General features: G+C 44.1%; 1 protein-coding gene across 3 annotated transcripts; it reads right to left on the bottom strand.

Annotated features, from left to right (window-relative positions):
• Positions 1 to 21,743: 21,743 nt before the first annotated feature.
• On the bottom strand, positions 21,744 to 71,395 carry hprt1 (hypoxanthine phosphoribosyltransferase 1). Of its 3 annotated transcripts, XM_043714345.2 has the most exons (9): positions 71,312 to 71,395; positions 66,134 to 66,240; positions 60,864 to 61,047; positions 46,157 to 46,222; positions 39,361 to 39,378; positions 29,266 to 29,348; positions 25,562 to 25,608; positions 24,204 to 24,280; positions 21,744 to 21,981 (listed from the first exon to the last, which is right to left on the bottom strand). In XM_043714345.2, exons 1-9 carry the CDS (start codon positions 71,333 to 71,335, stop codon positions 21,934 to 21,936), a joined length of 654 nt encoding a protein of 217 aa, XP_043570280.1. In that variant the 5' UTR covers positions 71,336 to 71,395; the 3' UTR covers positions 21,744 to 21,933. The 3 variants fall into 3 exon arrangements, with proteins under 3 accessions (XP_043570280.1, XP_043570281.1, XP_087847950.1); XM_043714346.2 differs by lacking the exon at positions 39,361 to 39,378; XM_087991824.1 differs by lacking the exons at positions 21,744 to 21,981; positions 24,204 to 24,280; positions 25,562 to 25,608; positions 39,361 to 39,378 and adding an exon at positions 26,993 to 28,878.
• Between the last annotated feature and the right edge of the window lie 694 nt (positions 71,396 to 72,089).

Raw genomic sequence — 72,089 nt, 5'->3', positions numbered from 1 at the left:
TGGGTAGGGGGTTTTGATGGCGGAGGGATGTTGATGTGGTGGGATGTTAATGTGGGAGGGGTGTTGATGGTGGAGGGGCGTTGATGGCGGAGGGGTGTTGATGGCGGAGGGGTGTTGATGGGGTGCGGTGTTACTGGGGAGGGGTTTTGTTGGGGGAGGGATGTTGATGGGGTGGGGTGTTGATGTGGTTGAGTGTTAATGGGGGAGGGAGTGCTGTTAAGAAGGCATACAGTATGTTCGGTTTTATTGGGAGAGGGATTGAGTTCCAGAGTCGTGATGCCATGTTTCAACTATACAAAACACTCATGCAACCGCACTTGGAATATTGTGTCCAGTTCTGGTCACCATATTTCGGGAAGGATGTTGAAGCATCGGATATGGTGCAGAGGAGATTTTCCAGGATGTTGCTTGGTCTGGAGCGAAGGTCTTATGAGGAAAGGCTGAGAGACTTGGGTTTGTTCTCATTGGAGTGACGAAGGCTAAGAGGGGATTTAATAGACACATACAAGATGATCAGAGGATTAGAGAGGGTGGAGAGAGTTTTGTTTTCCTAGAATGATGACGTTGGCTTGTACGAGGGAACATAGCTGCAAATTGAGGGCTGAGACATTTAAAACAGATGTCAGAGGCAGGTTCTTTACTCAGAGTGGTAAGGGGATGGAATGCCCTGCCCGCCAATGTAATTAACACAGCCACATTAGGGGCATTTAAGCAATCCTTTGATAAGCACATGGATGATGATGGAATAGTGTAGGGGGATGGGTTAGATTAGTTCACAGGTCAGCGCAACATTGTGGGCCGACGGGCCTGTTCTGCGCAGTATTGTTCCATGTTCAATGGAGGAGGGGCGCTGATGGGGGAGGGAATGTGATGGGGTTGGGGTATGGTGGGAGACAAATATTGTTGGTTCAGGTGTGTTGGTTGGGAAGGAGTGTTGATGGGAGATGGGAAAAATAGGGAGGGATCTTGTTGGGGGTAGGGTATAATGGAGGAGGAGTATTGTTGGGGAGGGGTGTTGATGAGAAGGGTTGATGGGGTCAGGTGTTGATTGGGGAGGGGTATTGATGGGGAGGTTTAGATGGGGCGGGGTGTTGTTGGGAGGTATGATGGGGAATTCCATGGGGAGAGGTATTGATGGTAGAAGGGTATTGATGGGGGATGGATGCTGATGGAGGTGTGGTATTGAAGGTGAAGTGGTGTTAATCGGCTAGGGTGTTGATGGGGATGGTTATTGATGGGGAGGGAATTTGATGGGGGATGGGTGTTAAGGGGGGGTATTTATGGGGAATGGATATTGATGAGCAGGGGTATTAATGGGAAGAGATGTTGGTGGGGGAGGTGTGTTGATGGAAAAGATGTATTAATGGAGGAGGGGTGTTATTGGAGGAGTGTTGATTAGGAGAGGTGTTGATGGGGAGGGGTTTTGGGGGAGGGGTATTGGGAGATTTTAATGGGAGAGGAGTATTGATGGGGGTGGCGTATTTATGGGGATGGGGTGTTGATGGGGAGGGGTGTTGATGGGGGAGGGGTGTTGATGGGGAGGGATGTTGATGGGGAGGGATGTTGATGGGGGGATGTTAATTGGAAGGTGTATTGATGGAGAAGGGGTGTTGATGGGGAAGGTTATTGATTGGGAGGAGTATTGGTAGGAAGAGGTAGTACTGGAGACGGGTTTTGATGGAGATTTAAGGTGGTGGGGTATTGCTGGTTGATCTGTAATGACAGGGGAGGGGTATTAATTGGGAAGGGTTATTGATGGGGGTTATTAATGGGGGGAGGCGTGTTGATGGGGTGGGGTGTTGATTGGGAGGGATGTTGGAAGAGGGGCATTGATGGGGAGGGTGTATTGATGGGGATCTGTGTTGATGGTGAGCTGTATTGATGGGGGTGGGGACAATGGGGAAGTTTTGAAGGAGGGCAGGTGCTATAACCAGACCAACCCCCTTTAAAATATATTAAGAAGATAGTGCAGATCTTCACTTTTTCTTATTGTAAAGGTAAGTATAAAGCATTAGGTTCCAGATGCAGTTTGATTGGTCAAATTACTCAACTTTTAAAACACACTTTATTTTTACACGAATTAAAATACTGACACAATACAAATAAAATTGTAACTGTATCAAAATGCTTAACAAAATTAAATATATATTAATTACGACTAATTAACTGTTCCAGTATACTAACATCCCATAAACACATCCTTGGCAAAGGCAAATTTAGCAAAATTGATAGTCTCAAATGCAATTCTACCAGCAGGAAGAGAACCCCAGCCTTTTGCTGTAACAGAGAGGAAAAACAGCTCCAACATCCAGCTTCAAGACTCCAATAACTGCTGAAAGGTAAAGCTGAAGATCTACTACTGTGGGAGCTAGGCCAAACCCATTCAGGCTGCTTCTATTGTTCCAACTTGTAAAAAACCTCAAGGTCTCACAAGTTGTTTACTTTATTGGCTTCGAGCAAATCGCTTGGGATCTCTGTCTCAATCTTTCATCATGAAAAAACCAGGACAAAATATACAGTATTAAATCTACAGTATCATTACATCTGGCCCCTTAAAAAATGAACTAACAATATACAAAGATGGCTTCATTTTGGAAAATCCTTTTGCCTTACTCTATGAGTGCACTACAATATACATTACAATGTCTCTGACCATGTAAACATTTGCTACTACAGTCCGTTTCAGTCTGTCTTTCCCGCCACTGAACGCTCCATCTTCCTTCTTAAAAGTTATGACATGTCAGTAATTATGTTCTCTTGTCCTGCCATGTGTATAATTCACAAATTAATTGGCTGCAATAATAAGCTCCATCTAAACCATCTGGAATTTTTATCCTTAAATTTTTCCAAAAAACATTAAGGGGTTATGATCATTTTATACAATCATCTCAGACAAATGACTAGCAATATAAATGTTGAAATGTTGCAATGCCAACACTAAACTCAAGGTCAACTTCTCACTTGTGGAATATTTCTGTTGAAAGTTATTCCATTTTCTGGAAAAATACTCAATAACTCTTTCTATCGTCCTGTTGTCTTCTGGCAGGAATACAGCACTGACATTTACATCACTAGTATTGATAGCCACTTTGAGTGGCTTTGCACTATTAGGTGTGGCTAACACTGGAGCAGTGGTTAACACAGGTTTCTAGGTGTCAAATGCCTTCTGACATTCCTCCGTCCACTGAAATTTTCTGCACGTCCGCAACAAATCAGTCAATGGAGCAACCACACTGCTAAAATTCAGAACAAACTTTCAATAAAAATCACTCCATCCCAGGAATTGTAATACTTCCCTCTTCGTCGATGGTATGGGAATCTCCCCAATAACCTTTGTTTTCACAACCCATGGGGCCATCTGTCCATGTTCAATGACTTGGACTTTTGCAAACTCACTCTTAGCCAGGTTTATCATCAAGCCCACACCCCCCACCCCCCCCCCCCCCCCCCCCACCTCATAAAGTCAATCAAACAATTCTGATAGATGCTGCAAATGTTCCTTCCATGTGTGATTAAAAATCACCAAATTATTGATTTACCCCACACAATTGGGTAATCCCCAAATTATTTTATTAGTCAGTCTTTGAAATGTCGTTGGTGCATTTTTCATACCAAATGGCCTGACTTTAAATTGGTACAGTCCATTCAGCTTTACAAAAGCCAAACTTTCCCTTCACACTTTCAGATAAAGGTACCGGCTGTATCCTCTGAATAAATCTAACTTAGAAATACGAGTTGCTTGTCCCACCTTCTCAATACAGTGTTCCAAACATGGAATATGATATGTGTCTGATTTTGTAACAGCATTGACTTTGCAATAGTCCACACATAATTGTTGGATGCCATCTGGTTTTGCCACCATTACTATGGGTGAGCTCCAATCACTGCAACTCACTTTGATTACTTTGTCTTGAAGCATGCATTCAATCTCTTTTTAAACCTGTGCCAATTTCAGAGGGTTAATTCTATAAGGATATTGCTTAATTGGAACAGATTTCCTATAGCTACAGGAATTGGTTTAGCTCAGTTGGCTGGATTGTTGGTTTGCAGAGCAGTGTGATGCAAACAGTGTGGGTTCAATTCCTATCACCAGTTTGGGTTACCATGAAGGACTCTCCTCAACTTCTTCCCTTGCCTGAGGTCTGGTGGCCCTCAGGTTAAATCACCACCAGATGGTCTGGTAAGACTATGGCGACACAACCACTAACCTATTTCTACATCATGCATTATTAATTAAGTACTTCCCAGCTTATTCCGACAAATCTCCCCTTGTGATTGTGATAACTCTTGCAGGTCATTTTGATTTTCCTCTGAAAGGAAACTCAATAATTTATTCAAATTTTTGAGACTTCCTTGTTGTCCAATTTAATTTGAGGAATGTCCAATACCGAATCATCTGTACTTGCTTCTTCACTCTGTGTTGTAACGAATAACACCGTCTCCTTTGGCTTTCCTTCCCTATCAAAATACCTTTTGAGCACATTCACATGTTACACTGTGAGATTTCTTTCTAGCGTTCTTATCAAATAATTCATCTCACTCAATTTCCTTTCAATTTGGTGTAGTAGACTGAACCTTGCTTTACAGGTTCACCTACCACTGGGAGTAACACTATTCTTTGGGAGTTCTTCTCTGCTTCCTGTTTCATTGCTTGCTGTGCTACTTTCAAATGCTGTCTAGCCAACTCATTTGCTCTATTTAATCTTTCCCAAAACTTTGATACATAATACATAAGTATGTAGTCTCTAAACTCTGATTCACCAATTTCTCCTTACTTAATTTCAGTGGTCCTCTCACCTCATGCCCAAATACTAATTCAAATAGATTGAATTTTGTTGACTCATTAAATGCATCCCTAAATGCCGAAGGTACAAATGGAATTCCTTTATCCCAATCCTCTGGATAATCTTGACTGTAACTCTTAACATAGTCTGCAAAGTTGTATGCCATTGTCCTAATGCTCCCTGTGATTTTAGATAGAACATAGAACAGTACAGCTCAGAACAGGCCCTTCAGCCCACGATGTTGTGCCGGCCATTGATCCTCATGTAAGGTAAACCTAATGTACGAACCCTCAAATTTCTGTGACCATATGCATGTCCAACGGTCTCTTAAATATCCCAAATGACCTTGCTTCCACAACTGCTGCTGGCAACACATTCTATGCTGTCACAACTCTCTGCGTAAAGAATCCGCCTCTGATATCCCCTCTATACTTTCTGCCAAACAGCTTAAAACTATGACCCCTCGTGGTAACAATTTCTGCCCTGTGAAAAAGTCTCTGGCTATCAACTCTATCTATGCCTTTCATTATCTTGTACACCTCAATTAGGTCCCCTCTCTTCCTTCTTTTTTCCAATGAAAAAAGTCTGAGCTCAGTCAACCTCTCTTCGTAAGATAAGCCCTCCATTCCAGGCAGCATCCTGGTAAACCTCTTCTGAACCCTCTCCAAGCATCCACATCTTTTCTATAATAGGGCGACCAGAACTGGACACAGTATTCCAAGTGTTTTATAGAGCTGCAACAAGATCTCACAGCTCTTAAACTCAATCCCCCTGTTAATGAAAGCCAAAATACCATATCTTTCTTAACAACCCTGTCCACTTGGGTGGCAATTTTAAGGGATCTATGTACCTGCACACCAAGATCCCGCTGTTCCTCCACACTGTCAAAAATCCGGTCTTTAATCCTGTACTCAACTTTCAAGTTCGACCTTCCAAAATGCATCACTTCGCATTTATCCAGGTTGAACTCGATCTGCCATTTCTCAGCCCATCTCTGCATCTTGTCAATGTCACGCTTCAGCCGACAACAGCCCTCTGTACTCCAACCTTTGTGTCATCTGCAAACTTGCTAACCCATCCTTCAATCTTGTCATCCAAGTCATTAATAAAAATTACAAAGTGTAGAGGCCCAAGAACAGAGCCCTGTGGAACACCACTCACCACTGACTTCCAGGCAGAATATTTCCTTCCACTACCACTCGCTGTCTTCTGTCGACCAGCCAATTCTGTATCCAGACAGCTAAATTTCCCTGTGTCCCATTCCTCCTGACCTTCTGAATGAGCCTACCATGGGGAACCTTATCAAATGCCTTGCTGAAGTCCATATACATCACATCCACCGCTCGACCCTCATTGAGTTCTTTGAGGATGTTACTAAACAAGTTGATAAGATTTGTGATGCATGACCTGCCCCTCACAAAGCCGTGCTGACTGCATTTAATCAAGCCATGCTCTTCCAGATGGTCATAAATCCTATCCCTCAGAATCCTTTCTCACACCTTGCAGATGACAGACGTGAGACTGACTGGTCTGTAATTGCCGGGGATTTCCCTATTTATTTTCTTGAAGAGAGGAATTACATTTGCCTCCCTCCAGTCCTCAGGGAAGACTCCGGTGGAGAGCGAGGATGCAAAGATCTTCGCAAGCAGCGAAGAAATCACATTTCTCACTTCCCAAAGCAGCCGAGGACAAATCTGGTCTGGCCCTGGCGACTTGTCAATCTTAATGTTTGTCAAAATTTTCAGCACATCAGCTTCCTCAATCTCTATCCGTTCCAGCATGCACACCTGCTCCTCAATGGTTTCATTCACTACAAGGTCCTTTTCTTTAGTAAAGACAGAAGCAAAAAACTCATTTAGGGCTTCCCCTACCTTCCCAGACTTTATACACAAGTTCCCTATGCTATCCCTGATTGGCCCTACTCTTTCTTTGATCATTCTCTTATTCCTCACATACGTGTAAAATGCCTTTGGATTCTCCCTAATCCTTCCTGCCAAGCCTTTTTCGTGCCCCCTCCTGGCTCTCCTCAGACCATTTTTGAGCTCCTTCCTCGCCAACCTGTAATCCTCTAGGAGAAAGTGAGGACTGCAGATGCTGGGGATCAGAGCTGAAAATGTGTTCCTGGAAAAGCGCAGCAGGTCAGGCAGCACCCGCATGGGCCCCAGCTATGCCTGCCTCTTCGTAGGATATGTGGAACAGTCCATCTTCCGTGCCGTGGGCACCCCGCATGGGCACCAGCTATGCCTGCCTCTTTGTAGGATATGTGGGACAGTCCATTTTCCGCAGCTACATTGGCACCACCCCCCCACCTTTTCCTCTGCTACATCGATGACTGTATCGGCACTGCCTCGTGCTCCCACGAGGAGGTTGAACAGTTCATCCACTTTACCAACACCTTCCACCCCGACCTCAAATTTACCTGGACGTCTCAGACTCCTCCCTCCCCTTCCTAGACCTCTCCATTTCTATCTCGGGCGACCCACTCAACACAGACATTTACTATAAACCGACCGACTCCCACAGCTACCTAGACTACACCTCCTCCCACCCTGTCCCCTGTAAAAACACCATCCCATATTCCCAATTCCTTCGTCTCTGCCGCATCTGCTCCCAGGAGGACCAGTTCCAATACCGAACAACCCAGATGGCCTCCTTCTTCAAAGACTGCAATTTCCCCCCAGACATGATCGACGATACTCTCCACCACATCTCCTCCACTTCCCGCTCCTCCGCCCTTGAGCCCCGCCCTTCCAATCGCCACCAGGACAGAACCCCACTGGTCCTCACCTACCACCCCACCAACCTCCATATACATCATATCATCCGTCGTCATTTCCGCCACCTCCAAACGGACCCCACCACCAGGGATATATTTCCCTCCCCTCCCCTATCAGCGTTCCGAAAAGACCACTCCCTCCGTGACTCCCTTGTCAGGTCCACACCCCCCACCAACCCAACCTCCACTCCCAGCACCTTCCCCTGCAACCGCAAGAAATGCAAAACTTGCGCCCACACCTCCTCCCTTACTTCCTTCCAAGGCCCCAAGGGATCCTTCCATATCCGCCACAAATTCACCTGCACCTCCACACACATCATTTACTGCATCCGCTGCCCCTGATGTGGCCTCCTCTATATTGGGGAGACAGGCCACCTACTTCCTGAACGTTTCAGAAAACACCTCTGGGACACCCGGACCAACCAACCCAACCACCCCATGGCTCAACACTTCAACTCCCCCTCCCACTCCACCAAGGACATGCAGGTCCTTGGACTCCTCCATCGCCAGACCATAGCAACACAACGGCTGGAGGAAGAGCACCTCATCTTCCGCCTAGGAACCCTCCAACCACAAGGGATGAACTCAGATTTCTCCAATTTCCTCATTTCCCCTCCCCCCACCTTGTCTCAGTCCCAACCCTCGAACTCAGCACCATCTTCCTAACCTGCAATCTTCTTCCTGACCTCTCCGCCCCCACCCCCACTCCGGCCTATCACCCTCACTTTAACCTCTTTCCACCTATCGCATTTCCAACGCCCCTCTCCCAAGTCTCTCCTCCCTACCTTTTATCTTAGCCTGCTTGGCACACTCTCCTCATTCCTGAAGAAGGGCTCATGCCCGAAACGTCGATTTTCCGTAGTTCTCAAGAGCTGAGCAAGACCCTTGCTTCCTCCACCTTATGTACGCTGCCTTCTTTCTTTTGACGAGAAGCTCCTCCGCTCTCATCATCCAAGGTTCCTTTACCTTACCCCTTCTTGCCTGTCTCAGAGGAACACATTTATGCATCACTCGCAACAACTGTTCCTTAAACAGTCTCCACATGTCTATAGTGCCCTTTCCATGGAACAATTGCTCCCAGTCCATGCTTCCCACCTTCACGTCTGATAGCATCATAGTTTCGTTTTCCCCAATTAAATATCTTCCCATTGTGCCTGCTTCCCTCCTTCTCCATAGCTATGTAGAATGTGAGGCAGTTGTGGTCATTATCACCAAAATGCTCTCCCACCGCAAGATCTGACACCTGCCCCGGCTCATTGCCGAGCACCAAATCCAAAATGGCCTCTCCCCTCGTCGGCCTATCAACGTACTGAGTTAGGAAACCCTCCTGAACACATCTTACAAAAACAGATCCTTCCAAACCATCTGCTCGAAGGAGGTTCCAATCAATATTGGGAAGTTAAGTATGTTAACAGTATGTTATACAGTCGATTTGATTTCTTTTATCCCTAAGCTATCCATAACTTTCTTGGGTAATTTTGATGTTAAAGCTGATCCCTGATCCAATTGTATTGTGGGTAGTCTAAATCTAGTAAAAAATTGAGTAACTCTTCTCTCATCCTTTCAGCCTTGATAGTGTGTAATGGAATGGCCTCTGAAAATATAGTCGACACATCCATTATGGTCAATAAATCCTGCTTCCCACACTTTGTTTTGGGGAGGGGTCCTATGCAATCAATTAAGACTCTTGTAAAAGGTTCCTCAAATGCAGGCATGGGTATAAGGATGCTGGTTTTACCATTGCCTGTGTTTTTCCAACTACCTGATGCATATAACATGTCCAGCAAAATTCAACCATATCCTTATACATTCCAGGCCAATAAAAATGTTTTTGTATTTTGGCTTGAGTTTTTCTTACTCCCAAATGACCTCCTACTGGTGATTGATGTGCTACCCACAACACCTCCTTTCTGTAATCCACCAATAATTCAACTTGATGAACTTTTGCCAATTTCTTATCTGCCTGAATATGTGGTGGTTTCTATTTCCTCATCAAGACATCATTTTTAAGACAGGAACATTTTGGGATACACTCAGATTCTTCTTCTATGCATGCTTTTGATACAACTGCTTCAGTTTTTCATCTTTCTGTTGTAATTCAGTTAATTTCCCTGAACTAAAAAGATCCACTTTGTCCTCCACCTGTTCTTGTTTTCCTCAACCTTTTGACCAAACATAGTTTCTAATAATTGAACTTCAACTTGCTTATCTTTATTCTTTGATTTCTCCTCCTGCTTCAACCTGTGGCTTTGTGACCTTGTTACCACAGTCAGGAAAAATACCAGGACGTGCATCTCGTAAAACCTCTGCTGCCTGATTTTCCACACTAGACTTATCCTGTTTTCCCACATCCGGCTTTCTAACCTACCAATACTGTAACTTCATGCAGCCTATTTTATTGCAGTGAAAATACCTGAAATGTTTTACTTCTCTTTCCCCCTCATGGGTCTCCTTTTTCCCTATTTTCAACGAGATCTCCTTTTCCCTTACCACCTGAGAATTTCTCTTTTCCCCAATTTCTATCCCTCACAGATTGAAATTGATGTTGAAAGCCAAACTTTCATAAACATCAGCCATTTTCACTGCTAATCTTAGTCTTAGCTCTCTGCTCTTCTCCACATTCGCATTAGAACACACATAGAACATAGTAGTACAGCACAGTACAGGCCCTTCAGTCCTCGATGTTGCGCCGACCTGTGAAACCAATCTGAAGCCCATCTAACCTACACTATTCCATTTTCATCCATAAGCCTATCCAATGACCATTTAAAGGCCTTAAAGTTGGCAAGTCTACTACTGTTGCAGGCTGGCTGTTCCACACCTCTCACGACTCTCTGAGTAAAGAAACTACCTCTGACATCTGTCCTATATCTATCACGCCTCAATTTAAAGCTATGTTCCCTCCTGCTCGCTGTCACTATCCGAGGAAAAGAAGTGAATTTTTGAACTCCTCCAGAATAACTCTCTCAGAGCGTCATAAGTTTGATCTATTTTCAATGCCCTTATCCACTTATCAGAATTAGTTTGTTTGATCCTTTCAAACTCTATGTATGTTTGACCAGGTTTCCTCCTTAGATTCCTAAAACGTTATCTCTAGGCTTCTGTACTAGATCATATGCACTTAAGATGGCTTTTTTCACCTTATTGTACTTCCCAGATACCTCCAATGATAGTTATGCAAATATGTCACTAGCTCTACCTACCAACTTTGTTTGGATCAACAATACCTGCATGGTCACCAGCCATTTCATTTGGTTAGCCACTTGCACAAATGAAATGAAAAAAGCTTCTATAGTCAATTCTGCTATAACAAATCTTTCGTTAACGCAAATCATTAATGCAATTGGTTAATAGGGAATGCTGTTTCTAAAACGCGAACTTCTAAAATGTGTGTTGATTATAATGCGATTAGATTGCACTTAGATTTAAGTGTTATTTGCATTACACAATTTTTGTTTAGAGCAGAGTCACACAGGAACGTGACTATCGCGTTATAGAAGAAATGACTGCACATCCTTCTTGTTGAACTTAGGCACTGAATAGAATAGAATCCCTACAGTGTGGAATCCCTCTGGCCCAAAAGATCCACACCGACCCTCCGAAGAGTATCCCACCCAAACCCATTCCCCTACATTTACCCCTAACATATACATCCCTAAACACTATGGATAATTTAGTATGGCCAATTCATCTAACCTGCACATCTTTGGACTGTGGGAAGAAACCGGAGCACCGAAAGGAAACCCACGCAGACATGGGGAGAATGTGCAAACTCCACAAAGACTGTCACAAGGCTGGAATTGAACCCGAGTCCCTGGTGCTGTGTGGAAGTAGTGTTAACCACTGAGCCACCATGCAGCTTGAACTTATTTAAACAGATTCGCACCAGGCCTTTTGCTACAATGGGATTGCTCTCCATCACTGTCCACATCATTACTCTACCTTTCAATTCTACCTCTGCCATTTCGAGACAACTTTGAGTTTTCAATTCGAATCTCTAGTTCAAAAACTCTTTCTCCCTTTGGGCTTGGGCCACTCCTTTCCTTTCTTTTCCCTCTGCTTTCAATCATAATTCAAACTGTTTCATTTCCTTTTCTCTTTCTTTTTCTTTTTCCTTGGCATTGCCTCTACTTCAAGCTGCTTCATTTGGAACTAAGTTTTATCAATCTCCAATAATTCTGATTGCACCCCTGGTAATTACAAATGTAAAGCTATAGCTGCAATTATTTCCCCTTTCCTCACAGACACAGGCAATTCCAGCTTCAACCTGTCTCCAATTCTGAAAGTTTTGCTTTGCTCACTTTCAGTAATATACACAAAGTAACTTCTTCCACCACCAGGAAACTCTTAGTGACTGAAACAGCCATTATTACACAAGGCGCACCTTGTTTAAACCAATCGAATGCAAAATACCAACACTCACCACTCGCTGCCTTTGAGTCCAACAATCCAGCCTGGAACTACAGATTTTGATCCCAAAAAGAGCAACAGTTTGTTATAGACCAGACTGATCACCCTCAAATATGTTAAGATGATAGTTTGGTCCCTAATTTTTTCTTATTGTATAGGTAAGTGTAAGGCATTATATTCCAGGTGCAATTCAATTGGTCAAACTACTTGACTTTAAGTAAATCAAACTTATTTTTACACTACATTGTAATACATACAAAATACAAATAAAAGCATTGGCTTAACTGTAACTATCGAAATGCTTAACAATGTATATTAACTGTTACTAATTAACTGTTCCAATATAATAATCACAAACACACTCTTGGCAAAGGCAAATTCTGTAAAATAGTTGCCTCACATGCAATTCTAGCAGAAGGAAGAAAACCCCAGCTTTTAGCTGTCTCAACCTTCTTCATACAAAAACAGGTCAAAATACGCCTCTTAAAGTCATATTATTGTCATATTGGCAAGTGGGATAAGTTTAGTTTGGAAAACTTGGTTGGCATGGATGAGTTAGACTGAATGCTCTGCTTCTACGGTGTATGACTCTATGAATACAGAAGCAGGGACGTCTTTCTGCAATTGTACAGGGTCTTGATGAGACCACATCAGGAGTACTATGTGTAGTTTTGACCTACTTATCTGAGGAAGGATATTCTAGCTAATGAAGGAATGCAGCGAAAGTTTACAAGATTGATTCCTGTGATGGTAGGCTGATGTATGAAGAGAGACTGGATTGGTTAGGATTATATTCACTGGAGTTTAGAAAAATTAGGAGGGGATCTCACAGGACTAAACAGGATAAACACGGGAAAGATGTTTCCAATAACCAGGAAGTCCAGAACCACAGGTCACAATCTAAGGATATGGGGTATGTAATTTAGGACTTAGATGAGGTGAAATTTCTTCAGCTAAAGAGTGGTGAACCTGTGGAATTCTCTGTCATAGTTGAGGCCAAAACATTGAACGGTTTCAAGGGGTTAGATACAGTTCTTAGGGCTAAAGAGGTCAAAGGGTATAGGGAGAAAGCAGGATTAGGGGACTGAGTTGGAAGATTAGCCATGATCAGATTGAATGATAGAGCAGGATTGAAAGGCCAGATGGCCTATCCAACACCTATGTTCTATGTTTCTATAACTCTTTTTCTCATGAATGAGAAAGTTTTAAGTTTCTGAAGTTTCTTCTTTTGTTGAAGCCATAGAAACATAGAGCCTTTTGGCCCTTCAAGTTTGCTCAATTGTTTATTAAGATTACAGCTGATCTAGTTCTGGTCTCAGCTCCATTTTCCTATCTGCCATCATAATCTTCATCACTCATGTCCTTCTGAAATCTAATTCAGCCCTGAATAAATTTGCTGACCCTGTATCCACTATTCACTGGGGAAGGAATTTCACATAAACAGCCCTTCAAGAAAAAAAATCTTCCTCTTCTAAACTGTTAATTTGAGTCTTCCCCATAAGAGGAACCACCCCCCAGTATCCACCCTGTCAATTCCCTGAAGATCTTGTACATTTCCATAAACTCACATTTCATTCAATAACGGTACATATCGGCTAAATCTGCACAATGTTTCTACATGAGATAATGCCTTCTTCCTAGGCATGAGTCGCGTGGACATTCTCGGAACTATTTCTAACACAGCATTATTTTCTAAATAAATAAACTGAAACTACAGTTTTCCAGATGGCATCTCACTGATGCTGCAGTAAAGTTTCCTGACCCTTTCCCTTGAGATTTCATTTACTAGGACACACAGCTGCCTTTTTTCTCAACTCTTTCTACCAGAAATGACAAGCTCACACTTTCCCAGTGTGCCAGAAGTTTGCCCACTCACTTAAACCTATCCATACCCTTTTTTGGACTCAGGTCCTTTTGACAATCTTTCTCTATGCTGATGCATCATTCTCTATACCATTCACTCATATGGTGTAGCAACCTTTGCTGCAGCACCTTATCAAATACCTCCATCTAGATCTAAAGGTTCACCTTTATTCAGCTTGTCTGTTACTCAGTCTAGTAATACTCATGAATTAGTCAAATATGACGTTTTTTCATAAATCTACAATGATACATCCTGATTGCATTATGATTTTATAAATATCCTGCCATAACCTGTTTAATGGATTCCAGCAATTTTCATGGCTACAGATATTAGATTCTGATAGGGTTCGAGGGGATTGGAAATAGCCAATATAACAATCTCTATTCAAGAAAGGAGGGAGATAGAAAGCAGGAAAATATAAGTTTATTAATCTAAGAGGCTTGGCAAAATTATAACCAATACCTCTATTAACTCAGCAGCCACTTCCTGAGATGCACACCATCTGGTCCTAGGATTTTGGCAGCCTTTAAGTTTAATTGTTTTCCCAGTATCTATCTTTTCCCAATGATGGTGACTCTTTGTAGATACTCCCTTTCAGATTTTAATTTTCAAGCTTTTTTGAGAAGTTTCTTAATTTTTCTATGTTGGAGACAAAGAAAAAAATCTTGTTCAATACTTCTGGCAGCCTCATTCTCTAAAAGACCAGAAAGAGAGTATGCACAATACTCAGGAAAGGCAATGATATTTAGATTAGATTAGATTCCCTACAGTATGGAAACAGGCCCTTTGGCCCAACAAGTCCACACCAACCCTCTGAAGAGTAACCCACCCAGTTCCATTTTCCCTCTGACTAATGCATCTAACACCATACGCAATTTAGCGTGGCCAATTCATCTGACCTTCACATCTTTAGACTGTGGGAGGAAACTGGAATACCTGGAGGAAACCCGTGCAGACACGGGGAGAATGTGCAAACTCCACACAGATAGTCAACTGAGGCCAGAATCAAACCTGGGACTCTGGTGCTGTGAGGCAGCAGTGCTAACCACTGAGCCATCGTGCCATCCTAAAGGCAGTATTGTCATTGGTCTTGTAATCAAACGACCCAAAGAAGGTTTTGGGGACATGGGTTCAAATCCCACTGTGGCACCATGAAACAATTATGCTGACTCTCTAATATCCTTTAGGGAAAGAAAACTGCCATCCTTACCTGATCTGCCCTCATGTGACTCCAGACCTATAGCAAAACAGTTGACTTGTAACTCTCTCTGAAATGACCTAGAGGTTCAGTTCAAAGGCAACTAGGGATAGGCAACAAGTGCTGCCACAACCAGTAATGTCCACATTCCATGAAAACCCACAAAAATGTATCCAGAGATAGGGAAAGTCAATGTAAGATGTCATCAACAGTGCTATCAAGCAGCACCCACTCAGCCATAACCTGCTCAGTCATGCTCAGTTTGGGATATTTCAGGGCCATTCAGCCCCTGACCTCATTACAGTTTTGGTTCAAACATGAACAGAAGAGCTGAATTCCACAGGTGAGGTGAGAGTGACAGCCCTCCACATCAAGGCCACATTTGACTGAGTCTGGCATCAAGGAGCCTGAGCAAAATGGGAATCAGGGAAAATTCTTTGCAGGTTGAAGTCATACCTGGCATATAGGAAGATGGTTGTTGTTGTTGGAGGTCAGTCATCTCAGCCTCGGGACATGTCTGCAGGAGTTCCTCAGGGTAGCGTCCTAGGCCCAACTATCTTCAGCTGCATCAATGACTTACCTCCATCATAAGGTCAGAAGTGGGGACATTCTGCTTTATTCATAACTCCTCAGATACTGATGCAGTCCATATCCAAAATCAACAAGATATGGGCAATATCCAGGCTTTAGTTGAAAAGTAGCAGGTAACCTTTATACCACACAAATATCAGGCAATGACCATCTCCAATAAGAGGCATTCTAACTGCCACCCCTTCACATTCAATGGCATTACCATCATTGAATTCCCCATTATCAATATCCCTGAGATTACCATTAACAAGAAACTCTATTGGACCAGTCATATGAATAAGGTGCCACATGAGGAGGTCAGAGATTGGGAATACTGCAGCGAGTAATTCACCTCGTGATTTCCCAAAGACTGCCCACCATCTACAAGGCACAAGTCAGGAGTGTGATGGAATACTCCTCAATTGCCTGGATGAGTGCAGCTGCATTACATCAAGAAGCTTGACAGCATTCAGAATGAAGTAGCTCTATTGACTGAGACCACATCCACAAATATTCACTCTCTCAATTAATCAACAATCCTCAGTCAGCTCCTTCTAAACCCATGACCACATCCATCTAGACGGACAAGGGCAGCAGTTACATAAGAACACTCCCACCTGAAAGTTCCCTCCAAGCCACTATCCCAACTTGGAAATATTTTGCTGTTCATTCACAGTCACTGGATCAAATTCATGAAATTCCTTCCCTAAAGATAATATGGGTCTACCTATAGCACATGGACTGCAGCAGTTCAAAGCAACTCACAACCACTTTCTCAAGGGACAACTTGGGACAGGCATTAAATGCTGGCCAGACAGTGATGCCCACGCCCAACGAGTGAACAAAAAGATTGAGGGTATAATTTTAGGGTGCAAGGCAGGAGGTTTAGAGAGGATTTCAGGAATACTTCTTCCCTTGGAGGGCAGTAGGAATCTGGAAGGCATTGCCTGCGAAGGCAGTTAAGTTGGTAAGGAGAAAGTGAGGATTGCAGAAGGTGGAGATCAATGTCTAGAGTGTGGTGCTGGAAAAGCAAAGCAGGTCAGGCAGCATCTGAGGAGCAGGAGAATCGACGTTTCGGGCATAAGCCCTTCATCAGGAGTACTGTGCTTTTCCAGCACTACACTCTTGACAATTAAGTTGGTAAATCTCACAACCTTTAAAATGTACTTAGATGAGCATTTGAAATATCATAGCACTTGGCCCATAGCCTTAAATGTTAGCAAGTGTGACAAATGTAGATTTAGAGTAGTTTTTTATCGGTGCATACTCAGTAGACCTCTTGAGTACTGAATGATGTGAGGACAGCCTGTTTTTTTTTAGAAGGCAAAGGAAGACAGAAGCCAAAATGAACAAAGACCTTTAGCGAATGGGGCTGGGGAAATAATAATGGGCACCAGGAAATGGCAGAGGAGTAAAATAATAAATAATTCACATCAGCCTTCATGTCAGAAGACAGCATTCCAGAATCACAAAATATTCAAGTAAAAGGAGAGGAAATAAATGCAATAATCATCACTAGAGAAAAAGTGCTAGGGAAACTTATGGGTTAAAAACCGAGATGTCCCCTGAACCTGATTGGGATGCATCCTTGGATGTTAAAGGAAGTAACGATAGAGATAGTGGATGCACCAGTAGCAACCTTCCAGGAATCCTTGGATTTTGAAAATTCCTAGAGGTTTGGAAAACTGCCAATGTCTGCTGAATAAGAGCCATGGTGTTGAAGGTAGCATATTAGCATAGATGGAGAATTGGCTAACTCGTTTACGACAAAGTTGGGATATGGGGAACATTTTCAGCATGGCAACCTATAATTAGTGGAGTGCCAGAGAAATCAGTGCTGGGGCCACAATTATTTATTTGCAGTATTATACAATTCTGCACAGAGTAACGATGTCCCAACACAGATAAGGGATGACACTGCCAAATCGAGATCCCCAATGATTAATCAGATGCATACAGGTAAGAGGAAGAAGAAAAATAAGAGTTCAGGATATTTTCAAAAACAAACGTCATGTTAGGAAGTTTAGTGAGAGTAAAGCTTGAGTACAAGGTGAAGTGAAAAAGGGAAAATTAGAAAAACAAACAGAATACAGACTGGTAAAATGAATACATAGTAAAATGCCATAGTCCCACCAGGACATAAGGCTGCTTGCTCTCACTCTGTCTCTCAAAACAAAGAGAGAGAGGATTGTTGGCTATTTATTTTGAGGGTCACCATGCCTCAGACAAAAGAAGGTTGAGAAGGTAACCTCAACTGGGTGGAAATTGAACCCACAGTGTGGGCATCAGCCTTTCAATCACTCACACAAATCAACTGCCTAGCCAAGAGCTAACCAACTCCCTATCAGTGGATGAAGAGCAGGAGAATGACTAAGATTCGGGCCTATCATAGAAACACAAGATAACTTGCAGATGTGGGCAAGGATTTTAATGTGCATTTTGTCTGTCTTCACAAAGCATAGGGATTAAGACGACGTTGCTTTAACTAGAATGTGAAATATTTATTCAAATAAGCTTATGAGAAGGAAAGTACTGGAAGGACTGACCTTCAGGAAGTGGATAAATCATCAGGGCCAGATGCATTGTATCCTAGGCTAATAATAACAACAGAACTCAGGAAAAAATAGCAGATGCTCTGAAGATCATTTTCTAATTTACACAAGCTAGGGATGAGATACCAAAGGATCAGATTCGGATTTCACCAGTTTCCTCATTTCCCCTCCCCCCACCTTGTCTCAGTCAAATCCATCGAATTCAGCACCGCCTTCCTAACCTGCTATCTTCTTCCTGACCTCTCCGCCACCACCCCAGTCTGACCTATCACCATCACCTTGACCTCTTTCCAACTATCACATTTCCGACGCCCCTCCCCCAAGTCCCTCCTCCCTACCTTTTATCTTAGCCTGCTGGACAAACTTTCCTCATTCCTGAAGAAGGGCTTATGCCCGAAACGTCGATTCTCCTGTTCCCTGGATGCTGCCTGACCTGCTGCGCTTTTCCAGCAACACATTTTCAGCTCTGATCTCCAGCATCTGCAGTCCTCACTTTCTCCTATTTTTCTTCAGTATTTACAAACGAGAGGGACCGTATTGTTGAAGAGGAGAGTGTGAAATGGACTGGTAAGCTAGAGGAGATACTTGTTAGGAAGGAAGATGTGTTGGGCATTTTGAATAACTTGAGGATAGACAAGTCCCCCGGGCCTGACGGGATATATCCTAGGATTATGTGGGAAGCAAGAGAGGAAATTGCAGAGCCGTTGGCAATGATCTTTTCGTCTTCACTGTCAACAGGGGTGGTACCAGGGGACTGGAGAGTGGCGAATGTTGTGCCCCTGTTCAAAAAAGGGAATAGGGATAACCCCGGGAATTACAGGCCGGTTAGTCTTACTTCGGTGGTAGGCAAAATAATGGAAAGGGTACTGAGGGATAGAATTTATGTGTATCTGGAAAGACACTACTTGATTAGGGACAGCCAGCACGGACTTGTGAAGGGTATGTCTTGCCTTACAAGTCTTATTGAATTCTTTGAGGAGATGACCAAGCATGTGGATGAGGGTAGAGCAGTGGATGTAGTATACATGGATTTTAGTAAGGCATTTGATAAGGTTCCCCATGGTAGGTTTATGCGGAAAGTCAGGAGGCATGGGATAGAGGGAAATTTGGCCAGTTGGATAGAAAACTGGCTAACCGGTCGAAGTCAGAGAGTGGTGGTACATGGTAAATATTCAGCCTGGAGCCCAGTTACAAGTGGAGTTCAGCAGGGATCAGTTCTGGGTCCTCTGCTGTTTGTAATTTTTATTAATGACTTGGAAGAGGGAGTCGAAGGGTGGGTCAGTAAATGTGCAGACGATACGAAGATTGGTGGAGTTGTGGATAGTGAGGAGGGCTGTTGTCGGCTGCAAAGGGACTTAGATATGATGCAGAGCTGGGCTGAGGAGTGGCAGATGGAGTTCAACCCTGTCAAGTGTGAGGTTGTCCATTTTGGAAAGACAAATAAGAATGCGGAATACAGGGTTAACGGTAGGGTTCTTAGTCAGGTGGAGGAGCAGAGGGATCTTGGGATCTATGTTTATAGATCTTTGAAAGTTGCCATTCAGGTGGATAGAGCTTGTAAGAAGGCCTATGGTGTATTAACGTTCATTAGCAGAGGGGTTGAATTCAAGAGTCGTGAAGTGATGTTATAGCTGTACAGGAGTTTGGTTAGGCCACATTTGGAGTACTGTGTGCAGTTCTGGTCGCCTCACTTTAGGAAAGATGTGGAAGCTTTGGAGAGGGTGCAGAGGAGATTTACCAGGATGTTGCCTGGAATGGAGAATAGGTTGTACGAGGATAGGTTGAGCATACTAGGCCTTTTCTCATTGGAACGGAGAAGGATGAGGGGTGACTTGATAGAGGTGTATAAGATGATCAGGGGAATAGATAGAGTACACAATCAGAAACTTTTTCCCCAGGTACAAGAGTGTTACAAGGGGACATAAATTTAAGGTGAAGGGTGGAAGGTATAGGGGAGATGTCAGGGCTAGGTTCTTTACCCAGAGAGTGGTGGGGGCATGGAATGCGCTGCCTGTGGGAGTGGCAGAGTCAGAATCATTGGCGAACTTTAAGTGGCAATTGGATAGGTACATGGATCGGTGCTTAAGCTAGGACAAATGTTCGGCACAACATCGTGGGCCGAAGGGCCTGTTCTGTGCTGTATTGTTCTATGTTCTTTGTTCTATGTTCTAATTGCTCAGACTTTTTTGTTGTTTTTGTATTCGTTGGATGAGGATATCACTAGCTCGGCCAACATTTATTGCCCATCTCTAATTGCCCAGAGGACAGTTAAGAGTCAACCACATTGCTGTAAGTTTGGAGTCACAGAGGCCAGATCAGCTAAAGATGGCAGTTTCCGTCCCAAAAGGACATTAGTGAGCCAGATGATATTTGCAACATTTGACAATGGATTTATGGTCATCATTTAGATTTTTATTGATTTCAAATTCCACTATCTGCTGCGGCCAGGTTCTAACCTGGGTCCCCAGGACATTACCTGAGTTTCTGGATTTACAATCCACTGATAATACCACTGGACTTGCGCTTTCCCAGAGCATGGCAACATTGTTTACAGTATTGACTTGTTTCCAGAGGAGTTGTGAAGAAAAAAAACTAACTGGAAAATTGGATGATAGGTGCCTGGAACTCATGTGAAATGAATCAGGATGTACCTGAAATGCTGGAACCTGCTTGGGACCAGGTCCTGAAAAACGGGTTTAAAATTGTCACCTAGTTTATTACAGCCTGACTGAATGGCCTCTTTCTGTGCTTTGTTTTTTTCTATAGTGTGTCTTTTCTTTCAAATTGATATAATTCTTAGCTTCCTTAATTACAGATGGATGATGCATCACAGAATCTCTCTCAATGGAGCATATCTTGGTGTCAGACATTTAAGATGATATTTTATAATTCTCAATTTCCCTAATCTCTTACCTTGTAACTTGTTTAATCAATGTTTAATAAGGTAAAGTGGACTGGGCAAAGTTTTGGTAACAATCCAGAAGGGAAATACAGACAGGGTTACTCTCAGCTCATCACTGAACAGCTAACAGAACTTCATGCTGGACACCAACTGGAGCAAACCAGAGGTGCAAGAGAGCTCCTGGAAATCCTTTGGTGTATACTGAGACAGCGGAAAGTGGGGCAAAGAGAAGGAACTTTATTCTTGTCCCAAGGTACTATTCATCTCTCCTATGATGTTGGTACATCAGACGCACCTCTCTTGGTCTTACTGTCCAGTGACAGGCAATACCTCAATCTGACACATTACACTCCTCTGTCCAGTGGAATTTTAATTGGGGGACCATCACTTGTCCCTGATTTGTGTGCTATTACCTTGACAGCTATAATGAATTCTTAAAGTGTGGGAGAATCTCTTTGATGTCATCCCTTTGACAGAAAGACCAGTTCCAGTAACAAGAGTAAGTCACAGGTTAATGTAAACAATCATAATTTAAGCCACCAGGGTGGAAACACTTTGCATTATCATGATTATTGCTACTTCTGGTTCCTTTACGGTTTCTCACTAATCATATAAAATTTACCAAATTTTTTTCAAACCAACTTAATTAAAGCAATAACTGCAGAATGAAATGGATATAACAAAAGGTGATGATAGATTGTAATTTTATGTTTTTACAGTACAAAAATAAATACTTAAGTACGTTCATGATGGGCCCTTAAATATCTAATTCACTGACAGTAACAAACACATAGCCCTAGAGATTATCTTCTAGACTGAATGTCTTCAGCTGATTTCAACCATCGCAATCTGACAGTCCATCGAAGTGCCACACACCTCATGCCTTGTACTTCTCTCTTCCCTTTTCACTGATTACACAAATATGCTGAAAGAGAAAGTAAGTCATGTCAATGCAGCAAGGATTAGATGCTGGGATTGTTCCAGTGCCTAGTTTATATCAACAACCTGAATTCAGATGTAAATGTAGGCACGTGGAATGAACTTCTATAGGAATAAAAGCATATAAACTCCACAAATGGAAACATAAAGCCAGCAGGATGTGAGCTATCAGAGTCAGCACAAAGGGTTTATGAAGGGTAAATTATTTCTGACAAATTTATTAGAGCGCCCTCAAAAGATGTTGCAAGCAAAGTGGATAAAGGGGGTCTTCCAGATGTAGCACGTCTGGTCTTCCAGCACGCATTTGATAGAGTTGCATAAAAGGTTAATACAAGGCAAGGTCGTGTGGGTTTTGGGGGTAATTTATTAGCTTGGATAGAAGATTGGCTAACCAACAGAAAGTGGAAGGTCGGGATGAATGGGTCTTTTTCCAGTTGACAAGACGTAACTAGTTTGCCCTTGGACCCCAACTATTTGCAAATGATATTAATTACTTTGGTGCGGGGATAGAGATATGACAGCCAGATTTACAGATGACACTAAAATAGGTGAGGGAGTGTGCTGCTATGAAAAAATAGAAATTTACAAATGGATATGTGTAGGTTAGGTGAATGGGTCAAAATTTAGCAAATGAAGTTTAATGTGAATAAGTGAGAGGTTATCCATTTTGGTCAGACAAGGTCAGAAGTCAGAAGACAAGGTTATAGTCCAACAGGTTTATTTGAAATCACAAGCTTTTGGAGCACTGCTCCTTCGTCAGGTGACTTGGAGTCTCTTATACCTATCATTTGGTTTGTCTCCAGCATCACCTTATTTTTAGTTTTTTGTAATTATCTCTCTGTCTCAATTTCTGTCATCATTGGTATCGTTTTGTTTAGATGGTGTTTTCTCTAATATATAGATGACTGTGAGTGCCAATTTCTCTATAGATAGAAAGAGAAACCGAGAGAGAGAGAGAGAGAGAGAGAGAGAGAGAAAAGAGAGGGAGAGATAAAAAGAGAGAGAGAGAGAAAGAGAAAAAGAAAAAGAACGAGAAAACGAGAGAGAGAAAACGAGAGAACGAGAGAGAGAGAGAAAACAAGAGAATGAGAGAGAGAGAAAACGAGAGAACGAGAGAGGTGAAATGAGAGAGAGGGGGAACGAGGGGGAGGAAAACGAGAGAGGGGGGGATGAGAGAGGGGGGGACGAGCGAGGGGGGGGCAATGAGAGAGAACGAAAGAGAGAGAGAGAAAATGAGAGACAGAGAAAACGAGAGAACTGAGAGAGAACAATACAGAGAGAGAGGAGAGAGAGAGAGAAAACACGAGAGAGAGACGACAGAGAGAGAGATGATAGAGAGAGAACGAGAGAGAGAGAACGAGAGAGAGAGAACGAGAGAGAGGGAATGAGAGAGAACAAGAAAGAGCGAGAGAGAAGAAAGAGCAAGAACAAGAGAGAACGCGAGAATACGAGAGAACAAAAGAGAGAGAAACAAGAGAGAGAGAACAAGAAGGAGAGAACGAGAACGACAGAGAGAGAACGAACGAGAGAGAGACGGGGAGAGAGAGAGACAGAGAACAAGAGACAGAACGAGAGAGAGAGAGAGAAAGAGAGCGTGAAAGAGAAAGAAAGAAGGAGAGAGAGAGAGACGAGAGAGAGAAAGAAAGAAAGAAAGAGAGAAAGAAAGAAAGAAAGAGAGAGAGAGAAAGAGAAAGTGAGAAAGAGAGAAAACAAGAAAGAGAGAGAGAACGAGAGAGAGAGAGAGAATTTTTAGAATTATTAAGATTGGATTACTTAGTGTGGAAACAGGCCCTTCGGCCCAACAAGTCCACACCGATCCTCTGAAGAGCAACCCACCCAAACCCATTTCCCTACATTTACCCCTTCACCTAACACTACAGGCAATTTAGCATGACCAATTCACCTGACCTGCTCATCTTTGGACTGTGGGAGGAAACTGAAGCACCCGGAGGAAACCCACGCAGACACGGGGAGAATGTGCAAACTCCACACAGACAGTTGCCCGAGGCTGGAATCGAACCCGGGACCCTGGTGCTGTGAGGCAGCAGTGCTTACCACTGAGCCACCGTGCTGCCCAAATGAGAGAGAGATAACGAGAGAGAGAGAGAGAGAGAAAGAGAGAGAACGCGAGAGAGAGAGAGAACGCGAGAGAGAGAGAGAACGCACGCGAGAGAGAGAGAACGAGAACAAAAAATTGTGAATACTTACATTTAAGTCTCTGAAGTATTCATTATAGTCGAGTGCATATCCAACCACAAACTTGTCAGGAACTTCAAAACCAACGACTGTAAGTAAAGTTCATTAAGATGAGTGAAATACTTGCAAAGTGACAATTAATGCAAAATTTAACATGGCAATATTGAACATCAAGCACGGCTTGGACTTTGATATTATGGGTGCAGATCCCCTGGGATCATCCTTTAACCACATTCATGATCAACAACAACATAGTATTGGAACTATCTAAACATCAAGAATAATTTATTAATGCTTCATGTTCAACCCAAGATTCAAGTAAGCATGCAGAACAAGACTGACCCAAACATGATACCGCTGACTGGAGGAACAACACCTCATCTTCCATCTTGGGACCCTTCAATCACATGGCATCAACATCAACTTTACTGGTTTCCCAATCTCCCTTCCCCATTTCTCATCCCAGATCCAATCCTCAATATCAGCACCACCCTCTTGACCTAGCTTCCTTCCCACCTATCCGCTCCACCATTACCACCGACCTATCACAATTACCCCCATCTGCATCCAACTATTGCCTTCACAGCTACCTTCCCCCAACCACACCCTCACGCACCTATTTATCTCCCAGCTACTTTCCCCCTCCACAATCCTGATGAAGAGCTTATACCCAAAACATCGACTCTCCTGCTCCTCAGATACTGCCTGACCTGCTGTGCTTTTCCAGCTCAACATGTTTCAACATCTGACTCTCCTGCATCTGTAGTCCTCACTTTCTCCCAGACATTAAACTCATGAGTGTTGGCTCTTTCTAAACTAACCTAAGTTTGAATTGAAGCACAGTCTATTGAAGGAAATTCACTAATAGCTTAGAAAGTAGGATGTTAAAAAGGTCTGGAGCACAGCAGAGAGTTGAATATTAAAGGCTTCAGGTGGTGAGCAGGAAGGTGGATTTAGACAAGTTAGATGTTAAAGGCTCCGAGTAGTTGGGGCCAGTAGTTCTCTAATTAAGACACATTATCAGAATTTATGCCCCTTTTATAGAGAAAGATGACTTATTTATTGGATTTTACTTAAAACTGGAGCAATGATCAGGGATTGGAGGAATTAATGCCAGCCCTTGGAGCTTAATTCATGAAGGTATTTGATAAATGAGCTGTGTTCTGAGCAACATTGCCTCTAATTTATTGTTTGAAGTACACTAGCAACATACTGAAGTGTGTGATTCCCTTTCTCACTCAGTAATCTAATGGGACTGATGTATCAGTGGTCTGCGTGGGGACTATGTCTTACTGCAGTGCTTAGAGGAAATAATGATTCGGAGGCAATTACAGTTTGAAAGACATCCTGGATTGAAATGCAATACTCACAGTCTGGCCGATAGCCCACACTTCGAGGAGTTCGTTTAACCAGCAGACTATTAAGAAAGAAGAGAGCATTATTGAAACGATGAAATGACAATTTCACACACTCAACTGCCATTAGAATTGCAGAGACAAGCATAAAATTTTAAAAATTCAAAAAACGGTAAACCAGAGTCTAATGGTCCCAACCTGAAGATAACCTGAATGTGACTTGAATGTGACCTGAATGTGACTTGAATGTAACCTGAATGTGAACCTGAATGTGACCTGAATGTGACTTGAATGTGACTTGAATGTGACCTGAATGTAACTTGAATGTGACCTGAATGTGACCTGAATGTGACCTGAATGTAACTTGAATGTGACCTGAATGTAACTTGAATGTGACCTGAATGTGACTTGAATGTGACCTGAATGTAACTTGAATGTAACCTGAATGTGACTGGAATGTAACCTGAATGTAACTTGAATGTGACCTGAATGTAACCTGAATGTGACTGGAATGTAACCTGAATGTGACCTGAATGTCACTTGAATGTTACCTGAATGTAACCTGAATGTGACTGGAATGTAACCAGAATGTAACTTGATTGTGACCTGAATGTGACTGGAATGTGACCTGAATGTGACTTGAATGTAACCTGAATGTAACTTGAATGTGACCTGAATGTGACCTGAATGTAACCTGAATGTGACTTGAATGTGACCTGAATGTGACTTGAATGTGACCTGAATGTAACTTGAATGTAACTTGAATGTGACCTGAATGTAACCTGAATGTAACCTGAATGTGACTTGAATGTGACCTGAATGTGACCTGAATGTGACTGGAATGTAACCTAAATGTAACTTGAATGTGACCTGAATGTAACCTGAATGTAACTTGAATGTGACCTGAATGTAACTTGAATGTAACTTGAATGTGACCTGAATGTGACTTGAATGTGACCTGAATGTAACCTGAATGTAACTTGAATGTGACCTGAATGTGACTTGAATGTGACCTGAATGTAACTTGAATATGACCTGAATGTGACTTGAATGTAACCTGAATGTGACTGGAATGTAACCTGAATGTAACTTGAATGTGACCTGAATGTAACTTGAATGTGACCTGAATGTGACCTGAATGTGACTTGAATGTGACCTGAATGTAACTTGAATGTGACCTGAATGTGACCTGAATGTGACCTGAATGTGACCTGAATGTGACCTGAATGTAACTTGAATGTGACCTGAATGTACCTTGAATGTAACTTGAATGTGACTTGAATGTGACCTGAATGTAACTTGAATGTGACCTGAATGTGACCTGAATGTAACTTGAATGTGACCTGAATGTACCTTGAATGTAACTTGAATGTGACTTGAATGTGACTTGAATGTGACCTGAATGTGACCTGAATGTGACCTGAATGTGACTTGAAAGTAACTTGAATGTGACTGGAATGTAACATGAATGTGACTTGAAAGTAACTTGAAAGTAACTTGAATGTGACTGGAATGTAACTTGAATGTGACTTGAATGTAACTTGAATGTGACTTGAATGTGACCTGAATGTGACTTGAATGTAACTTGAATGTGACTGGAATGTGACTGGAATGTAACTTGAATGTAACTTGAATGTAACTTGAATGTGACTGGAATGTAACTTGAATGTGACTTGAATGTAACTTGAATGTGACTTGAATGTAACTTGAATGTAACTTTGAACCATTTAAGAAACACATAGTCATTTCAGATGATATTAAATCCTGTTTTTCTAAATTCAATCCCTCCTTCCAAGACAGTGTATTAACAAAGGAAAATAATTAATAAATCAAACAAATTGCTAGAAACATCCACACAAGGAAGTGTGATTTTGGGTAAAAATCTGAGAAAATTTAATTTAATTTATTGTCACATGTACCGAGGCACAGTAAAAAGCTTTGTCTTATTAGCAATACAGGCAGATCACAGAGTTAAGTAGCATAGAAAAGTAAATAATAGGTAACCAGTGGCAAAAGCAAAAACACAGGTACAGGCGAATGTTAAGAGCTTGTGAGTCCATTCAGTATTTTAGGGTAGAAGCTGTTTTGAAACCGGCTGGTGCGTGTGTTCAGGCTTCTGTACCTTCTCCCCGATGGCAGAGGTTGTAGAAAAACATTGCCAGGGTGGGATGGATCTTTGAGAATGCAGGCGGCCTTTCCTTGACAGCAGGCCTGGTAGATGAATTCTATAGATGGGAGGTTGGCCTTTGTGATTGTCCAGACAGAGTTCACCACTCTCTGTAATAGTCTCCGATCTTGAATGGTACAGTTACCATACCAGGTAGTGATACATTCAGACAGAATGCTCTCAATGACGCACCTATAAAAATTAGCAAGGATATTCGCCATCATGCCGAATTTCCTCAGCTGCCTGAGAAAGAGGAGACGTTGTTGGGCCCTTGTAACCAGTGCATCCACATGAAGAGTCCAAGAAAGCTTGTTGTGGATGACCACTCCCAGGAGCTTGACACTCTCCACTCGTTCCACCTCTGTGCTGTTAATGTGTAGGGGGGGCATGAGTAACATCTTGCCGAAAGTCAATAATGAGTTCCTTGGTTTTGCCGGCATTGAGAGCTGGGTTGTTCTCAGTGCATAATTTTTTCAGGTCTCCCACCTCCTGTCTGTACTCTGTTTCGTCGTCATCTGAGATTCAACCGACTATGGTGGTGTCATCAGCGAACTTGTAAATGGCATTAGTCTGGTATTAGGCGATGCAGTCATGGGTATACAGTGACTACAGTAGGGGGCTGAGTATGCACCCCTGGAGGTCTCCAGTGTTGAGTGTAAGTGAGCATGAATAATTGTCCCCAGTCTTCACTGATTCTGGTTTGTGGGTCAGGAAATCGAGGATCCAGTTGCAGAGAGTGGGACTTAGTACGAGATCACTAAGTTTAGTAATCAGTCTCGAGGGGATAATAGTGTTGAAGGCTGAACTGTAGTCAATGAGTAGGATCCTTACGTAGCTGTACTTGGTGTCAAGATGTTCTAAGGATGAATGAAGGGCAAGCGATTTGGCATCTGACATGGATTTGTTGGTCTGATAGGCAAATTGGAGTGGTTCAAGAGTAGTGGGGAGGCTGGAGCTGATTAATACCATGACCAGCCTTTCAAAGCACTTCATGACCACCGAAGTCAGGGCCACTGGACGGTAATCATTGAGACAGACTGCATGAGTCTTCTTAGGCACAGGGATGATGTTGGCCTCTTGGAACATGCAGGGACAGTGGCCTGCTGCAGGGAGAGGTTGGAGATGTCCAAGAAGACCTGGTACTCCATCTGGTTCCATCGCTTTCCTAGGATTCACACAAAGGAAAATCAATCTGACCTCTGATGCAGAGACTGTTGGGATAGGTTCACCAGGACTTGCCGCAATAAGTGTTACCTCTCTGCCAAAATTCTGCTCAAAGCGAGCATAGAAGATTTGATGCAAATAGCTAAAGCATTTTTCTGTGTCAGCAGGAGCAAAGGGTTGATGCCCAAGAATTGGGACATATTCAGAAAAACGTCTGGTTCGAGAAGGCTGTGGTGTCAGGGATCATGGGATGTGAACTGAAATTAACAATAACAGACATAGGTTTGGAGATTCTGGAGCTGACAATAACACAAGGCCATAAGGTATTTCGGCAATCTATTACCCACTGTTTAAGTTGATAATTGGATAGGTTTCACACAAGGCTTACCTCACCACTTTCACCATGTTGGGTTTGTAATCTTGCAACATGCTCAGCAGAGTCTGCATTGTTTTACCCGTATCAATTATATCCTGTGAAAAAGGGAGTAAAGTATGATTCATAGAAAGCTGTGAGGTCAACACAATAATGCTCCCCAGACACATCCCCACTATACGAATGTCAGTGCTACCCTGCCCCTCCATCCACAGGTAAGCATCAGCACTACCCACTCCCCAACAGCAGCCCTCCCCGTACCAACCAACTGAAACCCTACAAGTGCCAACATTGTCTCTCCCATCCTCATTTGTCGGCATCAGTGTTTATCCCTTGGCTCTCCCGCATTCTTCTATTAAACTTTCGTTATCCACTGTCTTGGCTATCCAGCCACTGATAATCATAAATTCAAGCTAAACTGAAACCTTGCTGCAATTCTCTAACTTGGAGCAAGTACCATTCACCTAAGTTGCATTTGTTCCCTATAGCTCAAATTTAAGACTGGCATTCTCCTGTTTAAATTTCTTTGTGAAATCACACTACCTAGTTATGTAGCGGCACAGTGGCTCAGTGGTTAGCACTGCTGCCTCACAGCGCCAGTGACCTGGGTTCAATTCCCGCCTCGGGCAACTGTCTGTGTGGAGCTTGCACATTCTCCCCGTGTCTGTGTGGGTTTCCTCCGGTTTCCTCCCACAGTCCAAAGATGTGCAGGTTAGGTGACTTGGCCACGCTAAATTGCCATAGTGTTAGGTGGATTAGTCAGGGGTAGATGTAGGGGAATGGGTCTGGGTGGGTTGCTCTTCGGAGGGTCGGTGTGGACTTGTTGGGCACACTGTAGGGAATCTAATCTAATCTAATCTAACCTCCTCTAGCTATAGTGAACCCTGGTTTTGAGACTGACCCCTCACACAACCACCACCCTGCTCCATTAACGGTAGTCATGTCATCAGCAGCCGTTAGCTCAGTTGGCTGAATGACTGGTTTGCAATACAGAGAAGTCAATTTTGTGGGTTCAATTCCCACGCTAGCTGAGGTTATCATGAAGGATTCTTAACTTCTCCTGAGGCAAGGTGGTCCTTGGGTTAAAACACCGACAATCATTTTTCTCTAATGAGAATCAAGGCCTATGGTCCTCTGGGATCACAGCAACTTTACATTTAATCTCTGGAATTTACATCATAGTACAGGCCCTACGGCTCACGATGTTGTGCCAAGCATTTACCTTAATCTAAGGTAAATCTAACTTACACACACCTCAATTTACTGCTGTCCATGTACTTGTCCAGCAGTCGCTTAAATGTCCCTCATGTCTCCGACTCTACTATCACCACTAGCAGTGCATTCCACACACCCACCACTCTCTGCATAAAAAAGCTACATCTGACATCTCCCCTATACCTTCCTCCCATCACCTTAAAATTGTGACAGCCAATTCTGCCCTGGGAAATATCTCTGGTTATCCACTCTATCTATGCCTCTCATTACCCTGTACACTTCTATCAAGTCACTTCTCTTCCTTCTTCTCTCCAGTGTGGAACGCATGAGCTTACTCAACCTCTCTTCATAAGACATGCCCTCCAATCCAGGCAGCATCCTGGTAAATCTCCTCTGCACCCTCTCTAAAGGATCTACATCCTTCCTATAATGAGGGGACCAGAACTGGCCACAATATTCCAAGTGTGGTCTAACCAGGGTTTTATAGAACTGCGGCAAAGCCTCATGGCTCTGAAACTCAATCTCCCTGTTATTGAAAGCCAACACACCATACGCCTTTTTAACAACTCTATCAACTTGGGTGGCAACTTTGAGGGATCTATGAACATGGACCCCAAGATCCCACTGTTCCTTAACACTGCCAAGAATCCTATCTTTAACCCTGTATTCAGCACTCAAATTTGATCTTCCAAAATAAATCATTTCGCATTTGTCCAGGTTGAACTCCATCTGCCACTCTTCAGCCCAGCTCTGCATCCTGTCAATGTCATGTTGTAGCCTGCAACAGCCCTCGACACTATCTACAACACCACCGACCTTTGTGTCATCAGCAAACGGACAAATCCACCCTCCCACTTCTTCATCCAAGTCATTTATAAAATCTACAAAGAGCAGAGGCCCAAGAACAGATCCCTGTGGGTCACTGACCTCCAGGCGGAATACTTTCCATCCACTCGCTGTCTTCTTTCAGCCAGCCAAATTTCCCTGTATCCCATACCTCCTAACTTTCTGAATGAGCCTACTATGGGGAACCTTATCAAATGCCTTAATGAAATCCATATACACCACATCCACTGCTCAACCTTCATCAACTAGTGTCGTCACCTCCTCAAAGAACTCAGTAAGGTTTGTGAGACATGACCTGCTCCTCACAAAGCCATGCAGACTGTCTTTAATCAAACTATGTTTTTCCAAATAGTCATTAATCCTATCCCTCAGGATCCTTTCCAGTACCTTGCTTATCACAGACGTAAGACTAACTGGTCTGTAATTCCCAGGGATTTCCCTATTCTCTTTCTCGAACGGAGGAAGAGCATTCACCTCTCATCAATCATCCGGTACTCCTCCCGTGGAGAGTGAGGTTGCTAAGATCATCACCAGAGGTGCAGTGATCTCATTCCTCGCTTCCTATAATAACTTTAGATATATCTGGTCCAGCCTTGGGACTTATCTATATTGATGCTTCCCAGAATTTCTAGCACGTCCACTTACTTAATGTCAATCTGTTCAAGCCTATTAACCTGGTCCATGGTGTTCTCACTATCAACAAGGTACCTCTCTCTCGTGAATAATGAAGAAAAATAACTCAATATGGCCTCTCCTACTTCTTCAGACTCCAGGCACTAGTTTCATTCCACTGTCCCTGATTGGCCCTACCCTCTCTCTGACCATTCTCTTACTCCTTTGGGTTTTCCCTAATTCTTCCCACCAAAGCTTTTTCGTGCCCCCACTTAGTTCTCCTCAGTCCATTTTTGAAGTTCTTTCCTAACTACCCTGTAATCCTCTGAAGCAGTGCCAGATCCTTGTTTGCCCAACTTTAAGTAAGCTTCCTCCTTCCTTTTGACAAGAAGCTCCTCTTCTCTTGCTATCCAAGACTCTTTCACCATACCATTCCTTGCCTGTCTCAGTGGGACAAAGTTATCAGATTAGATTCCCTACAGTGTGGAAACAGGCCCTTCAGCCCAACCAGTCCACACCGACCCACCGAAGAGTAACCCACACAGACCCATTTCACTCTGACTAATGCACCTAACACTATGGGCAATTTCCCATGGCCAATTCACCTGGCCTGCACATCTTTGGACTGTGGGAGGGAATCGGAGCACCCGGAGAAAACCACACACAGACACAGTGAGCATGTGCAAACTCTACACAGACAGTCACTCAAGGCTGGAATCGAACCTGGGACCCTGGTGCTGTGAGGCAGCAGTGCTAACCACTGAGCCACCATGCCGCCCCAGCACTCGCAACAAGTGCTCCTTAAACAGCCTCCACATTTCTGCTGTGCTTTTCCTGCTGAAAAATTGTTGCCAATTTATACTCCACAGCTCCTGTCCAATAACAGGATAATTTCCCCTTCCCCAATTAAATACCTTCCCATACTGTCTGCTCCCATCCCTCTCCATGGCTATGGTAAAGGTGAGGTACTTGTGGCCGCCATCACTGAAATGCTCTCCTACATGAGTCATTAAATGAGAAGTTTAGCATCCAGGATTGTTTGACTACATTACAAGGTGTTCAAGGTGCTATCCAATGAGACAGTCTGACAAGCTGGTGATGAAAGGATATTTCTCCTTTGAACGAATGAAGGGAGACAGTTTAAATTTAGGAGTCTTGAACTTGAGATGAGGAAGAGAATTCTTTCCTCTCAGAAGGTTGAGAGTCATGTTTTTAGGATAGAGGTTGATAGAATTTTGACCAACAAGGGAGTCCAAGGTTGTGGATAGTCAGAATTGGGGTTTAGGCCTCAATTGGATCAGCCATGATCTCAATGAATGATGGAGTATGCTCAATGGGCCAAAGGGTGTACTCCTGTCCCTAATTTGCATTTTCACATATACACTCATATATAAATTGGATTTTTGTTAAGGGCACCATATTTTGATTGAGATTTTGCTGTTGAACCACTATATAAACACATTTTAAAACCTCAAATAGGACTCAGCAGCAGGAACCCTGTTCCTCTATTCAATAAGTTTGTGCTGACTTGGTTATGGTTTCAGCTCCACCACATAATAATTGATTCTCTCATAAAATACAGACCTGAATATCAAGGATAACATGAACACCTCTTTGAAACAGTGTGATGGAAACAACAGAGTTGATTTAGATTAGATTAGATTAGATTAGATTACATACAGTGTGGAAACAGGCCCTTCGGCCCAACAAGTCCACACTGCCCCGCCGAAGCGCAACCCACCCATAACCCTACATTTACCCCTTACCTAACACTACGGGCAATTTAGCATGGCCAATTCACCTGACCTGCACATCTTTGGATTGTGGGAGGAAACCGGAGAACCCGGAGGAAACCCATGCAAACTCCACACAGTTAGTCGCCTGAGGCGGGAATTGAACCCGGGTCTCTGGTGCTGTGAGGCAGCAGTGCTAACCACTGTGCCACCATGCTGCCCACACGCCTCATATAACAGTCAGCACCTCCAATAGTGAAGCACTCACACAGTACTGTAGTGGAACAACAGCAAAGATTATTCTGCTCATGTATCTGGAGTAAGACCAGAACTACAACCTCCTGACTCGAAGGTAAAAGCATGATGCATGGTGCACAGCAAAGATAAATCTGATCTTGCCGGCCCCTCCTCAAATTTTATATAATCTATGGAATTATCCCGGTGAATCTCCAGTATATGCTCTCCGTAGTTTTAATGTGCATGTGATAATGCAACATAATTTCAGGAAACTATAGCTCACTATTGCATGTGCATATAGGCTTAGAGATGTACAGCACAGAAACAGACCCTTTGGTCCAACTTGTCCATGCCGACCAGATAACCCAACATAATCTAGTCCCATTTGCCAGCACTTGGCCCATATCCCTCCAAACCCTTCCTATTCACATACCTGTCCAGATGCCTTTTAAATGTTGTAATTGTACCAGCCTCCACCACTTCCTCTGGTAGCTCATTCCATACACATACCACCCTCTGCTCAAAAAGTTGCCCCTTCGGCCTCTTTTATATCTTTCCCCTTTCACTCTAAACCTATGCCCTCTAGTTCTGGACTCCCCCACCTCAAGGAAAAGACTTTGCCTATTTATCCTATCCATGCCCCTCATGATTTTATAATTCTCTACAAGGTCATCCCTCAGCCTCTGGCACTCCAGAAAAAAAACAGCCCTAGCCTGTTCAGCATCTCCCTGTAGCTCAAATCCTCCAACCCTGGCAACATCCTTGTAAATCTTTTCTGAACCCTTTCAAGTTTCACAACATCTTTCCGATAGGAAGGACACCAGAATTGCACGCAATATTCCAAAAGTAGCCTCAACATGACCCATCAACTCCCATACTTAATGCTCTGACCAATAAAGGAAAGCATACCAAACGCCTTCATCACAATCCTATCTACCTGCGACTCTACTTTCAAGGAGCTATGAACCTGCACTCAAAAGGTCTCTTTGTTCAGCAACACTCCCTAGGACCTTACCATTAAGTGTATAAGTCCTGCTAAGATTTGCTTTCCCAAAATGCAGCACTTCACATTTATCTAAATTAAACTCCAACTGCCACTCCCCAGCCATTGGCCCATCTGGTCCAGATCCTGTTGTAATCTGAGGTAACCTTCTTCCCTGTCCACTACACCTCCAATTTTGGTGTCATCTTCAAACTTGCTAACTATACCTCCGATGTTCACATCCAAATCATTTATATAAATGACAAAAAGTAGTGGATCCAGCACTGATCCTTGTGGCACTCCACTTGTCACAGGCCTCCAGTCTGAAAAGCAACCCTCCACCACCACCCTCTGTCTATTACCTTTGAGCTAGTTCTGTATCCAAATGGCTAGTTTTCCCTGTATTCCATGATATCCAACCTTGCTAATCAGTCTCCCATGGGGAACTTTGTTGAACGCCTTACTGAAGTCCATATAGATCATGTCCACCACTCTGTCATCATCAATCCTCTTTGTAACTTCTTCAAAAAGCTCAATCAAGTTCACGAGACATGATTTCCCACACAAAGCATGATGTTGACTATCCCTACTCAGTCTTGCCTTCCCAATTACGTATAAATCCTGTCCCTCAGGATTCCCTCCAACAACTTGCCCACCACCAATGTCAGGCTCACCAGTCTACAGTTCCCTGGCTTATCCTTTCCACCTTCCATAAATAGCCAACCTCCAGTCCTCCGTCACCTCACTTGTAACCATCGATAATATAAATATCTCAGTAAGGGACCCAGCAATCACTTCCCTAGTTTCCCAGAGTTCTAGAATACACCTGATCAGGTCCTGGAAATGTATCCACTTTTTTGCGTTTCAAGACATCCAGCACTTCCTCCTCTATAATATAGACAATCTTCAAGATGTCACCATCTATTTCCCTACATTCTATATCTTCCACGTCCTTTTCCACATTAAATACTCATCCAAAATACTCGTGTAGTATCTCCCTCATCTTCTGCGGCTTCACACAAAGGCCACCTTGCTGATCTTTGAGGAGCCCTATTCTCTTCCTAGTTACCCTTTTGTCCTTAAACGTATTTCTAAAAACCGTTTGGATTCTCCTTAACCCTATTTGCCAAAGCTACCTCATGTCTCTTTTTGCCCTCCTGATTTCCCTCTTAAGTTTATTCCTACTGCCTTTATAGTCTAAGGATTCACTCAATCTATCCTGTCTATACCTGACATATGCTTCCTTCTTTTTCTTAACCAAACCCTCAATTTCTCTCATCATCCAGCATTCCCTACACATACCAGCCTTTCCATTCACCCTAATAGAAATATACTGTCTCTGGACTGTCGTTATCTCATTTCCGAAGGCTTCCCATTTTCCAGCCATCTCTTTACCTGCGAATACCTGCCCCCAGTCAGTTTTTGAAAGTTCTTGCCTAATACAATCAAAATTACCCTTCCTCCAATTTAGAGCTTCAACTTTTAGATCCAAAATGTTCTTTTCCATCACTATTTTAAAACTGAGAGTGTTATGGTCCCAAAGTGCTCCCCCACTGACGCCTCAGATACCTGCGCTGCCTTATTTCCCAAGAGTAGGTCAGGTTTTGCATCTTCTCTAGTAGGTACATCCACATACTGAATCAGAAAATTTTCTTGTACGCACTGAACAAATTTCTCTCCATCTAAACTCTTAACACTATGGCAGTCCCAGTCTATGTTTGGAAAGTTAAAATTCCCTACAATAACCATGGTGGGTCGGTGGTTAGCACTACTGCCTTACAGCACTAGGGTCCCAAGTTCAATTCCAGCCTTGGGTGACTGTCTGTGTGGAGTTTGCACATTCTCCCCGTGTCTGCGTGGGTTTACTCCGGGTGCTCCGGTTTCCTCTCAGTCCAAAGATGTGGGCAGGTGAATTGGCCACGCTAAATTGCCCATAGTGTTAGGTGCATTAGTGCAGAGGAAATGGGTCTTTGGTGGGTTGGTGTGGACTAGTTGTGCTGAAGGGCCCTGTTTCCACATTGTAGGGAATCTAATCTAAATCTATTATTCCTATAGATAACTGAAATCTGCTCACAAATGTGTTTCTCAATTTCCCTCTGAATATTAGGGGATCTAAAATACAATCCCAATAAGGTGATCATCCCTTTCTTATTTCTCAGTTCGACGCAAATAAGCCTCCCTCAGTACAGCTGTAATGCTATCCTTTATCAAAAACGCCACCCCCATCTCTCTCGCCTCCTTTCTATCCTTCTTCTAGCATTTGTACCCTGGAACATTAAGCTGCCAGTCCTGTCCATCCCTGAGCCACATCTCTGTAATTGCTATGATATCCCAGTCCCATCTTCCTAAACATGCCCTGAGTTTCATCTGCCTTCCCTGTTAGGCCTCTTGCATTAAAATAAATGCAGTTTATTTTATCAGTTTTTTTCGACATTGTTCTTGCCTGCCCAGACTGTTTGACTCGCTTCTGTTCTCAGCTGTACCAGTCTCAGATTAATCTCACTATCTCCCTGGGTCCCACTTCCCCTCCTTACTAGTTTAAATCCTGCTGAGCAGCTCGAGCAAATCTCCCTGCCAGTTCAGGTTCAATCCATCCTTCTTGTACAGGTCACTTCCACCCCAGAAGATCCAAAGATCCAAAAATGTGAATCCTTCTCCCATACACCAGCTCCTCAGCCATGCATTCATCTGCTCTATCCTCCTATTCCTACCCTCACTAGCTCATAACACTGGGTGTAACCCGATATTACTGCCTAACTTTCTATATTCTCCCTTCAGAAACCCATCCTTTTCCCTTCCTATATCGTTGATTCCAATGTGTATAATGACCTCCTGCTGGTCCCTCTCCCCCTCGAGAACATTCTGCATTCTCTCTGAGACATCCTTGATCCTAGTACCAGGGACTGGATTAGTGGTGCTGGAAGAGCACAGCAGTTCAGGCAGCATCCAAGGAGCAGCGAAATCGACGTTTCGGGCAAAAGCCCTTCATCAGGAATAAAGGATGAAGGGCTTTTGCCCGAAACGTCGATTTCGCTGCTCCTTGGATGCTGCCTGAATTGCTGTGCTCTTCCAGTACCACTAATCCAGAATCTGGTTTCCAGCATCTGCAGTCATTGTTTTTACCTGGCACCAGGGAGGCAACACACCATTCTGATTTTTTGCTGCTGGCCGCAGAAATGTCTGTCTGTGCCTCTGACCCTAACCCTAACCCTATCGCAGTCTTCTTCTTGACCTGCAGCCTTCTTCTTGACCTCTCCGCCTCCATCCTACTCCGACCTATCACCCTCACCTTGACCTCTTTCCACCTATCACATTTCCAACGCCCCTCCTCCAAGTCCCTCCTCCCTACCTTTTATCTTCTCCTGCTGAACACTCTCTGCTCATTCCTGAAGAAGGGCCTGTGCCCGAAACGTCGAATCTCCTGTTCCCTGGATGCTGCCTGACCTGCTGTGCTGTTCCAGCAATAAAGTTTCAACTTTGATCTCCAGCATCTGCAGACCTCACTTTCTCCTCTGACCAGACAGTCCACTAACATAATCAATCGCCTGGAACCCAACATACCGCGCATTACATTAGAGCCTGTCTTGATACCAGAAACTTGGCTGCCCATGCTATATTCCCCTGAGAATCCATCACCCCCTACATTTTCCAAAACAACACACTTGTTTGAAATGAGGATAGCCACAGAGACTCCTGCACTAGCTGCCTACCTTTCCTGGAGTTAACCCATCTATGTGACTACATTTGCAGTTTTTCTCTCTTCCCATAACTGCCACCTATCACACCCCCTTGCTCTTGCAAATTCTTCACCGCCTCTAACTGTCGCATGAACTGATCCATTCAATCTGATAGGATTTGCAACTGACATTTATTTCAGATATAATCCTCAGTAACATGTAAACTCTCTCTAAACTCCCACATCCGACAATAAGAGCATATCACTCTACTAAAGACCATTTTTGCACCTTCCAATCTACAGACCCAAAAAATAGCATCGTCTTATTGCTCTAGAAAATACTGCTCCAGGCTAACTTAATACTTATGGCTTATATTTTTAAAATTTAATCAAGAGTCAGATCCCAATAAAAACATAATCAAGAAGGTACCCACTCTACTTACTATTATCGATTTACAGCAAGGCTATACTTTAAATTGTTTACTTATCTGTTTCTGTGCAGTGACCTCTCCCAAACAGGTTCCTTCAAGATCCGTTGTGAATTACTCTGATCAAATTCTAGAAAACAGTCTTCTCCAAGAGGAGAAACTAATTGCTGAATACCATAAGGGAGATTCCAAGGTCAGACTACTTTGACTCATTAAAATGAAAAGCAGAGTGGGACAAGATTCACAAAATGAATGGTGCAAAAGCAGAAGTCAACTCTTGTGGAGAAGGGAATAAAAATTGGGCCAAGTGGAGTTGTAACCACAAAGTAATCAGCAGTCCAATTCAAAACATTAATATAAGTTTAAAATAAAAAGACTAACCTCAACAATTAAAACATTCTGTCTCCCAAAGTTGCAAGAAGGGAAAGAGAAAGAAAATTGTTAAACATTTTATTTCATCACAGATTAAACATCAATAACCCTGCAATTCACAACATGCAAGAACTTTTCCTGCTAAATTAAATTACTACTCTCACATTCTATGTTTTTAAAAATATATTAACATCCTGACAGATTAATAAAAATGGCTACATTCTGTGTATAAGTTCTAAGTAGTATCTTGGGGACAGTCCATATCACAGTCGAGATGTTGGATGTATTATAATAGAGAGGAAACTCAATTATTGTGGTGGTGGAAGCAGAGTCATTAGGGACATTTAAGGGACTGCTGGACCTACACATGGATAGCAGTGAGTTGAGGGGTGCGTAGGTTAAGTTATTATATTTTACATTAGGATTAAACCTCGGCACAACATCGTGGGCCAAAGGGCCTGTTCTGTGCTGTACCTTTCTATGTTCTATCCGAATGAGATGGGCGAGCACGATTTCGTTTGGATAATCAATTATTCAGTTAATCGTTTAAATGCCTTTCCTCTGGGGCTCGGAGTGTTTTAAGTCTGCTCCCCATTCAGGGGACGAGGCAGCAGCACACCGTGCACAAGCCACTGCCCTCACTCAACACTGCCTTCGCTCCCGTGCATCACCAACAGCCTTCTCCCCCCCCCCCCCCCGGCTCCTCCTCCCTCCATTTGCCACCCTCTCCGCGGCAGCCGGACGGGACATCAACAACAAGACTGCTGCTGCTGCTGCCGCCTTTTGTGGGATGAATCTCCAAATAACACACACACACAGACACACCTTTTTACTGCAACTTTTTGACAGGTTCCACCTTTGCCCTGTACAGGACAATGATGGAGAGATTATGTGGGGAAGGGGGGTTAGGGTACACCCCTGTGTAGAACTCAAGGGCAAGTGTCGGGGTAGAGAGTGGGCGGGATGTCAGTTATTTGGAGATGGTACCTGTTTAATCACTGTACACAAAAGATGCGATCAGTGTTGGAAACACGTCTTTGATGTAATGTTTCTATTGGGTCCTTGAGATCTCTTTCGGTTAATCCAATTTTGGGATAATTAATATTCCGATAATCGAGGTTTCTTTGTGTATGAAGATGGATAAATCTACTGTTCCTGACCAGATATATCCAAGAACACTGCAAAAGGCTAGAGAAGAAATTGCAGGGGCTCTAATTGATAGTTTTGCATCAATGTTAGCCACGGGTGAGGTCCCGGAGAATCGGAGGATAGCAAATGTTGTGCTCTGATTCAAGAAGGCCTGCAAAGAAAAGCCTGGGAATTATAGACCAGTAAACTTAACATCCGTGAGAGGTAAGTTACTTGAGAAGATTGAGAGATATGTTACACATGAACCTATGAACTAATCTAAGCCCATCCCCCTACACTATCCCATCATCATCCATGTGCTTATCCAAGGATTGCTTAAATGCCCCTAATGTGGCTGAGTTAACTACATTGGCAGGTAGGGCATTCCATGCCCTTACCACTCTCTTGAGTAAAGAACCTGCCTCTGACATCTATCTTAAATCTACCACCCCTCAATTTGTAGCTATGCCCCCTCGTCGTTATCTTACGAAAAAACTTTCACTATCTACCCTATCTAATCCTCTGATCGTCTTATATGTCTTTATAAAATCCCCTCTTAGCCTTCTTCTGTCCAATGACTACAGACACAAGTCCCCCAGCCTTTCCTCAATAGTCGTTCCCTCCAGACCAGGCAACATCCTGGTAAATCTCCTCTGCACCTTTTCCAATGCTTCCACATCCTTCCAGTAACGGGGAGACCAGAACTGTACACAATATTCCAAGTGCGGCCGCACTAGAATTTTGTATAGTTGCAGCAATATATTACAGCTCTGGAACTCAATCCCTCTACTAATAAAACTTAACACACCGTATGCCTTCTTTACAGCAACTGGGTGGCAACTTTCAAGGATCTATGTACAAGATCCCTCTGCACATCCACACTATCAAGAATCTCTCCAATGACCCTGTATCCTGTCTTTCTGTTATTCTTCCCAAAGTGAATCACCTCACATTTAGCTGCATTGAACTCCATTTGCCACATTTCAGCCCAATTGTGCAGTTTATCCAAGCCCCCTCTGCAACCTGTAACATTCTTCCACACTGTCCACTACTCCACCGGTTTTAGAGTCATCTGCAAACTCACTAACCCATCCACCTATTCCTGTGTCCAAGTCATTTATAAAAATGACAAACAGCAGTGGTCCCAAAACAGATCCTTGTGGCACACCACTAGTAACCGGACTCCAGGATGAATATTTGCTATCAACCACCACTCGCTGCCTTCTTTCAGAAAGCCAGTTTCTAATCCAAATTGCTAAATCATCCTCAATCCCATGTTTCTGCATTTTTTCCAACAGCCTAACACGCGGAACCTTATCAAAGGTTTATTGAAGTCCATGTATACCACTTCAACTGCCCTACCCTCATCCACATGCTTGGTCAGCTTCTTAAAAAAACTCAATGAGGTTTGTGAGACATGACCTGCCCTTGACAAAACCATGTTGACTATCGCCAATCAAATAGTTGCTTGCTAGATTATAAATCCTATCTCTTATAATCCTTTCCAAAACTTGTCCTACAACAGACATAAGGCTCACTGGTCTATAATTACCTGGGTCATCTCTACTGCCCTTCTTGAACAAGGGCACAATATTTGCAACCTTCTAGTCCTCTGGTACTAAACCTGTAGACAATGACGATTCAAAGATCAAGGCTAAAGGCTCCACCATCTCCTCCCTAGCTTCTCGGAGAATCCTCGGATAAATCCCATTCGGCCCAGGGGACTGATCTACTTTCACTTTTTCTAGAATTGATAACAGCTCCTTCTTACTAACCTTGATCCTTTCCAGTCTAATCTCCCGTATCTCATTCTTCTCCTCTACAATATTCTCCTTTTCCTGAGTGAAAACAGATATGAAATATTTGTTTATCACCTCTCTGATCTCTACAAGGTCCACACACATGCCCTGTTCCTACCCTAGGCGGAGGTGGTGACTGCAGATGCTGGAGATTAGAGTCAAGATTAGAGTGGTGCTGGAAAAGCACAGCAGAATGCTGCCTAATCTGCTGTGCTTTTCCAGCATCACTCTAATCTTGACCTTATTCCTACCCTAATCATCTTTTTATTCCTCACATACCTATAGAAAGCTTTAGGGTTTTCCTTTATTCTACCTGCTAAAGACTGCTCATGTCCCCTCCTTATTTTCTTAACTTTCTCTTTAAATCCTTCCTAGCTAATCTGTAACTCTCCATCGCCTCATCTGAACCATCTCGCCTCAACATCACATAAGCCTCCCTCTTCTGCTTAACAAGAGGGACAACTACTTTAGTAAACCACGGATCCCTTACCTTATCACTTCCTCCCTATCTGACAGGGACATACCTATCAAGGAGTGGAGGTTGGGTTGGTGGGGGGTGTGGATCTGACGAGGGAGTCACGGAGGGAGTGGTCTTTACGGAATGCTGATAGGGGAGGGGAGGGAAATATATCCTTGGTGGTGGGGTCCGTTTGGAGGTGGCGGAAATGGCGGCGGATGATGCGCTGTACATGGAGGTTAGTGGGGTGGTAGGTGAGGACCAGTGGGGTTCTGTCCTGGTGGCGGTTGGAGGGGAGGGGTTCAAGGGCGGAGGATCGGGAAGTGGAAGAGATGCGGTGGAGGGCATTGTCGACCACGTCGGGGGCCGACTCCCACAGCTACCTGGACTACACCTCCTCCCATCCTGCCCCCTGTAAAAACGCCATCCCATTCTCCCAATTCCTTCGACTCCGCCGCATCTGCTCCCAGGAGGACCAGTTCCAAAAACGCACAACCCAGATGGCCTCCTTCTTCAAGGACCGCAATTTCCCCCCCGACGTGGTCGACGATGCCCTCCACCGCATCTCTTCCACTTCCCGATCCTCCGCCCTTGAACCCCTCCCCTCCAACCGCCACCAGGACAGAACCCCACTGGTCCTCACCTACCACCCCACCAATCTCCATGTACAGCGCATCATCCGCCGTCACTTCCGCCACCTCCAAACGGACCCCCACCACCAAGGATATATTTCCCTCCCCTCCCCTATCAGCATTCCGTAAAGACCACTCCCTCCGTGACTCCCTCGTCAGATCCACACCCCCCACCAACCCAACCTCCACTCCCGGCACCTTCCCCTGCAACCGCAGGAGGTGCAAGACTTGCGCCCACACCTCCCCCCTCACCTCCCTCCAAGGCCCCAAAGGAAACTTCCATATCCGCCACAGATTCACCTGTACCTCCACACATATCATCTATTGCATCCTTTGCACCCGATGTGGCCTCCTCTATACTGGGGAGACAGGCCGCCTACTTGCGGAGCGTTTCAGAGAACACCTCTGGGACACCCGGACCAACCAACCCAACCACCCTGTAGCTCAACATTTCAATTCCCCCTCCCACTCCACCAAGGATATGCAGGTCTTTGGACTCCTCCATCGTCAGACCACAGCGAAACGACGGTTGGAGGAAGAACGCCTCATCTTCCGGCTAGGAACCCTCCAACCACAAGGGATGAACTCGGATTTCACCAGTTTCCTCATTTCCCCTCCCCCCAGCCTGTCTCAGTCAAATCCATCAAATTCAGCACCGCCTTCCTAACCTGCAATCTTCTTCCCGACCTCTCCGCCCCCACCCCAGTCTGACCTATCACCCTCACCTTGACCTCTTTCTACCTATCACATTTCCGACGCCCCTCCCCCAAGTCCCTCCTCCCTATCTTTTATCTTAGCCTGCTGGACCAACTTTCCTCATTCCTGAAGAAGGGCTAATGCCCGAAACGTCGATTCTCCTGTTCCCTAGATGCTGCCTGACCTGCTGCGCTTTTCCAGCAACACATTTCCATCTCTGATCTCCAGCATCTGCAGACCTCACCTTCTCCTTATAGCATTTCCAGTCAATGTTGGGAGGTTAAAGTCCCCCATAATGACCACCCTGTTCCTTTCACTCCTACCCTCGGTCGTTTTGTCAATCCTCTCCTCCACATTCCTCGAACTCTGCTGATGCCTATAAAAAACTCCCAGCAGTGTGAGCTGTCCTGTCCTGTTTCCAACCTCCGTCCATACCACCTCAGCAGGCAAGTCCTCGTCAAAAGTTCTTTCAGCCACCGTTATACGGTCCTTGACTAACAATGCCACACCTCCCCCTCTTTTACCGCCTTGTCTCTTCTTAATGAAAGATCTAAACCCTGGAACCTGCAACATCCATTCCTGACCCCGCTCTATCCATGTCTCCGAAATGGCCACAACATTGAGGTCCCAGGTACCTATCCATGTTGCAAGCTCATCTACCTTATTTCGGATACTTCTGGCATTGAAGTAGACACACTTCAAACCAACTTGCTGTCTGCCAGCACATTCCTATGACCATGAAATCCTGTCCCTGTCCTCCCTACTCTCATCCTCCTGTGCACTAGAACTACACCTCAGGTTCCTATGCCCCTGCTGAGCTAGTTTAAACTCACCCGAATAGCACCAGCAAATTTCCCACCCCAGGGTATTAGTATCCCTCTGGTTGAAGCGAAGACTGTCCTGTTTTTACAGGTCCCACCTTCCCCCAAATGAGCCCCCATTATCCAAGTACCTGAAACCCTCCCTCCTGCACCATCCCTGCAGCCATGTGTTCAGCTGATATCTCTCCCTGTTCCTCACCTCGCTATCACGTGGCACGGGTAACAAACCAGAGATAACGACTCTGTTTGTTCTAGCTCTCAGCTTCCACCCTAGCTCCCTGAAATCCTGCCTTACATCCCTATCCTCTTTCTACCTGTGTCGTTGGTACCTGTGTGGACCACGACCTGGGGCTGGTCACCCTCTTCCTTCAGGACCCAAAGATACGATCAGAGACATCACGGACCCTGGCACCTGGGAGGCAACACAACAACCGTGAATCTCGTTCATTCCCAATAAACCTTTTATCTGACCCTCTAACTTTTGAGTCCCCAATGACTAACACTTTCCTCCTTTCCCCAATGACTAACACTTTCATCCACCCCACTGCATGCCCCCGGTAAGTCATCCCCCCAACAATATCCAAAATGGTATACTTGTTTTTCAGGGGAACGAGCACAGGGGATCCCTGCACTGACTGTTTTCTACCCCTTTCAAACAGTTACCCAGCTTTCTTCGTGCCTAGGAGTAACTACTTTCCCGTAACTCTTACCTATCATAGACTCTGCCTCCCGAATGATCCGAAGTTCATCCAGCTCTCGCTCCAGTTCCCTAACACGGTCTTGGAGGAGCGAGAGTTGGATGCACTTCCTGTAGATGTACTTGGATGGGACACTAATGGCATCCCTCACCATTTGGACAAATACATGGATTGTAAAGGTTTAGAAAGATATGGGCCAAGTGCAGGAAATGCAGTTAGCACGGACAGACATTTTGGTTGCCATGGACCAGTTTGGGCCAAAGTGCCTGTCTCTGTGCGGTCGGACTCTAAGTTGCTTTCTATTAAAATAATCTTTAATTCATGTAGGCTCATTGCACTTCTTCATCAAGCTGAAAACTGAATGGATCTCATTTAATGGTTGAAAAGGTGATCGGACTCTGAACACGAACACACGCAGACTCCATCCCTCCCCCCACCATGGCCACTCACCATCCACCCCACTCTACCCTTGCCTGCACTCTGCTCACTCCCTCTCTGGCTCAGCAATGCAACAGCATCCGCTGGCCTTGTCCCACTTCCTTCTGTGCAATAAGTGTTACTGATGCTGTAGTACCTTTCCTGTTAGGGTTGAAAGGTTGTCTCCACCGATCACCTTTATCTCTCCAGTCGACTGATCATTCTGAAATTTAAAAACAAAACTGATTTACATTTCTTTACATTCAGAATGTGCAGATTAACAAATATTAAAGGCCAGTATTTATCATCCATCCTTGTTTCAATGCCTTTTCAGAGGGCAATTAAGAATCAAACACATTGCTGCGGGCTTGGAGTGGGAGACAAGGGTGAAAATTACAAAGGCCTTGACCCAAATTCTTAATTCATCTCTGGCCATAGGAGACTGGAGAACAGCTAATGTGGTTTCACTTCACAAAAAGGGTGTTAGAAATAGATCAGCGAACAATAGACCAGTGAGTCTCACATTAATGGTGGAGAAACTAGTGAGAAAACAGGGAAGAAGAAAGTTAATCGCCATTCAGAGAGGAAAGGGTAGATTTGGGATAGTCAGCATGGCTTTGTCATGAGATGGTCATGCCTAACAAATCTGGTCAAATGCTTTGAGAGAGAAACACAGTGAGAGAGAGAGACAGAGACAGTGAGAGAGAGACAGAGACACAGAGGGAGGAGAAAGGGAGGAAGAGGGGGAGGTGGGGGAGGAAGAGGGGGAGGTGGGGGGGGAAGAGGGGGAGGTGGGGGGGGAGAGGGGGAGAGGTGGGGGGAAGAGAGAGAGAAAAACAGAGAGAGAGACAAAAACAGAGAGAGACAGAGACAGAGAGAGAGACAGAGAGAGAGAGGACAAGAACAGAGGGATTCACCAGGATGCTGCCTGGGATGATATATTTCAGCCACGAGGAGAGGCTGGATAGGCTCGGGTTGTTTTCTTTGGAGCAGAGAAGGTTGAGGGAGTACCTGTTGGAGATGTACAAGATCCTAAGGGGCATGCGCAGGGTGAATAAAGGCAGCTCTTCCCTTTAGTTGAAGGGTTAATAACAAAGGGGGTTTAATTTTAAAATGAAAGGCAGGCAGTTTAGAGGGGATTTGAGGAAAAACGTTTTCATGCAGAGAATTGGTTGGGGGTCTGAAATGCATGGCCTGCCTCTGAACAGAGCAGTTCTGAAGAACGGTCACTAGATCTAATGCAACAACTTTCTCTCCAGCATCCAGAGATGCTGTCAGATCAGTTGAGTGTTTCCAGCACTTTGTTTTTGTTTCAGATGCCTATCCTAATATGAGGTCTCTCTGAAATACTTCACAGACAATTGAATGTAGTCACTACTGTAATGTAAGAAATGTGGTAACCAGACTGTGCACGTCAAGTGTGAATTGTAGAAATTAAAGTTTATTGAGGAGCAGTAATTGGATAACAATGTGAGCATATGTAAAGAGACACCCGTGTTCCAATTTTTGCTTTAGTTACTAAGAGTTCATAAACGCCAGTTAATTAATGACATTTTAGTTTACTCAAAAAGAATATATAAAGACACTTAAGCCTCTATCAATATTCCTTCTTCCATTTATAACACAGAACATTACAGCATAGTATAGGCCTTAGCGAGTTTTGAGAAGATTTGTAGCTCAGGTTGTGGTTTTGGATGTAGGTCAACAAACACATCGAGTTAGACCCCATCTAGCACCCCTTGAAAAAAAGGAACAGGAAGTGACTTCACCACAGGAAATAATGTCCCCACAGGAAACGACATCACCAACCCAAAGAAACCCAAACATATAAATAGAAAGCAGGAATTTTCAGCAGTTTTCATCAACCTGAGGCCCACTAAAGATGTTACGAAACGTCTGGAAATGAACCTTCCACTCAGCGAGCAAACCTACATCCAAAATAGTACAGGCCCTTTAGCCTTTGATGCTGTGCCAAACCGTGAAATCAATCTGAAGCCTATCTATCCTACATTTTCATCCATATGTTTATCCAATGACCATTTAAATGCCCTTAAAGTTGGCGAGTCTACTACTGTTGCAAGCAGGGCGTTCCATGCCACTACTACTCTCTGAGTAAAGAAATTATCTCTGACATCTGTCCTATATTTATTTATCAGCCCTCAATTTATGACCCTCGTGCGAGCCATCAGCATCCGAGGAAAAAGGCTCTCACTATCCACCCTATCTAACCCTCTGATTATCTTATATGTCTCAATTAAGTCACCTCTCAATCTTCTTCTCTCCAACAAAAACAGCCCTACGTCCCTCAACCTTTCCTCATAAGACCTTCCCTCTATATCAGGCAACATCCTAGTAAATCTCCTCTAAACCCATTCCAAAGCTTCTATATCCTTCCTATAATGCGGTGACCAGTACTGTACGCAATACTCCAATTGCAGCCGCACCAAAGTTTTGTACAGCTGCAAAACGACCTCGTGGCTCTGAAACTCAGTCCCTCTACCAATAAAAGCAAACACACCATATGCCTTCTTAATAACCCTATCAACCTGGGCGGCAATTTTCAAGGATCTATGTACATGGACACCAAGATCTTGCTGCTCATCTACACTACAAAGAATATTACCATTAGCCCAGTATTCTCTATTCCTGTTGCTCCTTCCAAAGTGAGTCACCTCACTTTTCCACATTAAATTCAACTTGCCACCTCTCAGCCCAGCTCTTATGTCCCTCTGTAACCTACAACATTCTTCAGTACTATCCACAACTCCACCAACCTTAGTATCATCTGCAAATCCACCAACCCATCCTTCTATGCCCTCATTCAGGTCACCCACAAAAATGAAAAACAGCAAGGGATCCAAAAGAGATTCTTGCGGCACACCACCTGTAACTGAACTCCAGGATGATCACGAGATCTTGGTGTCAACCACTATCAGCTAGCCAACTTCTGATCCAAACCACTAAATCACCCTCAATCCCATTTCTCCCATTTTTGTGCAACAGCCTACCGTACTTTACCCTCACCTTCTCAAAGAATTCAATAAAGTTTGTGAGGCACAACCGACGCTTCACAAAACCATGTTGACTACCCGTAATCAACTAGTTCCTTTCATGATGATTATAAATCCTCTCTCTTATAACCTTTTCCAACACTTTACCCACAACCAAAATAAGGCTCATTGGTCTATAATTACCAGGGCTGTCTCTACTCTCCTTGAACAAGGGAACGACATTTGCTATCCTTCAGTTTTCTGACACTATTCCTGTAGACAATGACAACATAAAGATCAAAGCCAAAGGCTCTGCAATCTCCTCCCTGGCTTCCCAGATAATCCTAGGATAAATCCCATCTGGCCAAGGGGACTTATCTATTTTTACACTTTCCATAATTGCTAACACCTCCTCCTTGTGAAAATCGACCCCCATATAGTTTAGTAGCTTATATCTCAGTATTCTCCTCGATAACATTGTCTTTTTCTAGTGTGAATAGTGACAAAAAATATTCATTTAGTGATTCTCCTAACTCCTTGGACTCCATTCACAACTTCCCACTATTGCCCTTGATTAGCCCTCAACTTACACTTGTCATTCTTTTATTCCTGATATACCTCGAGAAATCTTTAGGGTTTTCCTTGATCCTATCTGCCAACAACTTCTCATATTCCCTCCTGGCTCTTCATCACTCTCTATTAAGATCCTTCCTGTCTAACTTGTAACTCTGAAGCGCCCTAACTGAGCCTTCACATCTCATCATAACATAAGCCACCTTCTTCCTCCGTCAAGAGATTCAATTTTTTTTTAGTAAACCACTGCTCCCTCGCTCAACCACTTCTTCCCTGTCTGACAGGTACATACTTATCAAGGACACACAGTAACTGTTCCTTGAATAAGCTCCCCATTTCAGTTGTGCCCATCCCCTGCAGTTTCCTTCCCCATCCTATGCATCCTAAATCTTGCCTAATTGCATCATAATTGCCTTTTGACCAGCTATAACTCTTGCCCTGTGGCATATACCTAACCCCGTCCAGCGCAAAAGTAAACATAACCAATTATGTCACTATCACCAAAGTGCTCGCCTACCTCCAAACTTAACATCTGGCTGAGTTCATTACCCAGTACCAAGGACCCAGGGAAATACTGAGGGAAGAGATCAATCTGACACTGGTACAGTTGAGAAAAGAAGTGTCAAATAGTCAGGGCAGGCAGGAACAAAGCAGAGAAAAATATTGGACTGATAAATTAAACTGCATTTATTTCAATGCAAGACGCTTAACAGGGAAGGTATATGAACTCAGGGCATGGTGAGGAAGATGGGACTGGGACATCATAGCAATTAATTACATATGGCTCAGGGATAGACAAGACTGGCAGCTTAATGTTCCAGGATACAAATGCTGTTGGAAGGATAGAAAGGGAGGCAAGAGAGGGGGAGTGCCGTTTTTGATAAGGGATAACATTACAGCTGTACTTAGTGAGGATATTCTCGGAAATACGTCCAGGGAAGTTATTAGGGTGGAACTGAGAAATAAGAAAGGGACGACTGAATTGGATTGAATTGAATTTATTGTCACATGTACTGAGACACAGTAGAAAGTGGGCGGCACGGTGGCACAGTGGTTAGCACTGCTGCCTCACAGCGCCTGAGACCCGGGTTCAATTCCCGCCTCAGGCGACTGACTGTGTGGAGTTTGCACGTTCTCCCCGTGTCTGCGTGGGTTTCCTCCGGGTGCTCCGGATTCCTCCCACAGTCCAAAGATGTGCAGGGTCAGGTGAATTGGCCATACTAAATTGCCCGTAGTGTTAGGTTAGGGGTATGGGTGGGTTTCGCTTCGACGGGTCGGTGTGGACTTGTTGGGCCGAAGGCCTGTTTCCACACTGTAATCTAATCTAATCTAAAGTTTTGTCTTGCGAGCAATACAGGCAGATCACAGAGTGAAGTAGCATAGATAAGTAAATAATAGGTAAACAGTGGCATAAACAAAAACACAGGTACAGGCAAATATTAAGAGTTTGTGAATCTAACAACAGTAGGGTAGAAACTGTTTTGAAACCGGCTGGTGCGTGTTCAGGCTTCTATACCGTCTCCCCGATGGTAGAAGTTGTAGAAAAACATTGCCAGGGTGTGATGGATCTTTGGGAATGCTGGCGGCCTTTCCTTGACAGCAGCCTGGTAGATGGATCACCTTATTGGAATTGAATTATAGACCCCCTAATTGTCAGCAGGAAATTGAGAAACAAATTTGTGAGCAGATTTCAGTTATCTGTAAGAACAATAGGGTGGTTATGGTAGGGAATTATAACTTTCCAAGAATAGACTGGGACTGCCATAGTGTTCAGGGTTTAGATGGAGAGGAATTTGTTAAGAGTGTACAAGAAAATTTTCTGAGGATTTAGTATGCGGATGTACCTACTAGACAAGATACAAAACCTGACCTGCTCTTCGTGAATAAACCAGGGCAGGTGACTGAGGTGTCAGTGGGGGAGCACTTTAGGGCCAGCGACCATAATTCTATTAGTTTTAAAATATTGAACATAGAACATAGAAAAGTACAGCATTGAACAGGCCCTTTGGCCCATAATGTTGTGCCAAGATTTAATCCTTATGTCAAATATAGTAACTTAACCTGCGCACTCCTCAACTCACTGCTATCCATGTGCATATTCAGCAGTCGCTTAAATGTCCTCAATGACTCTGCTTCCACCACCACAACTGGCAACACATTCCATGCATTCATAACTCTCTGCGTAAAGAACCTACCTCTGACGTCTCCTCTATACCTTCCTCCTAATATCTTCAAACTATGACTTCTCGTACCAGTCAATCCTGCCCTGGGGAGAAGTCTCTGGCTATTGACTCTATCTATTCCTCTCATTATTTTGTACACCTCGATCAGGTCTCCTCTCTTCCTCCTTCTCTCCAGAGAGAAAAGTCCGAGCTTATTCAACCTTTCTTCATAAGGCAAGCCCTCCAGTCTAGGCAGCATCCTGATAAACCTTCTTTGCACCCTCTCCAAAGCCTCTGTATCTTTCCTATAGTAGGGCAACCAGAACTGGACACAATATTCCAAGTGTGGTCCCACCAGGGACTTGTAGAGCTGTGGCAAAACCTCGCGGCTCTTAAACTCAATCCCCGTTAATGAAAGCCAAAACACCATATGCTTTCTTAACAACCCTATCCACTTGGGTGGCAACTTTGAGGGATCTATGTACTTGCACACCCAGATCCCTCTGTTCCTCCACACTGCCAAGAATCCTGCCTTTAATCCTATATTCAGCATTCAAGTTTGACCTTCCAAAATGCATCACTTCACATTTATCCAGGTTGAACACCATCTGTCATTTCTCAGCCCATCTCTGCATCCTGTCTATGTCGCGCTGCAGCCTGCAGTAGCCCTCTATACTATCAACGCCACCTCCAACCTTAGTGTCATCTGCAAATGTACTAACCCACCCCTCAACCTCCTCATCCAAGTCATTTATAAAAACTTCAAAGAGCAGAGACCCAAGAACAGAGCCCTGCGGGACCCCACTCAACACTGTCCTCCAGGCAGAATACTTCCCATCTACAACCACTCTCTGCCTTCTGTCAGCCAGCCAATTCTGAATCCAGATAGCCAAATCTCCCTGTATCCCATACTTCCTGACTTTATGAATGAGCCTACCATGGGGAACTCTATTAACTGCCTTCCTGAAGTCCATTTACATCACATCCACTGCTCGACCTTCGTCGACCTGTCTTGACACCTCCTCAAAGAACTCAATAAGATTTGTGAGGTATGACCTGCCCCTCACAAAGCCATGCTGACTGCCTTTAATCACACTATGCTTTTCCAAATACTCATAAATCTTACCCCTCGGAATTCTTTCCAAACCTTTGCTGACAACAGACATAAGACTGACTGGTCTGTAATTGCCAGGGATTTCCCTATCACCCTTCTTGGAGGAACAACGTTCGACTCCCGTGGAGAGTGAGGAGGAAAATATCCTCGCCAGCGGCTTAGCAACCTCCTTTCTCACTTCCCGGAGCAGCCTAGGATAAATCTGGTCTGGCCCTGGAGACTTATCAATCTTAATAATTTCCAAAAATTCTAGCACATCAATTTCATCAATCTTGATCTGGTCAAGACCCAGCTCCTCTAAGTTTTCATTTACAACAAGTTCCCTTTCCTTGATGAAAACCGAAGTAAAAAACTAATTTAGAGCTTCCCCTATCTGCTCAGACTCCACGCACAAGTTCCTACGCTATCCCTGACCGGCCCTACCTTCTCGCAGATCATTCTCTTATTCCTCACATATCAGTAAAATGCCTTTGGGTTCTCCCTAATCCTTCTTGCCAAGCCTTTTTCATGCCCCCTCCTGGCTCTCCTCAATTCTGAGTTCCTTTCCAGTAAGCCTATAATCCTCTAAAGCTGTGCTAGATCCTTATTTCCTCCACCTTAAGGTGTCTTCTTCCTTTTGACGAGAAGTACCTCTGTTCTCGTCATCCAAGGTTCCTTAATCTTACCCCTTCTTACCTGTCTCAGAGGAACAAATTTGTGCATAACTCGCAACAACTGCTCCTTAAACAATCTCCACATGTCTGCTGTGCCCTTTCTGTGAAACAATTGCTCCCAATCTGTATTTCCCAACTCCTGTCTGATAGCATCATAATTTCCTTTTCCCCAATTAAATATCTTCCCTAGGTAAATGCTCCTTTCACTCTCCAAGGCTATGCTAAATGTGAGGCAGTTGTGATCACTTTCACCAAAGTGTTCTCCCACCACGAGATCTGACACCTGTCCTGGCTCGTTGCAGAGCACCAAATCCAAAATGGCCTCTCCCCTCATTGGTCTGTCTACATACTGAGTAAGGAAACCCTCCTGAACACGCCTGACAAAAATGGTTTCACCCAAACCATCTGCACTTAGGAGGTTCCAGTCAATATTGGGAAAGTTGAAATCACCCATAACAACAACCCTGCTACTTTTGCATTTTACCTGAATCTGCCTGCCTATGAGATCTTCAATCTCTCTGTTGCTATTAGGTGGTCTGTAGAAAACCCCCAATGAGGTGGCTATTCCCTTGCTGTTTCTAACTTCCACCCATACTGACTCAGTAGACAAACCTTCCTCAACAACCTTTGTTTCTGTAGCTGTGATGCACTCTCTGATTAGCAATGCTACACTTCCTTCTCTTTTTCCACCCTCCCTGTTCTTTCTAAACGTTCTAAACCCTGGAACATCAAGCAACCATTCCTGCCCCTGTGAAACCCACGTCTCTGTTACAGCCGCAATATCATAGCCTAAAGTACTGATCCATGCTCTAAGTTTGTCACTCTTATTTCAGACACTCCTCGCATTAAAGCAGACACACTTTAACCAATCCCTTTGTTTCATTGCGTGAGAAACCTTCCTGATAGATTTAATATATCCTGTCACTGCAACTGACCCCCTCTCAGACATGTGGCTCTGATTCCCAAACCTCTGCCAAACTAGTTTAAACCGTCCCGAATCACACGAGCAAATCTCCCACGCAGGACAATTGTGCCCCTCCAGTTCAGGTACAACCCATCCTTCATGTACAGGTCCCACCTTCCCCAGAAGGTATCCCAATGGTCAAGGTATCTGAAGCCCACCCTCCTGCACCAGCCTCACAGCCACGTGTAAAGTTGCATTCGCTGACTGTTTCTCACCTCACTATCTCGTGGCACCGGTAGCAAACCTGGAATCACTACGCTACTCGTCCTACTCTTCAGCTTCCAACCTAACTCTCTGTATTCACTTTTCAGATCCTCAATCCCTTTCCTGGCTATATCATTGGTGCCAATATGTACCACGATTTCTGGCTGCTCACCCTCCCCCTTCAGAATCTCGTAAACCCAATCGGTGACATCCCGGACCCTGGCACCGGGAAGGCAACATACCTTCCAGGAGTCCCGTTCCTAACCACAAAATCTCCTGTCAATCCGTCTAACTATTGAGTCCCCTACCACTAGCGCTTTTCTATTTTCCCCCCTTCCCTTCTGAGCCACAGTGCTAGGCTCAGTGCCAGAGACCTGACAACTATGGCTTTTAAACGGTTAGATTCACCTTCCCAGAATTCCTTCGCTCCTCCCTCGCACCTCTCGGCAAATGAAGGCCCTGACGCCTGAGGTAAGTTTTTTTAAACAGCTAGACTCACCTTCCCAGAAGTCAACAGTGATGGAAAAAGATAGATCAGATCTAACAGTTGAAGTTCTAAATTGGAGGAAGGCTAATTTTGTTGGTATTAGGCAAGAACTTTCAAAAACTAATTTTGGGTACAGATGTTCGCAGGTAAAGGGACAGCTGGAAAATGGGAAGCCTTCAGAAATGAGATACCGAGAGTCCAGAGACAGTATATTCCTGTTAGGGTGAAAGGAAAGGCTGGTAGGTGTAGGGAATGCTGGATGACTAAAGAAATTGAGGGTTTGGTTAAGAAAAAGAAGGAAGCATATGTTAGGTATAATTCGGAGATGCCGGTGTTGGACTGGGGTGTACAAAGTTAAAAATCACACAACATCAGGTTATAGTCCAACAGGTTTAATTGGAAGCACACTAGCTTTCGGAGCGACGCTCCTTCATCAGGTGATTGTGGAGGGCTCGATCGTAACACAGAATTTATAGCAAAAATTTGTAGTGTGATGTAACTGAAATTATACATTGAAGAATTCTTCAATTGACAACATGTCATATTGCTTGGTCAGAAGTGTGGCCTACAGGTGTGTGGAGAAGGACTAAAATGTGGTTGATTTTTAGCTGCTCTCTGAAATAGCCGAGCAAGCACAATCAATTGTATTAAATCACTGACCTGTAAATGTATAAACCTAAATGTATCTATGTAAATGAATGAATCATTGATAGCCATCAGAAACAGGAACTGCTTTATTGTTTCTTCCCTAGCATAGAAACACTGAAACTCATTGTAACATTGTATTATCTTTTGTATGCTGACATCATCCTCCTTGATCCTCTGCACTGTCACAGAAACTAGGAGCAAGAGTAGGCCATGCAGCCCCTCAAGCCTGGTCCAGAATGTTATGTTACATGTAGCTGTATAGAACATTGATGAGGCCACTATTAGAGTATTCCATACTGTTCTGGTCACCCTTCTGAAGGAAAGACGTTGTTAAACTTGTGAGAATTTAGAAAACGTTTACAAGGAAGTTGCCAGGTTTGGAGGGTTTGAGCTACAGGGAGAGGCTGAAAATGGAGAGGCTGTTTTTCCTGGAGTGTTGGAGGCTGAGGGGTGACCTTACAGAGGTTTATAAAATTATGACAGGCGCGGATAGGGTGAATAGCACCCTTTTTCCTAGGGTGTGGGGGAGTCCAAAACTAGAGGGCATAGTTTTAAGGTGGAAGGGGAGACTTTTCAAAAGGACCAGATGGGCAACCTCTTCACGCAGAGGGTGGTGTGTGTATGGAATGAGCTGCCAGAGGAAGTGGTGGAGGTGGGCACAGTTATGAAGCTTAAAAAGACTCCTGGATGGGTATATGAAAAGGAAGGGTTTGGAGGAAATGGGCCAAATGCTGGCAAATGGGACTAGATCAGATTGGGATGTCTTGTTGGCGAGGGCGAGTCGGACCGAAGGGTTTGTTTCTGTGACTCTATGATATGCGATATGTTCATGGCTGATTCTCTGTCTGAATGCCATACTCCAGATTTCTATCCATGATGCATTTAAAATCTAAAAACTTATCTATCTCCTTGAATATATTCAGTGATGTCCAGAACTAGAGGGCATAGGTTTAGGGTGAGAGGGGAAAGATTAAAAAAAAGACCAATGGGGCAACTTTTTCCACATAGAGGATGGCACGTGTATGGAATGAGCTGCCAGAGGAAGTGGTGGAGGCTGGTACAATTGCAACATTTGAAAGGCATCTGGATGGGTATATGAACAGGAAGGGTTTGGAGGGATATGGGCCAAGTGCTGGCAAATGGGACCGAGATTAGGTTGGGATATCTGGTCGGCATGGACAAGTTGGACCAAAGAGTCTGTTTCTGTGCTGTACATCTCTATGACTCTCTGGTATTTCCAGTCAATATTTGGAAAGTTAAAGACCCATAACAACTACTGTGTTGGTCTCAGTCCTATCTAGAATCATCTTTGCTATCCTTTCCTCTACATCTCTGGAACTATTCGGAGGCCTCTAGAAAATTCCCAGAGTGACCTCTCCTTTCCAGTTTCTAACCTCAGCCCTTACTATCTCAGTAGGTGCGTCCTCAAATATCCTTTCTGCCACCGTAATGCTGTCCTTGACTAACAATGCCACCCTTCCCCTTTTACGAACTTCTCTGTTCTTACGGAAACATTGAAATCCCAGAACCTGCAAGAACGATTCCAGCTCTATCCATGTCTCTGAAATGGCTACAAAATCGAAGTCCCAGATACCAACCCATGTTGCCAGTTCATCCACCTTATTCCGGATGCCAAAATTTCCTTTACAAATCAAACAATTGTAACTATCAAGCTGGCTGGGGGTTCCAGGATTCAATGGTGTTTTTTAAAAATTCATTCATGGGATGAGGGCATCACTGGCTAGGCTAGCATTTATTGCCCATCTCCAATTGCCCAGAGACCAGTTAAGAGTCAACCACATTGCTTTGGGCCAGTAGTTACATGTAGGCCAGACCAATCAAGGGTGGCAGTTTCTTGTCCTGAAGGACATTAATGAAACAGACAGGTTTTACCAACAATCGACAATGGATTCATCGTCATCACGTGACTCTTATTTCAGGATTTTTAAAAAGTTGAACTCAAATTCCACCATCTGCTGCAGCAGAATTCAAATCCAGGTCCCCAGAACATTACCGGAGTCTCCAGATTAATAGTCCAGCGATAGTATCACTAGGCCATCACAAACTGTTTCGGACTGCACCTGCCCCAATGTCTTGCAAATCCATTCTGCATTGTGGCCAAGTGGGATCAGCATAACGTTAGACAGCTTGATATGAATTAAACTATATTGAATGTTAGAAGTGTAATCAAACAGCACCTGCAATTCTGCTCATCAGTAGTATAAGGTTAGGAGATCATTTACACTTACCAAAAATTCAACTGGACTCAACACATAAACACAATGGCTACAAGAGCAGATCAGAGACTAGAGATACTGTGGCAAGTAACTTACCTATTGACACACCAAAGTCTATCCACCATCTACAAGGCACAAGTCAGGACTGTGATGGAATACTTCTCACTTGCTTGGATGGGTGCAGCTCCAACAACACTCAAGAAGCTTGGGACCATCCAGGACAAAGCAACCCACTTGATTGGCACCACATCAACAAGCACTCAATCCTTCCACCGCCAGTGCTCAGTAGCAGCAGTGTGTACTATCTACAAGATGCATTGCAAAATTCACTAAAGATCCTTAGTCCGCACCTTCCAAACCCACTTCCACCTAGAAGGACAAGAACACCACCACCTGCAAGTTCCCTTCCAAGCCACTTACCACCCTCACTTGGAAATATACTGCCATTCCTTCACAGTCGTTGGGTCAAAATCATGGAATTCCCTCCCTACTGGAATTGTGGGTCAATCCACAGCAAGTGGACTGCAGCGATTCAAGAAGGCAGCTCAGCACCACCTTAAAGGACAAATAGGGATGGGCTATTAAGGCTGGCCAGCCAGCGACACCTAAATCCCACAAATAAGTTTTTAAAAAAGCAGATTGATGACTGGGAATTTCATTTCCTGGACAGCTCCAAACACAGTCTCACCATTAAATATAGTCTCAAAACTCTTCCCAAAATACCTGTGGTATACAGACTTCGGGTTTCCATTCAACTTTACAAAACTGAACTGGAAACAGTGGACTAGCAGTCATTGATAGGTGAAAGCTCATTAACTTTCATACACTGTGTGCCCCAAAGACCCAAGGCATAATGCATAATATACCCCAGTGCTCACCACCTTAGCTAGAAAACAATATAAACCCAATACAAACAGTGTACATTGACTTCCTCCCCAAGGCAGACCCTGGGTGCACCGTGACTCGCCACCCCCCAAGACAGACTCAAGGTGCAGTTAACTATTTAAATGCCAAAAATAATGAGTGAGAAAACAAACTACAGAATAAACTAGTACGGTAGCTGTGGTTAGCAGTGATGCCTCACAGGGACCCAAGTTTGATTCCAGCCTCAGGCGACTGTGTGGAGTTTGCACTTTCTCCCAGTGTGTGTGTGGGTTTCCATCCACGGTCCAAATATATGCTGGATTGGCAATGCTAAATGCAATTTTTCAGGAATAGGGTGGACGTCTGGGTTTTTGTTGGGTAGGATGGTCCTTGTAGGGTCAGTGCAGTTTCGTTGGGCTGAAAGGCCTCCTTCTGCATTATAGGAATTCTATGATTCTACTCTAAAACAGCAAAACTTTCGGAACATAAGCCCCTTAGCAAACAATGCTAGGGAAATAACACTGAGGAGCATGGAGTGGGAGGGTAGGAATCCAGCTATCTTTGTCCACATTGGTATCAATGCATTAACAAGATGAAAGGCAAGATTCTGCTGAAAGATTTTGAACAGTTAGGAGCTAAACTAAAAAGCTGAATCTCCAAGGTAAGATTTTCAAGATTACTACCTAAGCCATAAGCAAATTGGTTCAAAAGTAAATAAACTGAGAGTTAATTGCATGGCTCAAAGAATAGTGTGGAGAGACTGGGTTTCATGGGGCATTGGCCATCAGTACTGGTGTAGAAAGGAGCTGTTGTGGTTCAACAGGTTTCGTGAGGTCCTAGACGGGAGACAGATAGCAAAGCTAAGAGTCATAGATCCAAAGAAATTTGGGTAACCAGATGCAGAACTGCTGAATGGCAGGAAGCAGAGGGTGATGATCGAGAAGTGTTTTTGTGACTGGAAGACTCTTCAGTGGGACTCTGCAGGGATCGGTGTTGGAACCTTGGTCCTGAAGAAGGGCTTATGCCCGAAATGTCGATTTTCCTGTTCCTTGAATGCTGCCTGACCTGCTGCGCTTTTCCAGCAACACATTTTCAGCTTATGGCATATGTAAACAACTTAGATTTGAATGTAGCAGGGTTATCATTAACTCTGCAGACAATATGAAAATTGATAGGGTAGTAAATAGTGCGAAGGCTTGCCTTAGATTACAGGAGGATATAGATAGGCTGGTCAGAAGGGCAGAACAGTGGCAAATGGAATTCAATCTGGATGAGCATGAGATGATGCACTTGGACAGGTCAAACAAGGCAAGAAAATACATGGGGACTTTCCAGGGTCAACAGGGCTGGATATGCTATGCCAGTGCCTAGGTCATCCTGTTTTACTCCGTTTTTTGGATTTTGTAGTGATTTGATACAATGGTGTGGCCATTACAAGGCTAAATAAAAATCAGTCACATTCTGCAGGTCCGGAATTACATGTCGGCCAGACCTGGGATGAACGACAGATTTCCATCCCTAAAGGATTTTAGTGAAACAGACGGCATTTGTTTTTACAACAATTGACAATAGTTACATGGTCATCGTTCAACTAGTTTACTATTCCAATGAAATCAATGTTCACTACTTACTATGAAGGGATTTGAATCCATGTTCCCAGAACATTAGCCAGGGATTCAGCATTACTAGTCCTGTCACATCGCTACTGTAGGTATGTCCTGCACAACTACTATGATACCATTTCCCTTTTCCTGGTGTATTGACCATGACAACGCCTTGACCCAGAGCTGACTTGCTAACCAAGTACAACCCTTTCTTCATGCAATGTTGCTCACTCTGAAGTTCGATATTCTTGCACCTCTCCTGATGAGTGGAAGATGAAAAGCTTTGACAGCATCTCTATTTTTACAGCATCACTCAGGTCTGTACTATCAAACAAGGATTCAAAATTTGGTTATAAATCCTTACACAGTAACTCTTCAAGCGGATGAAGTCTACCGTCATTGGGATTGATTGGTCACTGTTCCGGTTCAAAGCTTTGATGTAGTCTAAAAGGTCAGCAAAAAACTTATAGCCACCCTTGAGTACACAGAGGGCAACGATGTGATGATTTCCCATGCCTTTCATTATATCCCTTGCCAAACGTTCAGTCCTGTGGATAAACAGACAGATGTGCGCTTACCCCTTTTTGAAATGGTGCAAAATAGAGCAATCAGCACAAAAAGATAGCATTATTTAAAACTGTACAACACAGGAATGGTCCTGTATGCTCATGATTTGATTTTCCTCTTCAAACCAAATTCTGTACAAATGAATGATACCTCTCCTCATAATCAAAACTAGCATTGCCATATCAATTCAGGAATTAAACTAAAGCCTGCGTAAAATTAACTCCCACTTCAAAGGCAAACAGGCAGGCAGAGCATTCCTCTCTCAAGCAGATATACTGTTTTGGAGTATGGGGGTATGGTTTGTCACAGGGAAAGCAACAGCAGCAGCCAGATCAGGGGCATCGCAACTGGCACTGTTGTACAGCAGGGAGATTTGAAGTGTAGGAGACAGTGAGGTCTGCAGATGCTGGATATCAGAGTTGAGAGTGTGTTGCTGGAAAAGCACAACAGGTCAGACAGCATCCGAGGAGCAGGAAAATTGACGTTTCGGGCAAAAGCCGTTCATTAGGAATGAGGCTGGGAGCCACGGGGGTGAAGAGATAAATGGGAGGGGGATAGGGCTGGGGAGAAGGTAGCCGAGAGTGCAATAGGTGGATGGAGTTGGGGGTATAGGTGATAGGTCAGAGAGGAGAGTGGAATGGATAGATGGGAAGGAAGATTGACAGGTGGAACAGGTCATGACGACAGTGCTGAGCTAGAAGGTTGGAACTGGGGTAAGGTGTGGGGAGGGAAAATGAGGAAACTGAGGAAGTCCACATTGATACCCTGGGGTTGAAGCGTCCCAAGGCGGAAGATGAGGCTTTCTTCCTCCAGGCATCGGGTGGTAAGGGAGCATCGATGGAGGCGGCCCAGGACCTGCCTATCCTCGGCAGATTGGGAGGGGGAGTTGAAATGTTCAGCCACGGGGCGGTGGGGTTGATTGGTGCGGGTGTCCTGGAGATGTTCTCTAAAGCGCTCTGCAAGAAGGCGTCCAGTCTCCCCAATGTAAAGGAGACCACATCGAGAGCAACGGATATAATAAATGATATTGGTGGAACTGCATTTGAAACTTTAATGGATGTGAAAGGCTCCTTTGGGGCCTTGGGCAGAGGAGGCAGTGGGCGCAGGTTTTGCAATTCCTGCAGTGGCAGGGGAAGATGCCGGGGGGGGGGGTGGTGGTGGTGTGGACCTGACCAGGTAGTCACGGAGGGAACAGTCTTTGTGGAAAGCGGGAAGGGGTGGGGAGGAAAATATATCCCTGGTGGTGGGGTCCATTTGTAGGTGGCGAAAATGTTGGCAGATGATGCGACTTATGCGGAGGTTGGTGAGGTGGAAGGTGAGGACCGGGAGTATTCTGTGGTTGGAGGGTTGGGGTTCGAGGGCGGAGGTGCGGGACGTGGATGAGAAGCGATGGAGGGCATCTTCAACCACGTGGGACGGGAAATTTCAGTCTTCAAAGGAGGAAGCCATCTGGTGTGTTCTGTGGTGGAACTGGGAGCAGATGCAGTGGAGGCAGAAGAATTGGAAATATGGGATAGCATTTTTCAGGAGGTAGGGTGGGAGGAGGTGTAATGCAGGTAGCTGTGGGAGTCAGTGGGGTTTGTAAAAAAATTGTCAGTTTTGAGTCGGTCCTTGTGGATGGAGGTGGAGAGGTCTAGGAAGGGGAGGGAGGTGTCAGAGATGGTCCAGGTGAATTTAAGGTCAGGGTAGAATGTGTTGGTGAAGTTGATGAACTGTTCAACCTCCTCGTGGGAGCATAAGGTGGCACCAACACAGTCATCAATGTAGCGGAGGAAGAGGTGGGGAGTGGTGCCGGTGTAACTCCGAAAGATGGACTGTTCTATGTAGCTGACAAAGAGACAGGCATAGCTGAGGTCCATGCGGGTTCCCATAGCTACCCATTTGGTCTGGAGGAAGTGGGAGGATTGGAAACAGAAATTGTTGAGGGGGAGGACTAGTTCAGCCAAACGAATAAGAGTGTCAGTGGAAGGGTACTGGTGGGGTCATCGGGAGAGGAAGAAACGGAGGGCTTGGAGGCTCTGATCATGGCGGATGGAGGTATAGAGGGACTGAATGTCCATGGTGATTTGAAGTGTAGGTGAGTGGTAGTAATCTATAGTCAGGGGCAGAGATAGGAGTTTCTGTGACTACGATCAAGACTCCTGGAATGGTGTGTTGCCTTCCTGGTGTCAGGGTCAAGGATGTCTCTGAGCAGGCATAGAATATTCTGAAGGGGGGAGGTTGAGCAGTCAGAGGTTGTGGTCCATATTTGTACTAACAACGAAGGTAGGAAGAGAGAAGTTCTGCAAAAGGGAAGTTCAGGAGTCAGGGAGTTGAAAAGCAAGATCTCCTGGGTTGCAAGCTTGGGATTATTCCCTGCAGAATGTGCTAGAGAAGCCAGAAATAAGAAGATATTACAGTTGAATGCATGGCTGAAGAGCTAGTGTGGGAGGAAGGGCTTCAGATATCTGAATCATTGGGATCTCTTCCCATGCAGGAGGGACCTTTTCAAGAAGGATGGGTACAGCTAAACTGAAAGGGAACCAATACACTTGCATGGAGGTTTGTTAATGCCAAATTAGTGTGGCGGGGGTGGGAACAAGAGCTGTAGGTCAGAAGGAGAAGAGAGAGGTTAAGTCAAGTTAGTTGAATAGGAAGAACAGACAGGACCAGACAAATTAATATAGAACTGGTGGTCTGAAATGTATTCATTTTAATGCAAGGAGGATAACAGGTAAGTCAGAACTTAGAGCTTAGCTTAGTACATGGCACTACGATGCTGGAGTCATTACAGAAACTTGATTGAGGGAATAACAAGGCTGGCAGCTCAATGTTCCAGAGTTTAGATGTTTTAGGCAAGATAGAGAGGGTTATAAAAGAGGTGGGGGAGTTGCATTACTAATTAAGAAGAATGTCACAGATGTACTGAGAGAGGACATCTTAGAGGGTTCATCTAGAGAGGCCATATGAGTAGAATTCAGGAATTGGAAAGGTGCACTTATTTTAATGGGGTTCCATTATAGGTAACCAATGGGAGACAGAGGAACAGATATGTAAGCAGATCATGGAAAAATACCAAAACAGGGTTGTTTGTGATGCGTGATTTTTACCGTCCCCAATATTGATTGGGACTCCCAGGCCAGGGACTTAGATGGTGCAGAATTTATCAGGTGCATCCAGGAGAGTTTCTTGAAATAATATGTAGATTGGCTAATGATGGAAGGGGCCATTCTACACTTTGTATTGGCCACGTGATCGAAGTTTCAGTGGGGAAACATTTTGGGAACAGTAATCATAATTCCATAAGTTTTAAGATAGTTATGGAGAAAGAGGAGACTGGTTTAAGTGGAAGTGTCAAATTGGGTGACAGCTAATTAGAACAGAATTAGGCAGGAACTGGAAAAATTAGATTGGGGGCAGCCTTCAAGATTAGTTCCATGTAGGAGTCTTTTAAAGGTCAGTTAATTGGGAGTTCAGGACCAACATGTATCTGCGAGGTTAAAAGACAAAGATGACAAGATTCAGGAACTCTGAATGTCAAGAGATAATAATAGTTTAGTCAAAGAAAGGAAAAGGAAGCATGTGTAAGATTGACAAAACTGAAATCAGACATGGTGCCTGAGGAGAATAAAGGAAGCAGGAAAAAATTTAATTAAGGAATTAGGAGGGCTAAAAGCAGTCATGAGATGTCCTTGGCAAGTAGGATTAATAGGAAATGCAATGCATTTTAAACATATATTAGGAACAAGAGGCTAGCTAAGGAAAGGGCAGGTCCACTCAAGGGCAAAGGAGGCAATTTGTGTGGAGCCAGAGAAAGTCTGAGAGGTCCTTAATGAATACTTGGCATCGGTATTCATCAAGGAGAAGGACACAGATGATGATAATATCAACATAGACCTCCCTAATCTTAAGAAGGTGGTGGTGTTGTGTGTCCTGAAAAACATTAAACTAGATAAGTCCACAGGATATGATGGAATCAGTCGCAGGTTACTGAGGGAGGCAGAGAGGAGAATCTAAAAACAAAGCTTTAAGTGGAGAGAGACTCCAAAAAAGTACAGCCCAAAAGGGATCTGTGAATAAAACACTAAATGTTAAACATGTTAACAATTTATTCAAGCAAATTGAATTTTGGCCTTTATTGGTAGGGGGTTGGAGTTTAAAAATAGGGAAATCCTTTTATACTGTACAGGATGTTGGTGAGGCAGCACCTGGAATTGTGTGTTCAGTAAAAATTGCTCGAAAACCCTAGCAGGTCTGTGGAAAGAAAGCAGAGTTAATATTTTGGCTCCAGTGACTGCTCTTCTGAACTAAAATAAAGCTTCACAACTCCAGCATCCATAGTTCTTTGTTTTTAGTGTTTAATGGACTTCCACCTTGAAGAAGTTCTGCTCCTCTCTGTGATAGGATTTCTGTTCTAACCTTTCTTCGTGCTCGCCACCTTTACTTTTTTTTTTCTCCTTGTATTTGAGGCCTATTATCAAATTATAATGGGCTCCTTTCAGTGCAGCTAACCCATTCTCTCCCACTAATCATTTATTCAGCTTTTCTTCTGTCTAGGCCTGATATCAATCATCTCCTTGCTTACCTACCCCTTTCATAACTCCCTCTCTCTGTGGGCTCCATCACCACCCATTAGCTGACCTCTCCTCCCGTCCAACCAATTCCACCCACCAACAAACCCCTCCACCCGCACACACAATACCTCCCCCATCCACATACAAGAAAGTAGAGTTAGCATGTTCTGAAGAAGACTCATTGAATCCAAAATGTTTACTCTGCTTTCTTTCCAGAGATTTCTATTTTTTTCAGATCTGCTGAGTTTTTTTTCCAGCAATTTCCGTTTCTGATTTCCAGCATCTGTAGCTCTTTGATTTTTCAGCCTAAAAGAGCTGAGTGAGCCCATATTGTTGGTATATCGTTTTTTGTGAAAATGCTGTCAGTGTTAGATAAAGAAAGCAATGGAACTGTTTGCAAAGCAATTCTGGAGTAGCTAAATGTTATGACTGACTCTCCCAAAGCTTTCTGTCAAAGGTGTTTGACAGTTCCAAAGATATAGGGTCAGGTATCAGTGTGTGAGAAACCACTAACCTATCCATGATTAAGCCATGAGGAATATATACTCTTTCCAGATCATTTGAGTAATGCTTTGGGATGCAAAATAGATCGAGGTCATAGCCTTGTTCATCATCAGTGATCTGCAAAATACAACCATGCAAAATTATTCCATGCATTGGATCTCAAAACATTCAAATTTACAGTACAAAATTTAAATTCTTCTGAAGCAATTTGGTGGTTGAGATCAACATTTCAAGTTCTTATGTGTTAGGTTTAGGAGCGGAGAAGATCCTTCCAGATCCAGTATCACTGGCTGGAATCGGGACTTTTTAAAAAAATTCATTCATGGGATGAGGCCAGTACTGGTCATCCGTAATTGCCCAGAGGGTAGTTAAGAATCAACCACATTGACCTACATGTGACTCCAGAACAGCAGCAGCCCAGGCAGTTTCCTTCCCTAAAGGACATTAGTGAACCTGATGGGTATTTCCAACCATCAGCAATGGATTCATGGTCATCAATTAGACTCTTCATTCCAGATTTTTAAAATTTAATTCAAATTTCACCATCTTTCGTGGGGTCTTCAGAACTTGAGTCCCCAGTATATTGCCTGGGTCTGTGGATTAATAGTCCAGCAACAATACCACTAGGACATTGCCTCCTCCCAATCTGATGTCTTTTTCCTGATTCACTGCCATAGGTTTAAGAGAGCCAAATGGCTTTTTAAAAAATACTACCTAGGGGAGGTGGGCTTCAACGGCTGGGGTAGCATTTGTTGTCCAGCTCTAACTGCTCTTGATGGTGGTGGGCTGCTTTTGTAATCTGTTGCTGACCATGTGCTGTCAGTAGACCTTCAATATTGTTAAGGAAGGAGTTCCAGGATTTTGACCCAGTATCATTGGAGAAAAGGCTACATATTCCAAGTCAGGATGGCGGTGGTTGGGAGAACACAGAAACAAGTAAAATAGGAAAGGTCGGCTTTTCAGCCCACTGATCCCACTCCACTATTCAACATGCTTTGTTGAAGCCAGAGAGTGGTAAAACTGTGAAACCTCTGTCAGAGGGAGCTGTGGAGGTCAAATCATTGAGTAACTTTAAGACAGATATAGATAGGCGGTGTTCTTGATTAGCAAAGGGATCTAAGATTATCAGGGAAGGCAGGAGAATGCGATTGAGAAATATTATCAGCCACGATTGAATGGCTCAATGGGACAATTGGTCTAATTCTGCTCCTCCATCTTATGATCGTGGCTGATCCTTTTTCTCAACACCATGTTCATGCTTTCTTCGCGTGCGCTTTAACCTTTAGCTTCTACAAATCTATTTCCTTTCTTGACTATATTCAGTGACCGCACCTGACCTCCACAATTATCTGTGGTAGAGAATTCCATAGATTCACCATCTTGAGTGATGAAATCTCTCCTTTTCTCAGTCAGAACTGGCCTACTACATATTGCTGAGACTGTGACCCCTTATTTCAGAAATACCGGCCAGCAGAATCATCTTTCCTGCGTCCATTCCATCCCACCTCATTGCAATTTTTTTTAATTACTTGTGACACATGGGCATCACTAGTTGGGCCAATATTTATTGCCCATCCCTAGTAGCCTTTGAAAATGTGGTGGTGAGCTACCTTTAAATTATTACAAGTTCATGTTCTGCAAGTAGATCCATAAAGCCCTTGGGGAGGGAGTTCCAGGACTTTAACCAGTGACACCAAAGGAAGGGTGATATATTTCTAAATCTTCTTTTTATTCATTCACAGAATGACAGCATTGCTGACGCGGCCAGCATTTAGTGCCTATCCCTAATTACCCAGCGAATAGTTAAGAATCAACCACACTGCTATGGGTCTGGACTCATATGTAGGCCAAACCAGTTAAGGACGACAGTTTCCTTCCCTAAAAGGACAATCAGTGAACCAGATTTTTTCGAACAATCAACAACGATTTCACAGTCATCATTAGACTCTTGATTCAAGACTGTTACAGAGTTCAAATTCCACCTTCTGCTGTAGCAGTTCAGAATCTGGGTCTCCAGAACACCACCTCGGTCTCTGGATCAGCAGTCCAGAATAATACCACTAGGCCATCGCTTACATCAATGAATGGTGAGAGGCTTGGAGGGGAACTTGCAGATGGTGATGTTCCTATGTATTTGTTGCCCATGTCCTTCTAGATGGTAATGGTCACAGATTTGGAAGGTGCTGTCAAAGGATCTTTGGTAAATTTCTTCAGTGCATCTTGTAAAGGAGTGGCGATGGCCTAGTGGCATTATCATTAGATTGTTAAGTCTCACCTGGTCTGGCCTATGTGCAACTTTATACCGCAGCAATACAGTTGACTCTTAACTACCTCTCGGTAAGTAGGGATGAGCAATAAATGCTGGCTTAGCCAGCGATGTGCACATCCTGTGAATGAATAATAATTAAAAATGGTATTGCGCTGATGCTACCGAGCACTGGTGGTGAAGGAACAGAAAATTTGTCTATATGGTGCCCCTCAAGTGGGCTGCTTTGTCCTGTTTGTCAAAGTTCCTAAGTGTTGTTGGAGCTACACTCAACCAGGCAGTTGGGAAGTATTCCATCACACTCCTGACTTGTGCATTGTAGATGATAGACAGGCTTTGGGGAGTCAGGAGGGGAGTTACCAACAGCAATATTCCTATCCTCTGACCTGCTCATGTTGCCAGTATTTATGTGGAGAGTCCAGTTCAGGTTCTGGTCAATGGTAACAGTGGTCCACTGTATACATCTTAATGTGTTCCCCCTCCCATTCTTCCAAGTTAAAATGCTGGTGTTTTGCAGGTATGTAGTCATCGGTCTACGATTGGCAGTCTGTATCAACCAACACGTCCTGTTCATCGATCACAGCTGGCCACTACTGTCTCTGATCTTGACTAGTCCAGTTGCCATACCAGGTAGTGATACATCCAGACAGAATGTTGCAATCAAACCAGCCTCCACCACTTACTCTGGATGTATCACTACCTGTATGGCAACCGAACCATTCAAGATCAGAGATGGTTACAGAGTGGTGAACTCTGCCTGGACAATCACAAAGACCAATCTCCCATCTATAGAATCCAGCTACCAGGCCCACTGTCAAGGAAAGGCCACCAGCATTCCCAAAGATCCATCCCACCCTCGCAATGTTTTTCTACAACCTCAACCATCGGGAGAAAGTGCAGAAGCCTGAACACATGCACCAGCCGGTTTTAAAACAGTTTCTACCCTACTGTTAGAATACTGAATGGACTCAAACTCCTAACACTCGCCTGTGCCTGTGTTTTTGTTTTTGCTGCTGTTTACCTATTACTTACTTATGCTACTTAATTCTGATCTGCCTGTATTGCTCGTAAGACAAAGCTTTCCACTATGCCTCGGTACATGTGACAATAAATTCAATTCAGCTCATTCCATACACACACCACTCTCTCCATGAAAAAGTTGCACCTTTAGGTTCCTTCTCAATCTTTCCCCTTACCCATGCCCTCTAGTTTTGGACTCCCCCACCCCAAGGAAAGACTTTGCCTATTTACCCTATCCATGCATCTCATGATTTTATAAACCACAAAGGGTAACCCCTCAGCTCCATGGAAAATAGCCCCAGCCGATTCAGCCTCTCCCTGTAGCTCAAACTCTCCCACCCTGGTAACATTTTCAGAAATCTTTCCTGAACCCTTTCAAGTTTCACCTTCCTCCTATAGGAGGGAGATCAGAATTGCACACAATATTCCAAAAGTGGCCTAACCAATGTTCTGTACAGCCGCAACATGACCTAACAGGCCAAGGGGCTCAGCCCTTCCTGAAGAAGGGCTTATGCCCGAAACGTCGATTCTCCTGTTCCCTGGATGCTGCCTGACCTGCTGCGCTTTTCCAGCAACACATTTCCAGCTCTGATCTCCAGCATCTGTATACCTCACTTTCTCCTCAAGGGGTTCACAGAGTCATACAACGCACAAAAGGCCCTTGAGCCCATCAAGTCTGCACTGACGTGAAATGACTACCACAAAAAACACATTAAATCCTCATTTCCTGAACTTGCCCCATATTCTTGAATGTTATGATATTTGATGTGTTCATCCAAATTTTTATTAAAGGTTTAAGGTTTCCAAACTCTTCCCAGGCAATGCATTTCACATTCCCACCATCTTGAATGAAAAGGCTGTTTTTCTCAACCCCTTCAATCTCCTGCCCCTTACCCCAAACTACACCCTCTTGTGATTGACCCATCAACCAAGGGGAACAGCTGGTCCCTACTCACCCTATCCATTCCCCACATAATCTTATATATCTCAATCATATCCCCCTTCAGCCTGCTCTGTTCTAAAGAAAATAATCCAAGCCAATCTCATCTCTCAGTGTAGCGCAATTTCTCCATCTCAGGCAACATCATGTCAAACCTCCTCCTGTGATAGACATCCTTCCTGCAGTAAGGTAACTAGAACTACACACAGTAATCCAGTTGCAGTCTGACCAACACACTGAGCAACTCCAACATTACCTCCTTGCTCTCATACTCAATGCCACATCTGTTGAAAACAATTCCCTTATGCCTGAACTATGCTATTCATATACTATGCTGTCTTCAGGGGATCTGTGAGTAATTACACAAAGATCCCTCTGTTCCTCTAAAGGTACACACTCTCCTGTCATTCATGAAATACTCCCTCATCTTGTTTCTTCTTCCAAAGTGAATCACTTCACATTTATCATGGTTACATACCATCTGCCACTGCTCTGCCCAGTTGAATCAACCCATCAATAGATTCTTGTAACCAACAACCATCTTTGTCGGCATTAACCACTCCACAATCTTGGTGTCATTTCTAAAGGTGCTTCCCATTCTCAGACTCTACAAACAGTAAGGGCCCAGTACTGATCCCTGCGGGACACCAGCCTCCAGTCTACCCCTACCCTCAGTGTGCTGTCGGTCCTCTGCTTTCAGGAGGAAACCCTACAGGCGATGGGTAAAGGGAGATCACACAGGACCCGGTCACACGGGACTTCAGAGCCACCACAGACACGATGGGCCGAACGGTATCCTCGTGCCCCAGGGCCCACCGCCTGGTGGAAGCTGCGGCCTGTGTCCCTGAGCGCGGGGAGAGGCCTCCCCCGCCGCACTGAGACCGGAGTATGTTATATATTATACCCCAGCACCATACCGTCACACTAAACCAGATTAGCCGTCACACTGATCCCTCACTCACCACCACACACTTAGACGCCGCCATCTCGCTCCGTCACCCCCGCCGCAACTTGTCATAGCCCGGCTTTCCCTCCGGCCAATCAGAGCATGGCTTCCGCAGAGCCAATCAGAGCATGGATTCTCGAGGGCCAATTAGAGTCCAGGTTCTACTGACCAATCAGAACCCGGATTCCCCATGAACACGCAAAACCCTGTTTACCCGTGGCCAATCAAAGCTCGGATCTCTCGAGCTCCCATTATCCGAGGTCGTGATTGGCCTACTCATTAAACACGTGTTATCACCAATCGCAGCTTCCCGCGTAATGGATCGCGGTGATATCCCAAGCCGCGCCAAATCCCTGGAGGGCGCCGTTCAGCCCATCGTGGAGGAGAAGGCGGTCTGACCGGCTGGGGTTTTCCATCGTGTTTGTACCTGATCTCTCAACCTCAGAGTCAACCTCCTGCCATTGACCTGGAACCCTGTTGAATGTCCGAGTCTCCAGAGCCTTCCAAAGACTGACGACCTCTCTGAGAGATAATAGCCCTCCCCATTTCTAATAATATAATAATATTCTAATAATATAAAACAAACAACTGAGGATGATGAAAATCTGAAACAAAAACAGAAAGTGTTGGACAAACTGAGCAGGTCTGACAGTATCTGTGTTGTAAGAGGTAATTTCGGTTTAAACTTTAAGATGTGCCTGGACCACAGACTGATCTATAATAAAAGACAAAACCTTTGTTTCTTTTCTAACAACCATTTTATATACTCAAAAGTAGAGTAGTTTAAATTGTGC

The sequence above is a fragment of the Chiloscyllium plagiosum genome, unplaced genomic scaffold (genome assembly GCF_037043375.1).
Source record: "Chiloscyllium plagiosum isolate Xiang-an unplaced genomic scaffold, Cpla_swu_hap1 HiC_scaffold_11, whole genome shotgun sequence".
In the NCBI taxonomy this organism is placed as follows: Eukaryota; Metazoa; Chordata; class Chondrichthyes; order Orectolobiformes; family Hemiscylliidae; genus Chiloscyllium; species Chiloscyllium plagiosum.
This window is presented reverse-complemented; position numbering and strand designations above follow the sequence as displayed.

What these genes read in the sequence shown, in the direction of transcription:
- hprt1 (XM_087991824.1), bottom strand. Translation starts at nt 71,335, where the DNA reads ATGGCGGCGTCTAAGTGTGTGGTG. An exon ending in CATGGCTTAATCATGGATAG is followed by an intron (nt 61,048 to 66,133) that starts GTTAGTGGTTTC and finishes GTTTATCCACAG; the next exon opens with GACTGAACGTTTGGCAAGGG. An exon ending in AACATGGTGAAAGTGGTGAG is followed by an intron (nt 28,879 to 29,265) that starts GTAAGCCTTGTG and finishes TGTGAATCCTAG; the next exon opens with GAAAGCGATGGAACCAGATG.